Here is a 72,089-nt window from a genome sequence, read left to right on the forward strand (position 1 = left end):
AAACTATCCAAACTATTTGTCTACAAGAAAAGGAAGAACCTAGCACATGGTGACAAACAATTTTGATATGCTATCAAAGATATCCAAAAAGAAGAAGCTAAAGAAGACCGCTATGATAGAATTGAGTACAATGCAAAACTTCAAAATTGTTCTACCTTCCCAAGAGTAAACCCCAAGTTTTTGTTCCCAGTAAGTGAGGATTGAGTTAATCGTATAAGTGACTCCACCTACCATTTTCTTTTTCCAAATTTCTAGTCTTTCATTTGCAAACTTCCTCTAGAGAGCTTAATCATTTGAACCTAAAAACTTGGGCATAAGAATACCTTCTAAGATTATAACATTAGACCTTTTATCCACAAGCAAACACCTATCACTTATTTGGGATCACAAGTCCATCACCAAATAGTGAGTAATCATTTTGGTATCCTATCTTGCCTAAAGATCACTTGACTATCTTTGGTAGGAGAAAGATATTTTTAACCTATAAGAACACTTTGTTTGCTAATCAAGGTCTTTTGTTGACATCTAGGTTATTGGCCCCTTTCATCATGTAAGGTTTGATAGTTCTCTCTCATATTCCCCTCTTTCTTCCATAGTTTTCCACCCATCGGTTTGGTCACTATTGTATGGTACATACACAGTCCAACAAATTTACATTTACTCCCATGTCTCACTTATTGGAATCATTAGGGCAAAAAGAGATGGAGAATCCCTTTCCTCCACACAAAACATCATTGGGGGAGGGGGGGGATTTCCCTCTAGTTCAAACTTTGGTATGCCTAACTTAACATCCACACAAGAACTAGAAGATCCTTTTCACAACACTACTTTGGGAAATGATGACAAAGAAGTATACCAGGAGGAAAACCCTACTAATCAAAACAATATCCCTAATGATGTTTAAACATTCCTTGTGGATCCATACAATGTTGAAATGATGGAAAAATTTGTTAGGGAAAACAAAACTGAGATCTTCCTAAACTTGGTTAAAGATGGTGTTAATGTCCCCACAAGATTAATGAGACCAACTTGTTTAGATAGATTACAAAGGGTGGTGCTCTCGTATTGCCAAACACAACCCAAGCATCTAGCCAAGAACCAACAATGACAAGTAGTGCTACATCCACATCAAGTGGCACCACGCAACTAGCTTTCCATTAAGTGTGGAGAATATCCAACAAATCATTAGTGTTATGCCCAACATTACTAGTGCTAGTCTTCCATAGTCAACCATGATAAGCCCGATTGTAGGATGCTTAAACATTGGGCAAATGTCTACTCAATAGATGAAAATTCCAACAAAACCAATGTATTCCACTTATTTGCAAGTTCCAACAAGTATGGTGAAAACATTTGTGCCAATTCTAACAACTGCATATTAATACATTGGCCAAAGTGGAGCACTCCCACCACCTTATAATATGTTTGGAACTCCCTATAGCTTGGGAGGTGGGATTGCAAATTCTCAATAGTCACAAGTGCAACCAAACCAAGATTTAGCCCAGCAATTACAAGAACTTCGAAACTTGGTACATTCCATGACCAACAAAGGGGAGAAGGATTTCTTTTTTGAGGAAGTTTGTCCCTTCCCATTTGATAAATCCATTAGCATGATAACATTTCCACCAAAATTTGAGATTCCTAAATTTGAAAAATACATAAGAGAAACATGTCCTATCACACATCTCAAGGAATTCTTAGTTTTGTGTCAAGAAGTAGCCTATAATGAAGACTATCTTAAGAAGCTCTTCACACGAAGTCTTTGAGGCCCTGCACTAGAGTGGCTAATGAACTTACCCAAGGGTTCCATTACCTCTTTCAATGATTTAACAGTAAAGTTTGTAGCTCAATACTCTTACAACATTGAACACCATGCCTCATTAAGTGATTTGTGCAACACAAAACAACAAAATGGTGAAACATTTGCCAATTTTCTACAATGGTGGAGGCATCTTGCTAACTGCATGGCTTACAAAATTGAGGATTCCCACCTTGTGGATATATTTATAAAAAAATTGATACCAAAGATGTCTTTTCACATGAAGATGGCTAGACCTAAAGATTTTGCTACATTAGTCAAGAGGGGCAAAAGCATTGAAAATGGGCTTTTAGACAAAGGTGTCATCAAACATTATAGCTCATCATCCTCAAATAATGACACAAACAACAATAGAAAACCCAAATTTTGGTCCAAAAACAAAAGTGTCACACATGATGGTGTCACTGATGTTAAAAATGTGCAAAACCTTCAAGGAGAAAACAACAAAAACTATCTTAACCGAAACAACAACAATTCAAATCATGATAATCAGAATCAAAACAATCACCAATCTCGCAATCAAACAAAATTTTTCCCTCGCAACAACAAAAATACCAACATCAATTACAATTGTGATTATGATTAGAATAGGGTGTCACTAACTTTCATGAACCCTTGGAAGCCATATTCCAAAAACTAGTGGATCATAATCTGATGGTGTTCCCCAACACACGACCCTTTGATGAAAATCAACCCAAATCAAAATGGTATAGGGAAAATTAATATTGCAAATACCACCACATCAAAGGACATGACACAAACAAATGTATAAAACTCAAAGTATTCATTCAAAACCTTGTTGATGATGGAGATATTGAGGTAGAAGGAGGACCATCCTTTAAAAATGCTAACCTAAAGATATTCCAAAAACCATTTCCTGATCACAAAAATGACAATAACAATAATGGAAACAAGAATATGAACAATCTGAATCGAGCTTCCACATCAATTGTACTACCTTATGACTATTTTACTAACCATATAGTGAGGAGTCCTTTGTGTGGCAAAATAGAAACCAACAATATATGTGGATTTGACTCCATGTGTGGTCGCATAGAAGAGGTAGACACTCATGTGAATACCGTTTTCTTACAAGTAGTTGATTGTGATGCAACCACTCGACGAGGAAGGCTTACTTTGCTAGCTACCACTCCCAAACCCTCTAATCCATCAATTCCACATGCATTTGTTGCACTATCCATCTCACAAAGGCCTGCTTCCTACTATGATGTGTTGTCCTAGTTAGGTAAGACTCCTACACAAATATCCATTCTTGAGCTCCTCATCACATCACCCATCCATAAAGAAATTTTGGAGAAGGCTCTTTTAGAGTCTTGTGTTCCTAAAAATATTAACGCCTCGTAGTTCACTACCATGATTGGAAACCTTGCCGCAAAACAACACCTTGTCTTTATAGATAAAAATTTCCAATGGCTTGATCCCCACTATAATTTGTCACTCCATATTGAAGTCCTCATACAATGACATAAGATTAAGAGAGTCCTTATAGATAATGGATCCGATTTGAACCTATGTACATTGAAGATGATTCATTCCTTGGAACTTCCAAAAGACCTCCTAGATGTCAATAAGAGGATAAAAATCAAAGCATATGATGAAAGGGAAATAGAATCAAAAGAAGTTATCATGTTACCACTGAAGGTTGGACCAACCATCATAAATACTGAATGCCATGTCCTAGAGTTGGATTTTCCATATAAAATTTTTCTTGGTCGACCTTGGATACATACACTAAAGGTCATACCATCTACCTATCATCAATGCTTGAAATTTCCTCACCAAGGAAGAGAGTTCACAATTCTAAGAGATCCCACACACTTTTCCTTTTGTAAAAGATTGGAAGGTGCACTAGCAAATTTTTGTCCAATTAGTGAGTTTGCCAAAGTTATACCTAAGCTTCTTACAATAATAGAATCACCTTCCACAATAGTTCTAGAGTTAGCTAATAATGATTCCAATTCCTGTAAAGGAAAAGAAAAGGTGGAAGATACTAAGGTTAATACTATAGGGAAGAAGGTTACTTTTAATGATTTAGGAATGGGAGAGTATAAGTTTGAAAAAGCCTTGTGTGTTGGAAAACTACCACTCTCCCCCCATTCCTTTGGAAAACCTTCCCAATTACCACCTTCTACCAACAAAGAGACTATGCATATTAATAAGACCACATTTGAACATTGGGGTTCACTTGGTGATGAGCATATGGAATATAATATTCTAGATTGGCTATACTATGATGGAAAAGATGAACCTATGGAATTCCCCAAGGATAAGTATGTTAAGGCCCCTACCATTATCAAAAACATGGGATATCATGGTATCATCCTTGGAACTAAAGAAGATGGAATTAGATAACCCCTTGAAGCTAATAGCTATCCTAAAGGATGTGGTTTGGGCTCCATTAAACCCAAGGTATCCTTTTCTAACAACTATTGTATGGTTGAGTCTAATTTTGAGACTAAAGAGGAGAAATTCTTTGAAAGACCCTTCCAATACATTGAGGATGACCTAGATAACCATATCTATTCCATTACCATAGTCGACCTTTCATCCATCGACCTACCTCTCACCAACCTTGACATGATAGACTGGGACCTTCAGGACACACCACCAACTCTCAATATTTGTAAGTCTGATGAAGCAGTGATGGCACTCTTTGGCCTTAAGAATCTCCAAGATTAAAAACATGAGATCCAATACAATGAGGAAGCCTACTTTAGTAGCCAAGTCAACTCTCTTAGTTGCAAAAGTGAAAAAGAAAATAAAAATGGAAAATTAAAAGAAACATTATCTAGTGAAAACTCTTCTAAGGCACTTTTGGATGAAGAAAAAGATAAAATAAAGGATGCACCTTTTGGTGAAAACCTCATAGAGGCACCAAAAGAGGGAGAAGTTGACTTGCCATTCAAATCTTTACCACCAAAAAAGTCATCTATTTTGAATGAGGACACAATTCTAGTCAACTTGGGTATAGGGGATAGTCCAAAAATCACTTACATTGTAGCTACCCTAAGTCCTAAAGAACAAAAGGCAATGAATGAATTCTTGAAAAGGGGTAAAATCAATTTTTCATGGATGTATAGAGATATGCCTAGTTTAGACACAGATTTTGTTGTGTGTACTTGACAATAGATCCCAAGATTAAACTAGTGAAATATAAGTTGCACAAAATGCATCATAAGGTAGCACTTTTAGTCAAAGTAGAGTTATAGAAAATGTTAGAGGCCAAGTTCATCTACCCTATTGATTAGCCTGAGTGGGTCTCCAACATTGTTCCTATAGAGAAAGCATTTGGGGACATCCATGTTTGTTCAAATTTTTGAGATTTAAATCTCACATGTCCTAAAGATGATTTTCCACTTCCTAACATAGACATCATAGTGGATTTGACTAATGGACATGAGATGTTGATTTTGATGGCTAGTTTCTCTAGTTATAACCAAATCAAAATTACAAAAGAAGATCAACATAAAATGGCATTTACCACCCCTTGGGGAACCTTTTATTATCAAGTCATGCCTTTTGGCTTGAAGAATGCCGGCACCACCTATCAACACGCGATGACTACCATATTACATGATCTTCTACATGTCATAATGGAGGACTATGTTGATGAAATCCTAGGAAAATCAAAGACACGTGAGTCCCACATTGATGTCCTCACCACCATTTTTGAAAGATTGGAGAAATATAAAGTGTGCCTAAGTTCTAAGAAATGTGTTTTTGGGGTTAAATCATTTAAGTTGTTAGGCTACATTTTGTCAAGAAGAGGTATTGAGGTAGATCTCACCAAAGTAAAATACATCATAGAAATGCCTCCATCTACCACATTGAAACAACTCTGAAGTTTTCAAGGAAATTTATAGTCCATCAAACAATTTGTGGCCTAGTTAGTAGATAACATCCATCCTCTTCAACATTTTCTTTGCAAGGACACTAAGTTTCAGTGGGATTTTCTATGTCAGAAAGCATTTGAACAAATTAAGGAATACTTGGCTAATCCTCTAGTTCTAGTCCCTCCAATTGTACGATGACCATTGATCCTATACATTTCAGCCACTTTAGTTGCCTTAGGTGCACTTTTGGCACAACTAGATAACAATGGTAATGAGAAAGCTATATACTATCTCAATCAAACGCTAGTTGGTTATGAGTTGAACTACACTGCTATTGAGAGAGCTTGTTTGGCAGTAGTCTTTTGCATCTAGAAGCTATTCCATTACATTCTTAATCATACTACACATCTCATTGCTAAGATAGATCCACTCAAATATTTGCTATCAAAAGCCTCCCTCACTGGTCAAACTGCAAAATGGGTCTTGACTTTAAGTGAGTTCAACATTGTTTATAAGGAATGCAAGGCCATTAAGGGACAAGTAATTGTTGATTATCTTGTTGAAGCTCCTCTTCTAGGAGATCATCCTATTGTAGCATATTTTCTAGATGACACCATTATGACTATTACCCTTACTACACCTTGGAAGTTTTTTTTTGATGGTTCCTTAACACAAAAGGGATCGGGGTTAGAAATTTTTTTTGTTACACCTCAAGGAGACATCATTCCTAAGTCTTATAAAATTTCATTCCCTTGCACAAACAATATAGCTAAGTATGAAGGATTAATCACAAGGCTGCGTCAATCTATTAGATGGAATATCAAAAGCCTTCTTTTCTTTGGAGACTCATAATTGGTCATTAAACAAGTTATAGATGAATACCACACAAAGGATGAGAAGTTTTTGCCATACTGGAGGATAGTTGAGGATCTTCAACAACACTTCACAGAGCTATTTTTTCAGTAGATCCCAAGGGCTAATAACAAAGTAGCAGATGCTATGGCTACTATTGCCTCCATGATTGCCATGCCAGAATATAGTCCTAAATGTGAGTTTCTTGTTGAGAATCATTTTACTCTTTCTTATGAGAAAATCGATTCAGAGTTGGTGTGTGAGATTGTTGGTCCTACGTCTCTATGGTATGCTAACATTTTTTCCTATTTACATCACAAAACCATTCTTGTAGCCCTCACCCCAAATCAAAGAAAAACCTTCATCTGTTGCACAGCCTGATATACCATCCTAGGTGACACACTTTTCCAAAAAATACTTTGATGGAACCCTCCTTCAATGTCTCAATTTAGATGAAGCCAAAATGATGTTAGAAGATGTCCACCAAGGGATTTGTAATGCCCATTCTAGTGGCCTTATGTTAGCAAAAAAGCTTCTTAGAATGGGTTACTATTGGCCTACTATAGAAGCAAATGTATATCATTTTGTGAAGAGATGTATTCCTTGTTAGCAGTATTGCAATTTGATACATGCCCTAGCTTGAGACCTTCAACCCACCATCACTGCATGGCCCTTTTCCCATTGGGGATTCAATCTTGTTGGTCAAATATATCCAAATTCTACAAATGGCCACAAGTACATTATTGCCGCCACTGAGTACTTCACAAAGTGGATAAAAGCTATTCCATTAACCTACATCACTAGAAAATAGATTTCAAAGTCCATCTTGAACTACATTATCTATCATTTCAGCATACCTCAAGACATCATGACTGATAATGGAAAACCTTTTAAAAATTAGGAAGTTGTCACATTGTGTAGGAAATTTGGAATCACCTAGCATTTTTCCACCAAATACTACCCCCAAGGTAATGGCCAAGTTGAAGCCACTAATAAAACCATTTTGAAAATCCTAAAGAAAATTGTTGATGCAGCTAGTCATAATTGGCACCTCCAAATCACTCTTTCCCTTTGGGCCTATTGTACCACCATCTGTACCCCCATAGGAGCCACTTCATTTTCCCTTGTTTATGGTTTTGATGTTGTCTTACCCATCAAAATTGAGCTCCCTTCCCTCATAATATCTCTCACAAATCTGATGTCCAAAGAAGAATATAGGGTTGTTCACTTGCAAGAGCTACAACTCCTTGATGAGAGATGCCTTAACACCCTAAACCACCTCTGTGTGTATCAAACTTGCCTTTAGCTTTAGTATCACAAAAAGTCAAGCCACGGTAATTTGAGGTGGGTGACTTAGTTTTGCAGTATAACATGAGGAATCTCCATAACTGTGAAAAGAAAGGAAAATTTGAAGCTAATTGGCATGGTCCATTTATCATTATAGCCAAATATGGTTTTGGGGCATATCAGATTTCCACTCCAGAGGGAGATTTTCTCCCTAAGCTTGTAAATATCCAACATCTCAAGCAGTTATATACTTGAGTTTCACAGTTCCTGTACAATGTTCTTATAGTCCCGTAATTTTTTTTTTAAAATAAGAAAAAATTCAAAAAAATCATAAAATGTTCCTTAAAAAAAGACTAAAAAGAAGAAAAAGTTCCTAAAAAAAGAATTTTGATCCATTCTCTATAAGGCTTGTTTCACTCCATTCCACCATTCCATTTCCTTTGTGCAAAGTCTTATCTAGCTTATGCTTGTCATGCATCTAATAAAAGACCTCTTGTCGATGAGGCTCCACCTCACTTCCATCTTTTGAAAGACCTCTAGTTTGGGAGGCATTTTTTTCCATCGAGTGTTTGTTCTAATCCCATTACATTGAGCTTTTTCCACAGCAATGACCATAACAAGACTTGAAGAAAATTACCTTTGAGACTTAATGATTCAAGAAACTTTTTCTTTTCATAGCCCTTGCCAAAAACAAGCAAATGATTTGTGATAATTGATGTCACACACAAAAAAATTTCATAGGATGATTCCTTCCTATAGGTGGCATCACGACATTCACTTTTAGACCTAAGGTTCTTGGCAGGAACTATGGACTAAATGATCACTTGGTCATGAAGTCTCTTTTTGGTTGATTTCATTTTGTGTGTTAATGGAAGCCTTTTATGGTGCACCTTGATCTTCCATATTTTGGTTGTACCTCAATGACTCTCATTGACTACATGTGTTGTTTGTGGTATGATCTATTTTTGAGGCTTTAATACATATGTGTCAGTTTCAGGTTATGTTAATGCATTGTGCATTGGGGGCAACGTGTTAGTACACGTTCCACCAAAGATCCCTAAAAAGACTTTGGGTGTACTTAGACCTCTTTAGGGCATATATGACATTTGTTCCATTGTGACTATGTAAACTACACCTATTGTTCTAAAGTCTCTAGTCTACACAAAAGAGTTGTGTCATTTATGCTTCTATAGGATATAATGCATAAGCTTGTTTGCAAAATCAAACTATGGTGTGCTCTTTCATATAAACACAACTAAATCTCTTGATATCATGTAGTTAAGGTTCATGTAGTATTTGGTGTCATTGAGCCATGCTTGAGACAAGGGTCCTGTTTATTTCCCCCCTCCTATGCTATGCTACTCATTTTCTACGAGTGAAGGGTTTTGATAGATAATCATTCTTAGGTTCATTAATATTACATTTTTATTTTAGGTTGCATTCATTAGTGTCTTATTAGGATACATTTCATTGTCATTTCATTAGGCATTTTGTTCATTTAGTTAGATTGCATCATTAGTTTATTGTATTAATTCATTTACATGCATCCATTCTAAATATCCATCTAGTGGCATATACATCATAAAAACATCTCATATAGTGCATCCATACATGTAAAATAAAACAATGCATACATCTCATAGTTGCTAGTACACCTGCATCATACACATGTTAGGCATCATATAGATACATCATAGGCACATCACATCACATCCTACATCACAAGTGTCAGTATCCACATCATAGATATCATATGCATCACATAATCCACACACACATAAGGCCATCAAATCATGTCATGTATATATCAAAATAATGTATGTACAATTTGTATACAAAATCATTAGTATCATGTAGTACAAATGCATCATCAAAAACTTGCTGCATCTGTACATATTTGTCAAAATTGTTCACTATACAAAACCAAGCCGCTGGCTATGAAGGCCCAACCCTCTCTGTGTCCCCTCCTCATGGAGGTCTGTGTTGTTCTATAGACTACTCTAATCTGGCCCTACCCCTTGTGGTCCATGAGCTCAAGCCTCTCTAAAAGTTTGGTTGCCGCTGGTTGGCAGGCACAACCTCATGGTATAGTGACTTGTAATAGGCTGCCTCTCATATGGCTCGTACCTCTACTTGGCTGGCTGCAATGGCCTCCTGTATAACTGTGATGATTGCCCCTAGCTATAACATCTATCTAGCTATGTCCCTTTGCCTGTGATACTCATCTAGCTACACCTAATGGGTGTCTCACTTGGCACGTAGTGTGGCCACCTCTCCTCAGAGTCTCTCTAGCCCTACGAGCTCCTTAACATCTTCTTGCACCTCCATATTGGAAAACTCTCTTGCATCTACCCATGCCTGTAGGGTTGTTAGTGCCTCTTGTGCACTGTCTTCTCTAGCCCTATGAGCCTATAGCTTTGCCTATATGACCACCATGGCCTACTATAAACTATTTGTTCGTGCTTATTGTACCTGTGCCACATTGTGGAGTCGAGAAACCTTCACATAGAGACTATCCCACTCAGCCCTAGCCATGTTCGGGTCCTTTTCTGGCCCCTATCTCTGTCCACCTAGTGGAACCTGTGCCTATGGCCCCTATCTTGGTGCTTGTACTAGTGCTAGTGTCTGTGCTGGTACTGGCCCTAGAGCTCTCCTTGCATGGGCTCTATGCCCTCATGGCCCCTCCTATGCTCCTTGTGTTCGTGGTGGCATCATAGCTACCTTCCCACCATCCCTTACTCCCTCTCCCTCTCCCTACGCCTACTCTACTAGTGGTGGTACCCCAAGCATTGTCAATCTCATGGGTTGATGAGTTGCCCACCACTATGCATATGCCACTATCACCCTTACCTCTCTGTGATCTTCTCCATGTACCCAAGGCACTAGCTACATCACCAACTATGAACTCTATGCTAGCTGCAAGGTGGTCCCATGACCCTAGAGTCTACCATACTCTCGTGATATGATAGGGTACAGAAACCTATCGGGCACTGCATCCTGGACTCTACTAAACTGCTATTGTACCCTAGAAGGCATATATCACATAACCACATGTACAGAGCATCTAATAATCCAAAAATCTATCTGTGTGAACCAAAGGTACACTTGATCCTTAAATTTATCCTCTCCACCCACTGCCAATACTGTACCCCACCTCTCTACACCATTGTATGGTGTCTAGTCAAACATGATAATCTCATCTAAGCAACACTACCAAAATCTCATTGACTCTGCTGAGGTGTACTAGATAGGAGGCCAATATCTATAGGTGAATGGCTCACCAAGATGTCTGGTCTCCTATCTGGTAATAAGCTGTGTGACCTCGATGTGCTCCCAGGACCATACCATCAGTAGTATCAAACTTGGCCCCATAGTCCTTTGCGTCTGATTTGCACACATGTGTAGATCATGATATAACTCTACTAGAATGGTCTGGCCCTAGCAGTAAACCTCTTTGTCCTCCTATAAAAGGGTGCTCAACATGCACCCACCCAATGGGAAATCCATGCCCAGCATGGTCTGGTACCATCTGCCAAATCAGTGATGCTAGATACATAGCTAATCTAGGTAGTCTCTACTCTAGCGCTCCTCTCTAGGTCAACCATGATCTGTGGATCAGCAGTCTCTAATATCAATACCTGAAACACTCCCACAGAAATGGATTTGCCCCCTCCAACATGTACTTTGGATAAGCCTCCTAGATGGGCACTCTCAAAATCTACCACACATCTAGTAGTCTGACTGTCACCTCTTCAGTAGTTAGATGGAAATTCCTAGTAGGTGTGTGCCATCACTCGATGAGTTCCAATAGTTGCACTAAGTGCACCCTTAGGTCTGACCACTCATGCACATGCTCAAATCCACAAAGCCAAATGTGTACCCAATCTACATCTATCAGCCTCTCCTCCAGCACTATGGTTGATAGATAGTGCTACCTCGACCTAAAAACCACCATCTCTTCCTATAGCATAAACATGTGAAAGGTCAGTCTCTTTAGACCATGTTGTTCCTAGAATGGGGCATCCTACCTTCACCTCTGTCAATTTGTCCAAATTGGTGCAGACGCTGATTGGCGCAGACATTGATCTGCAAACATGATAGTCTACGTAGATGCTAGTTTCCTACCAATAACTACGAAGATGAATAGTCAATCATCATCTCTATTTCCCTTTAGCCCCTTTTGTCATCCATGTAGATGACAGGTTGAACCTTGTCATCTCTTAGGACCCCTTCCCCAATTTTTCATCTATGCAAATGACAGGATAGGTCCTGTCATCTCTACAGACGATGTGGTCTCTATTTTGTTGTCTGTGTAGACGATAAGGTAGAGACTATCATCTCTACCATGACCATGATTTCACCCCATTTATGGTGTAATAAATGCATCTAACCTACCCTAACTAAAAAAAATGATAAAGAGGATAAGACAACTCACCGGTGGGCCCATGTTAGCTAATCACTAGTGCTCTTAGACGTGCTCACCAAGCTACAAATGATCAACAGGGTCCATCTTTGCTTTGGATGCACTACTCTCTAGGTGTGCAAATGACCTTCTTTGAGCCTCTTAGAGGCTTATATAGGCCCTCTAAGGCCCCCTTTTGAGCCCGTGTCTTCCCTGAGCTGTGTCTGTCTCCTGTCTGCCTGTAAGCCATGCAATGTCTTCATTTCTTCCCTTTTTCTCCTATTCCCTTTCTTCCAAAGACCTTTTTCACAAAAATTGTCCAAAATTTATTTTTTTCACATTTTTGTGAGGGAGCACCCTCCTCCTTTGTTATCGCTCTTAGGACTCCTACCTTCTCTGAAGCAACCTATAGTTTCTTTTCTTTGATATGATGTTGTCCGAACATCACATCAAAGATGGACAAAATGTAGCCACTTAAAATCATCCCAAAAGACTATATTAATTTATTTAATAGTTTCCTTGACATTATAATTATTTATTTATTAATTGATTATATTTTTCATATTCTTCTACCTATTTTATTAAATTTATTTAATTAAGTACATTCACTTTTCTTAGGTATTTAAATTTAATTTAAATACTTCCATCCTTAATGAGTTAAATTCTTTTAATACATAACCCTCCATAAATCCCCACTTTAAATAAATTCTATTTATTTAAATTCCCCCATCTCATTAATTCCTCTAAACCTACAATTAAATTAAATCTTGTTTAATTTAATCTTAAACCTAGTCTATACCTATCATTTTCATCCTCCTAAGCCTATCCACCATTTAATCCCACTTAATTACCTTAATCATCTTGCTAAACCCCTTCCTAAGCCTAAATGTGTGCTCACACGTATGAGGACCACTCCCACTTCTCACACTTCTTGCAACTTTTTCCCCCACTTCTCTCTCCAAGTTTGCTCACACATGTGTGAGTAAACTTTGAATGTTGACCACTTGCATGGCTTACTTGCATGTCTCCTTGTGGCACCTATGTGGATGTCACATAGATGCCACCTCACCAGGGTCTCTTTCAAGCCTATAAATAGAGCCCTTGTCTCAAACATTTTCATCTCTCCTCCACATGCATTGTTCTCATGTTAGTTTGAGTTTTGAGCTTTGTAGTGATTTTCTCGAGTTTCTTGCATACTAACCCTTGGTAGTTGATAGCTTGCATTTGCATTATTAGATTAGTTTGTTCATGCATTTACATCTTCATTTCACTTGCGTACTAGTTTAGTTTGCACATTAGTTTAGTTTTTTTATTGCATTCCATCTCCACATCCACTTAAATGCACTCAAACATGGCTTCCTCCATAGCCATTGTTTGAGGTGTTCTTCATTTCAAATAGCATAATTTCATCATCACATTTACATTTTCACATCAAGAGATTCACCATAGTTGTGTTTGGGGAGAGCACACCAACATCCCTCCAATCTTAACACACCAACAAGGCCTCTCATGGGTGCCTTTTTTGAGTTGTTTGCGATTGCTTAAGGACTTGATTTATTGGTTTCTTTGAGTTGCAAAACTCAAGCATTACATTATTTGTGTTGCATTTTGTTTTGAATACCATAATATCCATGTGTAACTAATGTTTGTTTGTTTTCTCTTGCTTCCAACAGGTCTAGTTTTATAGCTTACATCTCCTTACTTCTTTCTTTCTCCTAACTTCACACAAATCACCAACTTAACAATATGTTGGTAAACATATTGTTCTTTTGAATAAGCTCCCAAAATACCCAAATCTGAAAGAACAATTAGATGCCAATAGTTGGATAATCTATCATGGGGTTGATATATTTCCTTTGAATTGAAAGGTATAGCTCCCTTATAGAATGATATGCAATGAATTTGTTTATTTCCTAAACTAATTGAGTGCGTTCTTAACCTGAGAATGGAAGAGAAGAAACCAAGTTAACCCTAGGCAAGACTAACTCAGGCAGATCTAAATGCAAAGATGTTATGTTGATGATTTTCACAATCTTATGAATTTCCCAACACAACAATTTGAAAATGTAAGTTATGAAATGCAAATGAAGAATGACTATGCAAGTTATGAAATGCAAATGAAGTATGCTGATGCAATTCTACAACTAGTTATAATTCTATGATTATTCTACTGATTGGCTAAATTGAAAAAAAAAAAACAAAGCTCTTTTTATTCTCCCATCTTCAATTCAACACAATGAAATAAAATCAGATATAGATGATGAAAGTGGATGGTAAAATAATGATGCTAAACTTGATTGTCTCTACAACTAGCTTCACCAAAATTTGCGCATCCCTATATGCAATGAAATGAAAAACCTAAACTAGCATGCCCTTTCCTCTACTCCAACTCTTTGACTATATGTAGGAAAACAAGAACCCCCTACTTAGGAAAAGATTTACAATAAATAATCTCTTTCAACCACTATTTGGTTTCCCTCCATGCGACTCTTCAGTTCTCGCATGATGACTTTTTGTTTCATGACTACTTCTTTCTAATTCTCCACTTCCTTTTTGTCTTTTTAGATTCTCTTTCTAAATCTTTCAAATTCAATCATTTCCAACTTCAATGTTAGACTAGTATATGGAGTATCTTATAATTAACACATTTATGTTGGTGTTTGGCATCAATGTGAAGCTTCTACAAATAAAATCTTTCACAGATATCAATATGCAGAGACTCAACATTGCCTTTACATATTTCTTATAGATTCTTGGGTTTCATGCATGTTAAGAAATATATAAATAGTCATTGCTACAAGAGCTATAGTCACATCACAAATGCTTGAGAATCTAGGATTATTATGAAAGAGAAGAGAGCCTCCAAGAAGAATCACATAGGTTGAATTGCTTCATCATAGTCAAATAACTCTGAAGAAAAGGTCCAAAGATAGCCAGTCCCCATTTTAAACTGGCATTCATAAAGAGCATCACATCAACTTGTATATTGTTCAAGAGTGCCTCATTACGAGTGCTTGCCCACATTAGTGCTAATGCACTCATATAATGCCCTTGCATAGTATTGAAGATGGCATTATGCCTTTGCTAGCCATGAGTATATCTCTTCTATAAGGGAATTAATATCTTCATATCTTTTAATCTCTTCATTGAATCCTTCACTTGTGTTCTTAATCATCAAGCTAAAATATGATTCTAGTGTATATCATTACTTATTTTATAACCTTAAGCAATCGAGGTCTTAAATAAAAATTACCAATCTCCGCCGAGTGATGGAAATTATGATCTTCTACAAAATGATTTTTCATTTTTCAAAATGAAATTCTTTGTACTTATGATGGCAATATGGCTCCTCTTGTGGAAAATATCAAAGAAGCTTCTCTTGCAAAAAATGAACATGTGAGGGCATTTTCTACCAAAGGGAACCCTTCATGCTCGAGTCGACTAAGAGATACAAGAACAATATTTTTGGTTTCAAATTAGTATGAATAATAGAAAGCTCATGATGTATGATTGTGTGAGCAACCCTCATGTGAAGATAATGAAGACTGTGAGCAACTCCAATATAGATCTCTAATCATTATTTCTAGGATAAAGGAATCAAATTACTATTTTCATATATGTGTCTTCTCAATGATCCCTTGGCCATGTAATCATAAACCAAAATCATCTCACAATTCTCTTCACAATAGTCGATAAGAGAAACCAAATGCTGGTGCTTGAGTTTGGAGAGCATTTCTATTTCTGTTTGGAATTCATGGATGCCTTGTTCTGCTAAAGGGTTCCCTAGTCTAACTACAACTTTTGTACCACCATCAACCTCACCTTCATACACTTTGCCAAAAGCTCCAACACCAAGAATTTGAGACTCATCGAAGTTTCTAGTAGCTTCCTTAATCTTGGGAAATGTGAAATGCCTGCAAAAACCAAAAGGTGCAAATGAGACATAACTACTAGTGCCACTTTTTCTAGATACTATGGAAACTTTTCTTCCATGGTGTGTGAGTTGCCCCCATAAAGTGGTAGAGGCAACCCTCCAGAATCTTGTCACCATCTGATGACCTTCCATGGAACCAATGAACAAAACAAAATAGAGCAAGAATGAGACCCAACAAAACAACCCCTCCAATAATGTTATCAAAATTTGGTATGCCATGGCAAAAAAAATTAGGGCAGGGTCGACCAACTGCATCTTTCACAGCATCAAATACAACAATAGTTAAAAGTACTGAGAACAAGAGACTGGAATGGCCTAAAATAGGACTGTGTTTTCTTTGAGAGGATACATCAAATCATCTAGCATACTTTTACCCACAAAGTGGTGAAATGGATCTATGAGGTTAAGTATGCCAATACTTACCAGAAGAATAAGAATCATGACCCATTCATGCTTATGGAACTAAATAAAGTGAACAACTAGGGATCTTGGTGTGTCCAACACATAGTTCAATACAGAGTAGTAGTTCCACCATAGCATGCATTAGTTGAGTCCACACCCTCAACTTCAAATTTTTTATTCATCATAACTTCTACTCATGATTCGATTCAAGCTTCTTTAATGTACAATTTCCTTAGGATACCGCGTTGCACAAATTACTTCACTAAATGGTTACTCTTCATAAGAAGAATATTTTCCTTGTCTTGAATGAGTTTCCAAGCAACGTTCACATGTCATAGTTCTATTAATGTTCCACCCACATTGAAGCATAAAGCATATAATCCATATGTGATAAGTATATATGCCCACTTCTGTTTAACGCATCCAACAAGCTTGAATTTAGAGTGCGGCCATTATTTGGATCATTTTCTGGAGATAACACTCGAAAAAAAACTAATGCAAAAGTACGAGGTGCCATGATATTCTTGTGTGTCTAAATATTGCTTTGGAAAAAATCCACCTCAAACTTTTTATCCCGAGTGACAATATTTTCAAAATTTTGAGTGAGAATAATGTGATTTCTGATATAAGCTTGTAAATTTGAAATTCTATTTAGATGCAAGACCATCCACAACTTCAAAGATCTAAAATGACTCCCGAGTGGTATTTGCCAATGTCTGTAATCTATCACAAGTTGAGAGTTTGATGCCTTATTCCTTAAATATTCTGGATCTGTAGACAAAGTTTGAACCAAAGCCTTTTAAGTCTTTAAACCAAAGAGTCGAGCAATCAAAATTGGTGATAAGCCATTTATGGGGATTCATATTGAAAGAGTTTGCATCCTCCAATCCATAAAGATAATGTTGATATTAACGACATATACAAGCACAACCAGCATAAGTAGCATCAACATGAAGCCATATGTCATGTTTCCTTGCTAGTTTTCCAAGTTCAAACAAAGGATCCAGAGCTGTTGATGATGTCCTCCCAATCATTTCACATAAAAAAAAAAGTGGATGCAAACCATCACTTATGTATGCCTCTATGTATTCGAGAGCAATTTCAGGAGACTGGGCATATTTAGTAGAAGAATCTATTGATAAAATTCTAACATTCTTTTGATATATTCCTACAATTTTACAAGCTTTTTCAATTGAGGAGTGTGTTTGATCAGATACATATACAACCAGCTTGCTAACTAATTCTATGCCAATTCTCTTTAAAACTTTGTCTCGTGCAGTTAAGAGTGACACCAATACTACTTCACTTGCCGAGCCTTGAATAACACCACCCCCCTTACCATTCCAAACCCATTGCCCAACATTTCTCCAAGAAAAGATGACGTGCTACCACCTAAACCAAAATATGCATAAAATTTTTGATTGTACCAATTTTTCAATCTAGGCATTATCTTCTCTTCCACATTAGTGTATTAATCATATGAGAAAATCCCATCAAATTCCCCATATATGCTTGGAGATAATAGCTTCACAATCATCCTTTATCTAAGAAGATCATCAATGAAAACATGATATCCTTGTTGGGTTGGGATCTATAACCTACCCAATATGAATAGACCTTTAGAACAACCCAACTAGCTTAGAGAAGAAAAGGCAATGATAGGGAAACCCAGCAAAGATAGCCTACCTAAGGAAGACTTAGACCTAGACTCAACCATGACTAGACCTAACTATGACATCAAAATCCTCCACTTTGATAGCATGGGTATAGGATAAAAAGTGGGGCAACACAATATCAATCAACAAATTAATTAGCAACCAAAAACTTGTTCCCACATATCCTTAAATAGTAAACTCTCTACTTCCACATTCTTCTATATTTTTTCACTTAAAGACATTTGTAGAACTCAGATTCAATGTACTTAGTCATTTAGAAAATAGAACTTTCATTGAACTTTGTACTCATCCTTATCTTGTTTCAATCTTCATTTTATTTTTCTAGTCATTGATCTTGTAACAATATTTGACTCGTGCCTTTGAACTTCTTGAACATTCTTTATTTTCATTATAAGTCGACATCAAATTCCACCTTTATTTACTTGTTCTTCTAGCTCATAGTTGATGAACATTGCATTTCAATAAGCAAAACATCATTTGGTTAATACATAAATTACTTGGTTAACACTATAGTATCTTGGTCAATATTACACTCCTTTTTCACCTTGACACTTGGTGTAACTTGTATAGCTTAGTGAATACATAAAATTAATTATTAAATTACATAATTATATGATAGTAAAAAAATCAAACCAATATTACATTTTCACTGTCCAACTTATTAAAGTGTCCATTGAAATACCATACTTATCAACTTTGTCATCAACATACTTTCTTCAAATCCTCTTCATCAATCAAATGATATGACACTATACTGAATTAGCATAATGTCTAGTCAACTAAGAATTTGACATAAATGCCAACTTAACAAATGATATGACTTTTTCACAAACACTCATAGCATTCTTAGTAACATAATTAGATGGGCATAAACATCTCCCCCTTTGGCAATGATGACAATACATAAACAAATGATTTTACATTGCAAAACATTGCATAAGATAATCAAATGTATGCATTGACAACAATACAACTTTTAAGCTCTAGGTATGCATTGACAACAATACAAATTTCATCATTTGTACTCAATTATTGGAATTAACAATGGGAAAGTAAACTCTAAGAGGGGGAGGGGGGTGAATCAACACTTCAAAAATTTAACCATAAAACATTCACCACACATCCATCTCATAATTTGCATGTAGATTTAAATAGCTAGCTACACATGTTCATCCATACCATGAAACTAATAACACATAACACAATAAATTTGTTACCTAGAAACCCTCTAATGAGAAGGTAAAATTGGAGTGGGGATGATACCCAAAAATCTTCACTACCGTAGTTGTAAAGTGTATCCAATGAAGATTACAATTGTTTGATCATAAACTATGATCTATGCTATGAAAGGTCTACCTTATTAAAGGCTTACAAAGACTATTACATCTTATTTTGTTAAAGGATTTCAACACCCTATTAGAAGTGTGCTTGGTTAGAGGACTTCAACTTACAATAAAGTAAGTAGCCTGTTAAAATATTTACAAAAACCGGCTAAGACTACTCAGTTAAGAGATTTTTACTGATTCACCTGTTAGAATGTCTCATCCTTGATCCTTCAGTTAGCACCTCTTTGCTAGATATTAGATCTCCTCTTTCCTAATGTGTACTTGATCCTCTTGATCAAATATTTCTCTTCTATCCTTTAACTACTCTATTTTGTTCTCTCTAGTTGATTTTGCAATTCAAACTCTTTCACAACCTCCTTAGTCACCATAAATGCTCTCTTTGTACTTGGCATTTTCCGTTCTCTTCTCATCCCTATAGACAAACTCTATAGGGTTTTCCCTCCTTAAGAAGACTTAGGTGAAGTAGGGTTAGGTAGGAATCAATGATTGTAATTTATCCATTTTGCCACTTAGAACATCCCTTAATCTGATTGGTTGCATGTATTGCATAGGGATTCATAATATATACATGTACAAATCTTCTATATTTGTAAAACAATCCTCAAATCAGCCCAAAAATGGTTTAAATAGGAGTTTGTGCCATTAAAAACAACTATGTCAAAAAAATTTCACTGACACTTGAAGCCTCTGATGCTTGACATCCATTACATCTTCAATGTTGTAACTCATCTTTTGAATAACTTGACATACTCTATTTACTCAGCTTATGAGTGAATCAACACTCACTTAATGCTCAACACATATTGGTGCTTGACACCATCTATGTATATTACTCAACATGTATTATCTAGTAAGTAATGCTCGACATGCTTTGACCACTCAGCTCGTACTGATTGCTCAGGTTGCTCCAATCACTTGGCATACATTATAACTATGAATAAGTGTGTTGTTACTCAATTGTCAAAACCAATCTGAGATTTAAAATATCCCCCTTTGATATGAGTGGAAAAAGAACTTTTTCATGTATATACATCTTAACTATGAACATAAATTATACAATATATATACTTTACTCGATTCCCATACAAAATTTCAAAACTTCAAACTTTTGCAAAATTGATGACTTCAATAGCCACACCTCTACAAAATTCCATAACTCCCCCTAAGTTGTGTGTCTCTTTTTATATCTGAATTTAGGTAACTCTTTCTAAGTACATATATTGTACTATTGATGTGTCGTATTTCTTAACTGTGTTCCCCTTATCATCTTCATTCCCCCTTTTCTTTCTCATTCCCCCTTTTTTTGACACATCATTTGGGTGGTATACTGATAGTATGTTTATCCAAAAATGTTTTTTTGACCTCCATGATGATCTTTAATGTTGCATCCCAATTGTGGCATGCTACCTCTAGACATTGATATTGGATGTCTAGCTCGATAGTAAGGTTAACTAGGCCTTCATGAGTGGAAATATGAGAATATTTCTTCATCAAGTTTTCATCAAAGGCTAGTTCCTTGTGTGAGGTCAACATGGATTGGATGCTGATCAAGGTAGCACAAATATTATCATCTTGTACTTGTAGTGTTGTTAGCTAACCTTGAGTAGAGAGTAATCTCTAAAAATGAGTATGGCTTTGACCTGGAGATAGTTTTAATGTTGTACCTATGGATTGTAGATCTCCTTGCAATCAGTTTTAATGTTGTACCTATGGATTGTAGATCTCCTTGCAATCAGTTTTAATGTTGTACCTATGGATTGTAGATCTCCTTGCAATCAGTCAATAGTCCTCTGTGCTTCTTGTGTGAATAAATTTACATCACAAATATTTTTGTATGGAGAAAAGATATTCTCCAACACCTTTTTCAAATCTTCCATCTTGGTTCCTAACTCAACCTACCTTAGTACAATGGCACTAGATATTTGTTCAACTACTTTTGTTTGAAACTTATTTTCTGACCACTCTAATAGTTTAGTGTTTGAGTTGAGGTCATCATCATTGACCTTGTCAATAATATTTACTAGATTCTCAAGAATAGGTTTCTCTTCATTAGGGGCTATGAGACTAAAAGCGTCAAGAAATATGTCTTTGATGTAATGAAGCACATGCTTCTACTTATGCTCCCTTGTTAAAAACTCTTGGTGTTTCTTTCTATGAAGAGCTTCCTATAGAATGCTCATCCACTCAATGGTGATTGTAGATAGATAAAACTTTGGTAGTTCAAGCACCTCATCAAGAATCACATCACCATAAGATATGTCTTTTGATCTGCTTGATGTCTTTGCACTTGGCTTGGATATCTATAATGGGGTGGATTGAGTGCTCGGTCTATGAAGAACTTGACTATTGGTAGGGGTTACAAAAACTAGTAAGGTAACTAGAGTTTGAATAGCAATTTGTTCCTCTATAGTAGTAGTCACCTTCAATTCTTCATTTATGTCAATCTTACTATCCTATTTCTTCTCTCCACCTTCTATCTATGGTGTAGGTGCATGACTTGCTTCATGACCTAATCTAATTTCTATTCTATCTTCCTCAATTGTTATCAAGGCTTTCTTGTGTGAAATAAATTGCACAAGAGGTAACACAACTAGTGTTGTATTGACACCTTTTTGTTCATAGATTTTTCTATATGTTTCTAGAGTGTTTACCTCTAGGGGCACCCTGGATGTGTCAATTTTCCTCTCCCCTGCTACTACCATATCTACCTTTTCAATTTCATTAGTTCTCACCAATACAAGAATTGTGCATAACTGTGCTTCCATGGTGGAACTCTTTAATATCTTCTTTAAATCATCCTTAGTCAAAGGATTAATGTTCTGAGTAGAATTTTCAAGAACATCCTTGATTTGTATTGAGTCCTGTTGACTCACTTGGTCTACATGTGGACAACTAGCACTCGACACTTATACCTTAGGTACACTTTGATAATCTTTTTGCTCCTCCTCAACTGTGGCCTCATGTCTCTTTAATGTCATCCACATGACAATCCTTGACTAACTCATCTTTTGTAGTCTCTACTACTCGTTGTTCATCTTTCTTAGGATTTTGCATTCCTTGCTCACCTTTCTCTGTTGTAGCAGGAATGGGTAACTTGTAAATTGATCTCCATATTTCTTTACTCTTAATTACCACATCCTCTATGTTCTTCTTAAATATATTGAATGTTCTATATTTTGGAGTAAAATTACCTTTGTGCAACTCCATAGCCTCATCTATCATTACCTTTTGCAATTCAGGCATAACTTGAGCTTAAGTGGTTTCCTTGATCTGTCTTTCTCTTTGTAAGTTGTATTTCCATTTTTGCTCAACTTGGGCATAAAGACTCTTAGGTAATGAGTTGTCAATCTCTATAGGAGTTGATTCCAATATAGTCATCATCACATATATGGCTCCTTCTATAGTATTTTGTTCAACTTTTCCTATCTTATCAAAATCTATGTGTCCAAAACCAGATAAATCCATATTTGATTTTATATTGTCACACAAATTATCTAAATCAGAGGAGGGATTGTGGCTTATAACCTTGAATTGATTCATGTCATCTAATTTTTTTTCTCCTCATCTAATTTAGCTGGAGCTACATACTTTCTCCTTTCATAAGTTTTCTTCATTGGTTGGCTCAGCTTTATTGAAGCAATAGTCCTCTTTCCTTTAGGTTTCTCAGCAATGTTGAATTTCTTAGCTGTTGCCCTTATGCTAGCATTGGTAATAGGAGTTGTTGGCTTCTATTGTGATAGTTTTACAACTTTCTTCTTGGGTTTCTTCACTATAGGCTCCTTAGTGTTTCTTTTCTTTTTAGCAGGCTTGTGTCCTTCCTCAACTTCTTCTCACTTGACACCTTCTTCATGAGCTCCCTCATTTTCTCCTTATCCTTGAGTAATTTCTAAAGGGGCTTGGAATTTTTCTTCATCTTCTTCTTCATCTCTCCTTTAGCTTCTTCACAAGTTTATTCTTCTTTCTTACCATGGAAGTTGTCTTCAAATCAATTATAATTCTGGACTTGGCTTCCTCATAATTCCCAAATGAGGTGACACTTTTATCTATTTCCTCTGCCAATAGAGTTGTAATAGCTATTGATGCTTCATCAATATTTATCTCATATAAAAAGGGCTTAATCCATTTGACCCTGGGTAGGACTACTTACACATATGCATAATCAACATAAACTAGAAACAAAACATAATCATAATGTTTCTCAACTAGGGAATCCTCAATATCTGCTTCATAGAATTCTTTAAGTCTTCAAAATAGTTTGTCATTATTCACTAAAAGTTATCTCTAAGTTTTTCTATGTATTCTCTAATTTGAACTACAATAGACCTATTCATCTTCCAAGTAACATTACCAAATGAAGGAAATGTGTTTTTCACCTAAAAGAATATACAAACTAATAAACAGCCAAATTTTAAGATCAATTCTTTGTTTTCCTTATGGCCTAAAAGTCTTCAGATAGTTTCTAAAGTTGTAACTTGACAAGGTAATAGGTGTGGTCTCTCTTTACTATTTTATATCCCAAATATGCAACCATGTAGGACACATTGTTCAATCTACTAGATTGAAATAACTTGTGAGCTATCACTCTCACAAAAAAAGCAATTAGGGGGTCTAAGATAGAATCTATAGACATTCCCATATTATTCCATAGTGCACACATGTTCTTTTCTATTGTCTTTTTTGAATCACTTTGCATGTTCTTGGGTTGGTCTAGGGTAGGATACCCTAACACTCGACTAATGATCCTTTTTGTGATCTTAATGGGTCCATCTTCTAGCCAAATAAAGTTGTCATGTATTTGACTGGGCACAATCTTGATAGATTTAGTCTTCAATACATTAGGGAATTCTAAGGTATGGCTTGTTAGATTGTGATGATTGATCAGGGAAGTATTGTACACACTCCATAATTCCTTAATGGGGTTCGGTAGTAGCCTCCAATATAGTTAGGGCTGCTAGGCCACAACTATTAGAGGTGGAGCCCCTAAGAAAGTTTTTATGAGGCTCTTTTATTGGAATTTTATGGCTAACATGTTGTAACTCATTTTAACCACATAGCGGCAAAATAATTGTATAAAAGGGCTTAGGCTTAGGGAGTTTTTCATTAGGTGTGATGCAAAAATTTCTTCTTGTAGTAGTGTTGAGTTGTAAGGGATTACTAAATGTAATTAGGTTGTAATCACTAGATCATAATAATATTGGAGTTGTTATTTGGTGGATGTAGCCTAGGTTTGGGTGAACCATGCTAAATCTTGGTTTCTTGTGTTCTCTTCTATGTGATCCATTATTTTATGATATTTTTTTATATTTTCATGTAATTGTTATTTTTGTCTGAGGTTAATCCTAACATGGGTCAACCCTTTCCTTTCTACAATTTTATTCTCTTCCCTTAAAACTCCATCATCACAAAGTTGACTATAAAATTCCCTAATCTCTATATCACCTATGCTTCCAAATTTTCATGTATAACAATACCTGACATCTTGAATCATTAAGACTTTTGGTGGTATCATTGATAGTGCACCATATGGGTCTCCTTTGTATGCAATCTTAGGTATTTCCCAAAAATTTCATTGTCTAAGCTCATTACTAATTAATTTCACATTCAACACTTCCTTTCCCTCTTTGCTAACACTTGCAAAAGAGCTTGATGCCATATCTGATATCTAGGGTTCACGAAAAACTCAAATAGTGAAACTTGGCACTAGTAAAATACCTTTCCAATTTGATGAATATGTCAAGTTGCAGTTGAATTTGGTTCACAAATAGAAGAATGTCTTGTTACAATTTATCTTCATGCTCTTCAAGCTCTCTTTGATCTTGAATGAATACAAATGAGTCAAGAAATGACTATATAGTAAATTATAGTTCATGCTATTATTTTACAGAGGATGCCAAGAAACATAGTATGTGTCAAGCATCAGAAGCAATTTAATGCCAAGTGGTTGTATTATTTGAAAGATCTTGAATTTGATGGATCTAAGGTGACAATTTTGTTTTCTTGGATTTTGTAAACTAGATGGAAGATAAGATTGATGAGTTGGTGGCATACAATTCAAGGTAACCCATTTTGAGGTGAATTCAAAGAGGATTGAAGGAGAAGTTTCTAGAAGAGATATGAAATATGGAGTAGATTCATTGTATCCTACCTAATCTGTCCTACCCTAAATTAGACAATGGAGAATGAGAAGAAAAAAATCTTAATTTCCAATTTATAGGAATGGCTAGTTAGAAGCAAGGGTTGTCATGTGCGAGAACCTAAGAAAGAGAAGGAGTCAAGGGTTTTGCTTCATCAAGTGACCTAAGAGAGGAGTCTGCATTAGCATGTTAAGCTAGAAGGCTTAAGGGTATGAATGATTGAAGGGTGAACAAGTTGTTAGAGCTGAAATGTGTGAAGGCAAGCAAAATGGAGGACTAAAATAGAGATCTGTAATCTACAAATGGAGTTGTAAGTTGTTATTATATCAAGCCTTACTGTTACTCTTTAATAATTGTATTAGTCTAGGGTAAATCCTTTGGGATTAAGGTTGACCTAACAATAATTTGTAAATCCTTTAATTGGCTGACATTCCAAGTGAAAGGTCTAAAGTCCTCTAACAAGGCTCACTCCCAATAGGGTGATTGAAATCCTTTAACAGGGTCACATTTAACAGTGTGTATTATAAAGGTTGGCCTTTGATAGGGCATCACTTCAAATGAGTGAAAAAGGGTAGCATATTACTGGTGGTTTTTCCCAAATTAGGTTTCCACATAAATCATTGTGTCAAATGTGTTGCTGGATCTATTATGTTTCATGTTTACATTTTTGCAAATTGATTTGACAGTAACCTATAAGTTTTAAGTGATTGCATAATCTTATGGATGCATGGATGATGATAAATGTTTATGGGTTCACTAAGCTGTGAAAAGTCTTATTTATACATCTGGACCTTAGATAACTGATTCACCCCCCTCTCAGTTATTCTAAAGTATTCCAACAATTGGTATTAGAGCCATCTTCTTAAGAGGACTAGTTTGAAGGTACTAGAAGCACAAAGATCAAGATGTCAAAAAGAGAAGTACCCAAGCTTAATAAAGATAACTTTCTTGCATGGAAAAGTTTGATGAAGCTACACCTTGGAGGACTTGGAGATCATGCACAATCCACCATTACTACTAAGCATGTTGATCTTGCTGGAGCCCCAACTATAGAGGATATGAAAAAGAAGAAAGAACATAACTAGGTGGTCTTGGAGATTGCCTCTGCTCTAAGCTATGTCAAATTTGATGATACCAAAGGTCTTGAAAATGCAAAGAAAATGTGGGATGCCTTAACTACTATCTAGGGAGGAGACACTAATGTTCTAAGAGCCAAAGCTAAAAGTCTCAAAAGTAAGTATCTATTGTCTATATATGCTATTAGAGTTTCTACAATTGTGTTTCTATTAAAGTTTCTATTAGAATTTTAAAAATAGTTTTTTAGCACAATATCTAGACATAGTTTTTAATTGTGTTTCTAATAGACATAGTATCTAATGGAAAAATAGATGATGATATTGTGCTAAAAAAAGATTTAAGAACACTATTGTCTATATATGCTATTAGAGTTTCTACAATTCAAGAACTGAGAGGTATAGTAGGGAATAATCTATCACTTGAAGGTTTGGTAGGTAGACTCATTGCTTTTGAGCTATCTAACTTTGATAATTAAAAGCTTGAGAATATTCAATCTCCTTCCAAAGCCAAGGTGTTATTGAAGGAACTTGATGAGAGGAAGAAGAATAAAATGATAAAGTATGTATCTAGTGACAGTGATACATATGAGGAGGATGTAGAACAACTTGAAGCACTACTGGAAAGAAGATTCCAACAAAGGTAAAGACAAGTTCAAAGGTAAATTATCTATCATTTGTTTCAATTACAATGAGGTTGGTCATATTTATACTAGATGTCTAGAGGAGAAGAACTACAGAGGTGGTAACAAATACAAAAATAGAAGAGATGAAGGTAGCAAGGATTATAAAGACAAAGGAAAAAAGTCTTGCTACATTTTTGAAGAGGAAACAAGAGATGAATTTGACGAACATGATGATGAAGTGGTGTATAATGCAATGAAGGATGAATCTGATGAAGATAAAGCAACTACACTTGTGACTTGTGTGAACAAGAATGACAGATGTATCATTGATAGTGGGTGTTCACATCACATGACTGGAGACAAAATTAAGTTCATTACCCTAAATTGTTATGATGGAAATAGTGTAAGATTTGGTAATGATGCACCATGTTTGATAAAAGGAAAAGGTTCTATCAAACTCATAGATAAGATTTTATGTGACAATGCTTACTATGTTGAAGGACTTAACTATAATCTCTTGAGTGTGTCACAAATAAATAATTTAGGATGTAAGGTTGAGTTTGAAAAAAATATTGCAAAGATATATGATACAAATGGAAAATTGATTAGAAAGGGTGATTAGACTAGGAGTAATTTATTCTATCTTGACATAGAGGATGCTACTTGTCTAGTTGTAAAATTTGATGATGTATGGCTATGGCACAAAAGGTTAAGTCATGTTAATTTTGATAACTTGGTTAGTATCAGTAACATGAGAAAAGTTAGAGATTTTCCTAAGTTGAAGAAGCATGATAATATAATGTGCAAACAATATCAGTTAGGAAAAATGACAAAGTCAAGTTCTAATAGTAAAGCTTATACCTCCAAAGAAATACTAGAGATTGTTCATACTAACTTGTGTGGACCAATTGATGTGCAAATCTAAAAAGGAGATAAGTATATTATATTGTTTGTTGATGATTATTCTAGAATGATGACAGTTATGTTTCTAAAATATAAATCTAATGCTTTCCAAATGTTTAAGTGGTACTTAGCAAGAGTTGAGAAGGAAATAGGTAAAAGTCTAAAGTTTTTGAGATCTGACAGAAGAGGTGAATTTACATCAAATGAGTTTGAGATATTCTATAATGATAGAGGAATCAAAAGACAAACATCTGCCCCTAGAACCCCTCCACAAAATGGAATCGCTAAAAGGAGGAATAGATCTATAATGGATTGTGCTCAAACACTCATGATGGAGAAACATGTTTCTTTAAAATATTAGAGAGAAGTTGTAAGTATATCTATCTATACCATGAACTGTGTACAAGTCAAGAAAGGTACTCATTTAACACCTTTTGAACTATGGTATGGATATTCCCCCAATGTAAAATATTTTAAGGTATTTGGAAGCAATTGTTAGATTCTTAAAGACTTTAGCAATGGGAAACTAGATGCAAAAAGTGAAGAAGGTATATTCCTAGGATATTCCACAAGAAGTAAAGCTTATAAGTGTTTAAATACTAACACTAACAAAGTTGTGGAAAGTGCAAATGTAAATTTTGATGAATATACAGAAGTATATGAGGCTGAACCTATGAAAGAACTAGAAGAATGCAAATCATTTATATACTTTTATGAAGGTATGTCTGCTAAAGAAGATGTTGCAAATCAAGCTACAAACCAATAGCAAGTTTCAATGACTACTTAGTCACATACTATGAATGTTAAGTTGCATTCAGGAATTGAGCTACATTTAGATGCCAAGTTATAGAATGAAGTTGAAGCACATTCTAATTCTGAGATTAGTAGTGATGCTAAGCTACCTAATAGAGATGTACACAATGACTCTAAAGTTGAAAGACAAAATGAAGAAACTAGAGTTGAACCAAGATTGTCCAAATATGTCAAGAGATATCATCCTTCTACACAAATTATTGGGTACTAAGATGCTATACCAATGACAAGAAACATATTGAGAAATGATACATGTTTACTAAGCATGAAGGAACCCAAATTAGTAAGAGATGTATTAGAAGATGTAGACTAGAGTAAAGCCATAGCAGAAGAGATTGAACAAATTGAGAAAAACAAAACATAGACTTTAGTTCCTAGACTAGAAGAAAAAAATGTGATTGGCACCAAGTGGGTATTCAAAAATAAGCTAGATGAAAATGGTTAAGTCACAAGGAACAAGGGAAGATTATTTTGCAAAGTATATGGACAAGAAGAATGAATTGACTATGGAAAAAAACTTTCTCTTGTTGCTAGATTGGAAGGAGTAAGAACCTTACTTGCTTATTCTGCATACAAAGGTTTCAAAAATTATCAAATGGATGTTAAATCTAAATTTTTGAATGAGATGCTAGAGGAAGAAGTTTACATAGAATAGCCAGAAGGATTTGTTGATGTTAACAATAAGAACATGGTATGTAGATTACACAAAGCTCTATATGGTTTCAAACAAACACCAAGAGCATGGTATAAGATACTTCATAATTATCTTGTGAAGATTGGATTTGAAAGGACTAATAATAATAGCAATCTTTACATGAAGACATAAAAAGGAAAAGGCATTTTGTTATATGAAATTTTTGTTGATGATATCATATTTGGAGGTCAAGATGTTTTATATAAGGCTTTTGCAAATGAAATGAAGCAATAATTTGAGATGTCTATGTTTAGAGAGATTAAGTTCTTTATGGATTTTGCAAGAATATTAGATGAAATATGGTATATACATCACTCAGTCAAAATATGTAAAAGAAATATTGAAAACTTTTGGATTGAAGGATTCCAAACCAGTAAGTACACCTATGGTGATAGGATACAAGTTGTCAAAGAATGATAATTCAGCTGAGGTGAATCAAATATTATATAGGTCTATGATCAACAAATTACAATATGTAGTATATAGTAGACCTAACATTGCATTATCTGTAGGGATAGTTGCAAGATTCTCTACTAATCCCAAGGAGAATCATTTGATGGCTAAAAAGAGGATAATGAGATATCTAAAGAAATAGAGGAGTATGGTCTATACTATAAGAAAAATAAGAAATTTGAATTAAGAGCCTATACTGATGCTAATTGGGCTGGAAACATTATGATAGAAAGAGAACCAGTGGAGGAGCATTTTTTTTTAGGCAAGAGGCTAGTTACATGGATTAGCAAGAAACAAAACTGCACTTCACAATCTACTGTTGAAGCTAAATATGTTTCTACTATTATAAATTGTACAAACATTGTATGGATCAAATAGCTACTCAAAGGTATGAAGGAAGAGATCACAAAACTAGTGACACTTTATTGTGATAATACAATTGCTATAAACATATCAGAGAATCTTGTGATGCACACAAAGACTAAACATATTGTAATCAAGTATCATTACTTGAGAGAATTAGTTCAAGATAAAGAGGTGAAGATGGAATTTTTGGAATTACAAGTGGGAAAGGAGTAAACTTCTGAGGGGGGGAGGGGGTGGTGAATTAGGAGTTTAAACTTGGACCTATAAAAATTTCACCATACATTCATCATATGCATTCAATAGGTAAACTAAACTAACATGTAAAACATACAAATCTAAATCATGTAAACATGTAATCAATCACACACATAACACCAGATATGATCACCCAAAAACTCTCCAAATGAGAAGGTAAAATTGGGGTGGTAATGACACCCATAAATCTTCAATAATGCAACAATAAAGTGTATCTAATTAAGGTTACAATGGTCTGACCATGGATCATGGTTTGCCCTGTGAAAGGCCTACCTTGTTAAAGACTTACAAAGACTATTAAGTCCCACCTTGTTAGAGGATTTCAAAACCCTGTTAGAAGTGTTTCTAGTTAGAGGACTTCAACTTACAATTAAGTAAGCACTTTGTTAAAAGATTTAATGTAGCCTATTAGGACTACTCTATTAAGAGATTTAACTGAAATCACCTGTCAAAATGTCTCAACATAGATCCTGCGGTTGGCACTTGCTTGCCTAATAATAGAACACCTTTACACAATCTCTAGTTGATCCTTCATGATCTAATGTATCAATGTTGTATCCTTCTCTATCATATGTTCTTCATTTGACTAATTCTACAATTTAGTCTTATTTCTAAGTCACTTTGAATGCTCTGCAAACTATCTTGTTTGCTTCTTTAATTATATCATTCACCACTTGTTACACCATTCTCTCATGTAAAGAATTTAGGGCTTCATCCTCCTTAAGAAGACTCTGGTGGCTTAGGGTTAGGTATGAATCTACAGTTAAGATTTATCCATTTTGTCACTTAAATTGTCCTATTTTTTGATTGGCTACATGTAGTTGCATAGGAAATCTGCATATAGATTCGTGCTTATCTTTAAAATATTGTAATCTATCCTTAAGTTGACTTTAAAATGGTTTACATAGTTGTTTGTGACATTTAAAAATAATAATTCCAAACTATGTCACTCAGCATATGAAGTCTCTAGTTCTTGACATACATTGTACTTTTACTTTTGACTCGATACCTAAACTACTCGGTATTCATTATTTAATTGGCACTTGAATCACTCAACATGGTCTATTTGCTCAGCACCTGAGTGACTCAACACTCATTGCAACTCGACATGTATTACTAGTTCGACATGAACTAAGTAAATGGCTTAAGTGTTTTGACACTCACTTGTCCAAACCAATCTGAGATCAACAATCTCCTCCTTTGACATGAGTGTCAAAAACATTTAAATATACAATATTCTACTTAACTTCTTGAGCATAACATATCCATGACTCGGCTTATATAAAAATTTTCAAAATTTTGCAATAACCTATATACCTCAAAATTGATAACTCCCCTAAGTTAATGTGTCTATTTTGTATCCAAAATTTGTGCTTCTCTCTAACTTCAATGCATTGTATCTAATACTCTTTCATCTAATGTGATACTATGTCATAGCTGATATCTATATCTATTTATTGTTTTCCTCAAAAATTTATCTCAAATATATATATATATATATATTATATCACCTTAATGATATAAACTTATTTTATTATCTTCCTTTCTTTTATTCATTGCTCCCCCTTTTTTATACTCTCTTGTATGGTATCTCCCCCATATTTTATTTTCCTTTTTTTATTTTATTCTCCCCTAATGCTCTTTGTTTATCTCCCACAAACATCTCCTTGTTTATCTCCCCCTTTTTGACAGTTATGTCAAATGGGCTATACACATATAGTGTGTTTTTCCAAAAAGGATTTATGGACTTCCATTATGATTTAAAGAGTTACATCCTAGTTATCACATGCAACACCCAATCACTTGATTTGGATAGCAAGCTCGACAACAAGGTGCACTAGGCCATCTAAGGTAGAAAGATTAGGGTCTTTCTTCAGTAAAGTTTCTGAATAACCTAGTTCCTTGTGTAGTATTCCCATGTTGGGGGGTGAGAGATTCCTATATACATGTTAATTTGGCTCTTATGCTAGTTTCTTCTACTATTAACATAGCTAATTGACTTTGTGTTTGAAGCAATGTATGAAAATGCTTCTCACTCTATGCAGGGTTTTGAGGTAACCTTGTACCTAATATGTTAAGATTTCTCTCAAGGCTCAAAATATGATGTCTGGTCCCTTGGGTGAAGAGTGTAGGGTCACACAATTTGGTGTACAATGAGAATATATTCTCAAGTAACTTCTTCACATCCTCAACCTTTGTTGCGAATGCATCTTGAGTTAGTGCTATATCACCAGATATCTTTTCATTTACCTTGCTCTAGAATTTCTTTTCAGACCATTATAAAAGCTTAGCATTAGTGTCAATGTCTTCATTATTGACCTTTTCCACTATATCTGAAAATTTTTCTAGTAGTGGCTTGGTCTCTTCAAGAGTTGGTAGACTAAATGCATACAAAAAGATGTCTTTAATGTCTTGAAGTGCTTGCTTCTACCTGTATTCTCTCCTAAGCATTTCTTGATGCTTTTTCTTCTCTAAGGCTTGTTGCAAAATTCTTATTTGATCTAATGTCAGTGTATCATAATCAAACTTTGGTATAAAAATATCTTCATCTAGAGTGATATCTCCATAATGAGTTACCTTTTCAACTTTTGAAGAGTTAGATTCTGGCACAGAGATTTGTAATGGTATAGCTTATGTGCTCAGCTTTTGAAGAACTTTTGTAGGAGAAGTGCCAAATGTTGGTAGAGTTACCAATGCTTGAATAGCTTCCTACTCCTTTACCTTAGGTGTTTTCTCATCTTCTTCAGGTTTTCTCTTATCTATCATAATGATGTGAATAGCACCTAGTCCTTGTGCTTTAGGTACAAAAGAATCTATCTATCCTAATTCCTATTGTTCAATTGTAATGTCTTTCTCTTCTTCTGTAGTATGCTTCTACTCAATTATGTCAATTTTGACACTTGTGTCAACCTTAGTTGATGTATCTACTATTTTTTGAGTCAAAGGTTGTACACTAGTAACTAAAGGGATGATAGAAGGTGGTTCTTGTGGATTCACCTTGTCCCTTGTGACATCAATTACTACCTTTTGGAGCTCATCTATACTGACCAAAACTAGATTTTCACATAGCTTGTCTTGCAATGTAGATTGGTCCAATATCTTCTTCAAGTCTTCTATAGTCAAGGGATTGATGTTATAAGATGAAAGATTAGAGACATCCTTTACAATAATGGTTTCAATAGACTTGATGGTGTCATGTGGGGGACTGACACTCAACACTTATGTATCTTGCACACTCTGTTCATCTTGTTATTGTTTAGCTATTGCCTTGTCATCAATTTTTTTTTTAGTTTCCTCCCCCACTATATCATCTTCTTATTTTTCTTCATCTGTGTCATCTTCATCCTTATCATCATCTTTACCCTCAAAGGGGTTAGCTTCTCCTTGTTTTACAATGCTCAACCCATAGATAAGTTTCCATATTTGGGTAGATTTCATGACCACATCTTCAATATTGTTTTGAAGTATGTTTAAGGCTCTATATTTAGGTCTAAACCTAACTCTATATTTCTTAGTAGCCTTAGCTATCTACCCTTTTGTCAGTTCTAGCATTACTTGGGCTAAAGTGGTTTCCCTTATTTGTTTTTCCAAATTTAAATAATAATGCCATTTTTGCTCAACTAAGTCATATAGTTTCTTGGTAGTGAGTTGGAAAATTCTAATGGCATTCTATTAAATTTAGACATCATTGCATATAGGGCTTCTTCCACTAGATTTTTCTCTTCTTTGCCCAAATCATCAAAATTTACATGTCTAAAACTAGATAAATCTACATTATTCTTAACATTTTCACATAAATTTGCAATATCAAAATCAGGTTGTGCAACACATTTTCTTCTTTGTTTCTTTTGCATTTGGCCACCTTGCTCTATTTTCTTGGATTTTTCATTGGCCTTTTTTGTTTTTGCTCTAGTGGTAGGTGCACTCAACTTAGCTAGGCTTGGTGTTACAATTTTCTTTGCCTTAGCCACTGGCTATGTCTTAGCCTTTCTCTTCTTTGGCTCAGCATGTGTGAGTGCTTCCTTGGCTTCTTCTTCCTCATCGCATTCTATTTCTTCCTTTTCCTTATCCTCTCCCATGCCTTGAGTTAATGCAAGAGTTATTGAGTGTGTTCTTGTTCTTCCTCTTCATCCTCTTCATCTCCTTCCTCTTCCTCCTCATCTGCAGCCTCACCAAATTTAGCCTCAAGCTTCTTTATTAGCTTATCTTTCTTCTTAAGTGTAGAGGTAGTCTTCAACTCCATTTCAATCTTTGATTTCATCACATGATAATTCCCAAAGATTTTAGTAGTTTTGTCAATTTCCTCTACTAGGAGTATTGTGATGGTTGTTGAAGCTTCATCAACATTAATTTCATACCCAAGTGGCCCTAACCATTTGACCCTTGGAGTGGCAACCTATATAAAGGTGTAATCAACATCAACTAGAAAACATATATCATTGTAATGTTGCTCAACCAATGAAACAAGTATCCTCATTCTTTCCTTCATTGATTTCTTAAAATCTTCAAAGTAGCTAGTCATCAATGTCTCAAAGTTTTCTGTCATCTGTTTAATATACTCATTGATCTTAATTGAAATTGACCTATTGGTATTCCATCCAACTATACCAAAAGAGGGAAATTTATTATGCACATCAAAGAATATACAAACAATTATTGAACCAAATTTACATTGACCACTCTTGGTCTTTCTTATTGCTCCAAGATTTTCCATTAGCTATTGTAGTTGAAGTTTAGCTAGATCATAAGTATGATCTTTCTTCACAATCTTGTAACCAACATCCACAACAATATAGGGTACACTATTTAATCTACTAGATTGATAGAATTTATGAGAAATTATCCTAATAGAAAAGTTTAACAATGGATCAATAAAAGTATCTATTAGCATGCCTCTTTTATTCCATTTTTCTCTAGTATTTTTTTGTATTACTTCCTTGGAATCACTCCTCAGAGTCTTAGGCTGATCTAGGGTCATGTAGCTAGTAACCCTATGAATTACATGTTTGGTAATCTTAATTGGTCCACTATCCATCTATAAGGATTCATCATGTATTTGACTCAAAATAATTCTAATCCATTCTATTTTAAATACACTGGGAAAATCTAGGGCACACATCAAACCCTTCTTCTCAACTATTTTATACTCTTCCTTCAGAATACCATTTTCACATAACCTATCATATGCTTCTCTGATTTCTATGTCCCCAAAGCTACGAATTTTTTAATTGTAACACTTTCTAACCTCTTCTACCATTATGACATTCGATGAGATCATGGAAAGTGTGCTAGAAGGATCTTTTTTTATAAGATATGTCAAGGGATGCCCTTAAATATAGGTTGTTTGACTTCAATATTGAAAAGTTGAACATTTAAAACCTCTTTCCCTTCTACATTCTTCAAGCTGGACAAAATTTGTCAAATTGGGTTTATGCAAAGTAAAATTGTGTAGCTCGGCTTGTGATAAATACCTTGTAAAATGCGGAGAATTGCTGTGAGATCATTGTCAAATTCTCTGAAAATGTCATGAACAAGTTTCTGAATCACCTTTAACTCTACTCACTCTTGCTCGAATTTGAAATGATGAATAATAAGTGAAAAATGATCATATACCCTTCAAATCATTGCATTTAATGCTTAGTGCTTGTATAACTATAAACTCGGCAGGGTCAAAGCAGAAACTTGTGTCACCATTTGTGTTATCTGATAGGGTTACAACCAAAAGAGTTTCAGTCATAATGGTTTCAACCAAAATATGTACAACCCTCTAGACATGGTACTTTTTCCATGTCGACATGGCAGGGGGTTATGGTTGAAACCCTTTCAACCAAAAGGGTTTCAACTGTAACCCTAGGTGGATTTATAAAAACCAAAAAATTGCATGTCGATGGTCATTTCACTACTGTGGTTTTGTGTTGTGGTTTTCAAGTGTTGATAGTGTTTCGACCGTAATAGGTAAGTGCATTTTTTATATTTTTTATATATTATTTATTTATGTTTTTTAGTTATTACATGTTAGCATTAATTAAATTAATTGCTTTTAAGTGTTTTAATAATTTAATTAATTATATTTTAAGTTTTTTTTTAGTAGTTTATTATTTAGACTATTTAATTTTCTTTATATAGTTAGATCTTGATATGTTAAAGATAAAAAATGATATAATATTTTTTGATTAAATATGTACATTTAATCATAAATGTAGATTTTACATGATCAAACATAGAAAATTCAAATTGAGACTTAGATAATTAAAGTAATTACACTTGATAAAATATTAGCATAGTACAAACCTATATAGATAACTAACATGTAACTTGAAACATTAGGTAGAACTAAACTATAATAAGTTCTAGTTGTTCAAACTTGAAAACTTAAAATTTAACCAACTTTAAACCTAGAAAACTTGGAAAATATAATAACATGTACATGAAACTTTGAAAACTTGTTAAGACCTCAAGATAGCTAAAAATTAGTTACATTTTAGAAAATATTAACATAGTAAACCTATATGTACTAAATAACATACATGCATATTTTTTGTTCACATACATAAGCTAGATGTACTATATAACATGTGCATATTTTTAGTTACATTCAACTTTGTACATGTTTAAATACATACATGTTTTAAATTAAATTTAACTTTCAATTTTATATGTACTTATGTATGTATATCTTAACTCTACATTTATAGATAGAGATCTTTGCATATATCATTATGGCATATTGGTGGAGCACATATGTCCTCAGAGGAGGCTAGTGTTCAAGGAGGGGGTCATAATCCTAAGTTAGGCATAGCACGTAGACTAACATCATCCTCTGAGGAGAGACAATGTTTGTTTGCAGATACTATTGCTAGGTTATCTTGTCCTCTTGACTATCTTGATTCTACATTGTTGGCTTCTACCACTCCCCCTAATAGGGAGAAGATTATTTCTATTAGAGATGAGTTGTGCCAAATGATTGAGATGATCTCTACGTACAACCCATTTGATGATATTAGTATTGAGAAATTTTACTCTTCCCTTTCTCATAGTGTCACTGGCACTATGAAGTATACACAGATTGATGGTGAGGTTTCCACCGCTATGGCGAAGACTATGTTTCCCTTTTATACAAATAGAGCTTGGGTTAGAGGTTACTCAACAATAAAGTGTATAGATCAACTCATTGCTCCATTTATATATCCTCATTAGTTAGTTGCACATCGCAGATGGCTATAGAAGGATGAGTTTCCTCTTTATTTCTACAAATAATTATTTGCAAAATTTCATTTACGTCATGTTGTCAATTATAAAAAAAAATTTGGTCATGTTGGATAGGGCCTCGATTGATTGTTAGAGAGATTTAGACCTACAGACACCCCTATGCCCATTAATAAACAGGCAATGGTGGGTCCAAACCTTTTGGTCATGCTGAGAGGTCCACAGATGACTGTTGTGGGTTCGAATGTTCCTGATGATACAATCAGGAGTTAGATATTTTCTAGCATTTCCATAGTTGCCATACACTTATAGGAGATATCTTTAGATAGATGTGGCAGATATATGTTGTGATCTAATGGTCCCATTTCAATAGGTGCATCCTCTAGCACAGGAGCTAATGATCTACATGATAGCAGATATACTATCACCAGTAGAGTTTTTGACTATATCAGATGTGGATGCATTGTATTGTATGGCATCTTATTTAGCATTTGATATTCTTGGTTCATATTGGGCCTTGTCGACAGTCACATGTATTCCTCTTCATGACATTGGTGGACACATCAGCTATATTTTTTCATGTACAATACGATCACAACCCTCACAAAGACAGGAGGATATCCATGTACATTCTGCAACACCTGCTCCTACAAAGGGCCATATAACACCTATCCCAACACTTACTCAGGATCCTGTAGCACCTGCTCCTGTAGAGGGCCATACAACACATGTCCCCACACCTACTCAGGATCCTATAGTACCTACTCTACACAGCCTGGCCTTAGAGCACCTTCATTTTGTGATTTAGATATTACTCTATCAGTACATGATTCAAATATCAATCAGATTGGTAGAGCGTTACATGATGCTACGGTAAATATAGTAAATTTATATATGTTTATATTTATTTGTTACTATAATTTACACATGTATACAATTTGTTTAGCATGCTCAAGATCTTTTATATGTATTCAATTTAACTTGTGTACATGTACATCTGTGTTCTATAGGGTCTTAGTGATAGTCTGTTGCATTTTGGAGATCTTTAGAGCTTGACAAATCTTGCACGACATGAGTCATAGGTATGTTATGTATCTTTTATTATATATTTGATAGATATATTGTACATATGATATAATACATGAATGCATACATGTATAATTTTATAATTTTACAAATTTCTTTCATTTGACACAAGGTTCAGATCTAGATCATAGAGCCTTTTGGGTTCAGGGATCAGGAGGGGGATGTGGTTGATCTTAGTTTACACATGTCTATTTCATTGATATATATATATATATATATATATATATATATATATATATATATATATATATATATATATATATATATATATATATATATATATATATATATATACACATATGTATATGTACATATATACATATACATATATGTATATATATGTATATATGTATATGCATACATATACATATATGTATATGCATACATATACATATATGTATATGCATACATATACATATATGTATATAGATGTATATACATATATGTATATATGTATATGTATATATATGTATATATGTATATGCATATATATATATATATAACATATATGTATATATATGTATATATGTATATGTATATATTTATATATATATATATATGTATATATGTATATGTATATATATGTATATATATATATATATATATATATATATATATATATATATATATATATATATATATATATATATTATGGAGATGTATGTTATTTCATATACTTTTATATGGATGTACATGTTATTTCAGATACATTTGATACATGTGGTATTTTGGAGATATTTTATACGGTATTTTGGATACATTTTACATGGGTACATACTTTATTTCATAGATGTGTTATTATACATATATGTACATATTATCTTCATGTCTTATGTTCATGTTGAATGTATGTATGTTTTCAATATTCATATTTTTATTTCATAGATCATGTGTTATTTTGTAATGTATGTTTTACAATATTTAATCAATAAATTTAATATATATTTAAGAACATAAGGAGTACTAGTTAATTTCTTATGTACATGTTAAATTGATCTTTTAATGTCTTAATCTTTTATCTTTATGTATGTGTTATTCATATTTCTATATATGTTATTCTTCTTAATGCCTTAATCTAAGTGTAATTAACAATATTTAATGACATGTCTGAAGAGGAGATCCTAAATTATACACATATAAGAATGTAGATTAATGCACAGGTAAGAATATAACATATACATGTACATAAGAACATATAAAGAGTATGACCTAGAGAATTCATGTTACAACATTTAATTAATAAAAGTTAATACATATAAGAACATAAAGATTATATACATAAATACATAAGAGCATTAATAATCATAAGAAAACATAAAATATGTATATTAATACATACAAATACTAAAGGGGTTGTCTTAAGGAGAGGTCCTAAAAGTACTAAGGGGATGTGCTAATAGGTGGTCTTAAAGGGAGGTTAGGTAATAAGTATTCCTAAGGGGAGGTCCTAAGAGGTTGTCTTAAATTAGAACATAAAGAGTACTAGTACTAATGAATATATGATGTGAACTACAACATTTAATCACTAAATTTAATACATATAAGAACACAAAGAATACATATAAACATAAAGAATGTAATACATATTTTCAATATTCATATTTTTATTAATGTTTATGTACATGTTATTGATAAGAACATATAAAGAGTATGACCTAAAGAATGCATGTTACAACATTTAATTAATAAAAGTTAATACATATAAGAACATAAAGATTATATACAAACATAAAGAATGTATCATATAAGAATATAAAGATTATATATAGAAATACATAAGAGCATTAACAATCATAAGAAAACATAAAGAATGTATATAAATAAATGCAAATACTAAAGGGGTTGTCTTAAGGAGAGTTCCTAAAAGGTGGTACTAAGGGGATGTCCTAATAGGTGGTCTTAAGGGGATGTTAGGTAATAGGTAGTCCTAAGGGGAGGTCCTAAGAGGTTGTCTTAAGGGGATGTCCTAAGAGGTTGTCTTAAATGAGATATCCATGTCTAATTTAAATAAAAATAACTTGAAACATGTCTAATTTTGCATATCCAAGATAAATGATCCAATCTATACAAATTTATAAAACAAATATCCTGTCAACATTAAATGTGAAAGTATAAGAGCTATATCGATATAGCTGAACTAGAGCTCGACAATAAGTACATAGGTAAACTAGAGCTCCACAAACATTGTATTTTTAGGACCCTTTCTAGCCTTTATTATCTCTAGAAGTTTTTTATGTTCTTCAATAGACAATTTCCACTTTTGATTTTCATGACGTCTTCTTCTTTGTATTGCTTCAAATTGTAACTTTGTTGCTATAACATGGTTACTGTAATGTAAAACTTTTTCTCCAAGCTTATATTCAATAAATTCAATACCACTATCAATTACCCTTGTTTCTTGATAATATGTTCCTTCAATAACAACTAATCCAATTGGATATGATTGTTCATCAACATTTATAGTTCCTTGTAGTAACTTGTGTTTTGCTTTTGTGCATCTTAAAAGATAATAGTCCACATTTTTCGCATGATCTAGTAAGGCTTGAACTGCAAAAATATCTCCTACATGTATATAAAAATAGATATATATATAAATTAATTTTAAAATGAATATACATGTATATTAATTTATATATATATGTATATGCACACAAACCTACCATAACTAAATTAGAAATGGTCTCATAATATGCTGAATATATAGTATCATGAATGTCAATGTCAATGTCAGCATCTTCAAAAGGAGGCTTTCTAACTATCTTCATCAAATCCCAATTTGAAACATATCCATTCACAATATTTTCACATACACTCACTAGATTGTCCTTAATGCAGTCATCACAAAAACATGTTTTCTCTCTTACTTTAATTATTGGAGGTTTATTGTTTCCTGTAGTCATCACTTGATGTAAACTTCTAATACCAGGAATCATTTGACAATTGTAAGGATTGGATCGATCTATATCTGTTACAAATAAGAAAAGCAATTATCATATTTCAAAATAAACATTTAATAAAAAAATTCAAGAATTTGAAAAATACATTAAAAATAAACATAAAGTTCACCTTTCACTCCAAAAAGTACGTTTATTGTATTCAGTATCTTGAGTAGAAAAATGAACTTTGCACCATTCAATAATTTGATTTGCACTCTCTATCCTATTCCTTGTATGTACATACAACATGCATATATATAATTTAAAATATATGCTACTAGTATTAAACATGCACATTAAATGCATATTTACCTACAAGTTCATGTTGTCAAAGCACATGCTTTATACATGCTCCTGCTCCATCATGCTCCCCTTTTCCATGTGCACTTTCAAAGAAATTTCATAAAAACCTAACATTGGTTTTAGCATGTTACATTGCTAACCAATTAAATGTTTTTGTAGATTTGAATTGTCTAGTGAACATGAAATGATAAGTAGAAACAATTATTTGTGTACATGTATCAAATCAAAATAGGCATGTACAAATAAATATAAGTTAAAATAAAGTTAAATAAATGTGTAAGTTCATGTATACTAACCTGCACATCCATCAAACCAAATCTAGTGCTTTGAAACATTTATTCCATGATTTCTAAGACCTTCAAAGAACATTGCAAAGTAATGAGCCACATAACTCCTATAATGAACTATATCATCACAAATATAGGGGTAAAAGCACAAACCTGTGTCACCTTTTATAAAGAAATGAGATATCAAAATGTGATAGTTCAACATTAATGACAAAAAAAATTGTATTTGTGTTTAGAATTTGAAGATGATGTAAATTGATGAAATGTGTAGAATTGGATAAATTTTATGCCTATAATTTTTATAATTTTTTTTAGTAAGAATTTATTCATTTAAAAAAAAATTGAAGTCCTTTTTTTACTAAAAAAAAAATAGGGTGTAGTTCCTGTCAAACAAGTATACGCAAATCATTTTTTTTTTGTTATAATTTGAAAATATCTTATAGATGACATGTATAGCTAGGGAACAAAAAAATAAATAATGAATTTTGATGTATATTTTCTTTGTTATAAGTACTCAAGCTTGACCTTATCAAAATCTAATAGTTTTTTCCCCGGTCAAAACTTCCCTATCAAATGTACACCTTCTTGAAAAAAAATTACATATTTGTGAAGAAGACTCTGTCCACTAGAAATAAATATAATTTTTTATTTTTTTGGTATGATTTACTATTTTTTCCTTTTTTTGAGTGAGCATCTTCTAAAATGTTAAAATATCAACTTACAATATTTTGATATTATAACATATTATAAATAATCAAAATACTTAAAAATTTATACAATGATGATACTAAGTCTGAGATATATAAAAGGGTATTTTTAGTTTTTGAAAAAAATTGAGTTTTGATAGAAAAATGAGATTTGACCAAAATAGGTTTTGGTATCCTAAATGGTGACATGGATTTGTACTTTTACTCATAGAAATGAACCTCTTTGATGATGCTGCATTCATTTTCATCCAACCTTTCTATCTCATCCACCTCAAATTGTGCATGTCTATAGGTCACTTGCACAAATATTGCAACTTGTTCAGAATGATAATATTGCCCTTGAAGCTCTGTTTGAGGTGAAAATGTATAATTCGTACAAAAATCTACAACTAAAAGTATACAACCAAGTGGAAAACAATTTTTGGCATCATGAAACTGTTTAGCTTGCCATCGTGCACCATGACAATGTTGGATATGTGGATATATCAATGGATCGAACTTGGTCATAAACTCATCATAATGCAATTCACTCTCCTTCAATACATTTTTTTTGGATTCATCTCCATCTTATTTTGGTATGTCTCATATTCATATCTTATCCATGAAACTGGTGTCAATTCATTAATATTCTCAATTTGCATTGAAAATTTGCGTAAATCTCCACAATATTCACACTAATATTTGATGTATTACACTTTGAACTCATCTAAATCTTCTAATTTATCACATAATATGGACTTGACAAATTGGTTGTACTACTAGTGATGACCAAATTAGGATCAAGTACTGCAATAACTTTTTTATATGGTTGCAAGTGTAGACCGAATTCCACATGATTTCAACAACAACAAGTTTCACGCATCTTATTTATGTGTACAAATGAAGGACACAAACTCTCAAACATTCTCTGACATATTTGACATTTGAAAATTCTTGCTTGAATGATTGAAATAATTCACTTTGAGTTTTACCTATGAAATGTTTTGGATGTTCAATTTTGGCCCTTATCTCTTGATCTTTAATTTGTATAGTATCACATTTGTCGAAAGAAACACAAGAATGTGTGGTCCAAAATTCAATAACTTATTTTTTTACATCTTCAAAAATTCTATCTTTTTGAAGAAATCTACAAATATTCACCCAATTATTCTAAATGTTATCATCTAGCATATTCCTCCTCTTGATGTATCTCAAAATAGTTCTTCTAGATATATTTAGTACATCAAAAATTGCACATACCTATTTTCTATGTGTCAATTTTCTACTAGATATAGTAGTCATTAATGCTCTATATGCATTACTCAAATCACCTCTTCGAGTTGTGTTGTCAATTTTGTTATAAGTATTTTGCAAGTTTTCAACTATTGTTTTATTAATATTATGCACATGGTTTTTCTTATTATCAACACCCAACAGCTCCAAAACAGGTCTCATATCTTTTCTCCTAAATAACTTGACAAATAATTGTGCCTATCCAAATATACTTTTTATCTTTGAAATATGCATCCCACATGTTTTAACAATGCTTTCTTAGTGTTATCATTTATCATATCTTTAGATGGAATTTAGTTAAAAAGTAGTTCTTCATCCAAATCCATCAAATTAGCTATGCCTTCTAATTTTTTTCTATCATTATGTTAGCACTTATAGTTTTAACACATCCTGGTGTTTTGGTCTCATGTTCGTCATTGAAGTTGAACTTGAAGTTCTGTTTACTTCAACTTCAACTTCAGGTCAGCGTCAATCATCATCTGCCAACCCAGTTTCTTTCCTCGCATCTGCCTTATTGAAACTGAAGTAGAAGTTGAAACCCATCCCTCCAAAACTTCAACTTCAGGATCAGTGTCGATTTTGCGCTCTAACATAAGTTGTATGCAGGTTTTAATTTGCCGAATCAGATCAAGGTGGGTCCCAGTACAACATCTCCCGAGGCATGTTAAGTCATGAATAGAAAAATCTAAGGTGGTATGTGCTCAAGCTATGACAGAAATTGGAAAAGACTAATATTTTCATGTCATGATTATCCAGTTGAGCTATGTACGTGTGGATTTGATGGAATGTGTAAAACAGAGCACATGTGACATGCTTCCCAGTGCATACCACATTAATGAACAATTATTGGCCTTACTCACTGAATCTGCCCTGTAATCTTTTGCACAAGCCTACCTTTAAATGCATTGATTTTCGGCCTTTTTCCCACTCTTTCCATTTTCTCCATAGAAATTTCAGCAGACTGGATAGGAAGGGCGAATTACAGGATGTTTCTCTATTGAGCTGTAAGTGCATTTTTCATTCCCTTCTGCATTTCAAATTATTTTTACTTTGTTTTGGGCCATTTCTAGCCTTAGCTTCTTTTTATAATCATGTTTTTTTTTAACCCAAAGTTGCCTAAGTTAGAAAAACCACCTTTGCTCAGCTCACTCCCTGAAATTCGCAACACATTCTTGGTAAATAGAAACCTATTTGAAATAGTAGAACGAGCCAAGAACACCCCATCAAGTCTCATTTACTAGAGATTAGTGGAGAGTGGGTTACTAGAAGCCGTTGCTTTTCCCGTTGCTATCCAATACCCTGAATGTATCCTTGAGTGTGCAAATCATTTCGACCCTATTTCTAGGTGTGTTAAGAAAACTTTAGGGGAAGTAGCTATCAAAATCAACAGAACTAGTGTAAATTTTGCCCTCAGGATCCCTCATAAAGAATCCTATGAGCCATGGACATTTGAGGAGGCTGAGCACCTGTATGCAGCAAAAAAAACTAGCTATGACACCAAGATTTCTCAGTCCTGGCTCTTGAAGCCTACAGAGGGGGGTTCTAGGCTACCTAAACCATTGACTATCGAACATTTTATCAAAGAGATTGCGGATATTGTCCTCCTATTGAATAGAATTAAAGGGAACGAGCATGTTTTCCACTAGGAATCCTGGATGTATTTCTTTATATAGAAGATAGTTGAGGGAGTCAAGTTCATTGATTGGTCAGACCTCATAGCTAAGAACTTGCACAAGGGCTTGATTAATGTGACCAACTATGGTCCGTTATTCTTGTCTTCTTACCTGATCTACATCCTAGTGGTGTCCAAAGATTGGGACTATCTCCCACATTCACCTTGGGTAGATGACATGCCTATCTATCAGTATTACAGAGATCTCCAAGAAGACACAGTATGCAAAGAGTTTAAGAAAATCAATGATGTCTTTTTAGGGAAATTGGTTTTTGAACTGCAAGGTCGAGAGAATGATAGGATGTCAGAGGAAGCCGTGCAAGCTATTCAAACTTATGGTTGCTATTTTATTCATTTTCCCAGATTTATCTATATCAGAGTAGGTGGTTTTCCTGGTGAGCCCTTGAAATTACCACACTTCTGTTCAGACTCTATGGTGTTATTAGAGATGTGTAGACAGTTTGCCTCTCTTGTTGAGTCCTTTCAAATTTCTAAAAAATCCTCTTCAATATTCTTCCTGATTGAAATTGGACATTATAGATGCCCTAGTGTGAAAGAAGCTCTATTGTTAGCCAAGTCATTGACCCGCTTGTGTCTTAAACCTTTCACCTCTCGGCTAGATTTTGATTACACCGGCTTTACCAGAAACAATGTCAAAAATGCATTTTCTCTATTTCACTCCCCACAGCTAGAGGATTTATGGGCGAATTGCCACAATGAATTTGAGATGAGGAAGAGGCTTTGGTCACGCTTAACCATTAAGTAGGTCATCATGTTCAACGTGAAGCTGGATACTTATGGGCTGAAGGATGATGATTCTAAGGAAATAGTTGATCAATTTTACATGGATCAAATTGAATGCATGCCTATTTTGGAGATCGACTAAGAGAAAAGAGAAGAGAATGATGTGTATGCCCGTACCAAGGATGTGATAGCCAGAACTGCCAAATGGATAAAGTCAAAGGTGGCAGTTACTCTAAGCTTTTCTGAGAAATCTTCAAGGAGTAGAGATAAAAAGGTTGCCCAGAAGTAAACTAATCAAAGTGTTTGTGAATTTGTTACAGGTCCACTTGAAGTCAAACTTGAAGCAGTTCTAGAAACACTTCAACTTCAGGTTCAAGAGAAGACTCCAAAAAGTAAAAGGATAACTCACTCGAGTACGAAGAAGGCACTAATCGCTAAAATCAAGAGCACCATAACTGTGGAGCTCAAGGCAGCAAAAGACCCACCCATGGTAGACAATTTACCAGAGCCTCAGAGCTTGTCAGCGACTGCTAACAATCAACAGGGTAACCTCGCCCTAGTCAATATTTCCTCCACTACAGAAAAAGAACAGGCAACTCCCAAATGGCTGGAGACATCAATGGAAAAGAAGAGAAGCATTGTTCCCATATCCATGCCAATTGACGACCTAGTTAGCAAGTGCCTTGGTAAGATGCCTAAAGTGAAGAAAGCAAGAACAGAGTCGAGGATCAACTTTGACAAAACTTCAGGGTGGTGGGTGGCAGAGATAACCACACCACCTGATGGAAGTGCTCACGACTCCATAGCTCCTCAAGATTACCAGATAACCAAGGTCAACCTTGGCAGATATGAAATTCTTTGAAGTATCCAACAAGAAGATTGCAGAAAGGGTGTGGAAAGACGGGCAAGATAAGCAAGAGATGAAGGAAACGATTAAAAGCATGGCTCAATATATCAATGCTATCCTTCATCCCGAGGCTAAGCCAATCAGTGAGATGTCAGTGATCATTGACGTGTCTTCCCTGACCAACCAATAGTCACTGGAAAATTTGCACAAGTGTAAGGCGGTGGCAAAAATAGCAGGTGAGTGGGTGCTGGATGTTTTGCATAACACTATCAAACACATAGGTCACTTAGATCAGGCATCAAAGGAAATATTGAATATCTCCAAGAAGGTGGAAACAAGCAATGATGGGTATGAAAAGGAAAGGAATAATTGGTCCAAAATAGTTATGTGGTTGGAAGACGTGCAGGAGCTCGGTCTACAAAAGTTTCAGGCTAAATGCCCTATAGCCGGTCTTGATGAAAAAACCTTGTATGTCATTAAAGATTGTATTGAATGGAGAAATGAAGTGCAGACATAGGGAATATCTGAGATCAAAGAAGCTCTGCAAGAACTCAGAGTCATTCAACAGATTATTCAGAATGATCTCAAATGGTTCACCAAGCAGTTCATGGAAAAGGATGATGACTCCGTTGCCCAATCAGAAGAAATAATTAAAGAAGTGCAAAGGAAATTTTAGGAGTGGCAAGATAAAAAGACGCTGGCTAAGTAGGACTTCTCCAATGTGGCGCATACTGAGGCAATGCTGATCATTAACTTAAAGCACCTAGAGATGCACGAGGAAAAGGTCGGACCGAGTTGAAGAAGATAAAGGAAGTTTGGAAGCAGAGATTCGCCTACATCGGCTTGCCACATCAGTTGGTTATCTCGACCTTTTTGGCTACGTATGAAAGGTGGAAAATGGCTAAAGGTGCGACCAATGGAGACAGCACTGCAAGCGGTTGCGCTTGATGGTGTTTTCATTATCTTTCCTTTGCCGTTTTCAATCTCAGTTACTTTTCAAGAATGATAGTTTTCTTGGCAAAAAGATGATTAACTCCTAGCTGGGTAATTTTGGCTTTGGTCCAGCCCCATGCCTATAAATGTAATAATTTGTATTGTTTTAGGGGTGAGAATTTCTCTGGTAGACCGATAGACAGAACTATTTTTGTTTATGGTTTTATTTCTAGTTTAGAGGTAGCAACTCAGAATTTATGCAGACATATTGAAACTCTACAGTTTGAATCTTGGCTAAAGGTTTTTTGTGAGTAGATACTATTATCTTCTTATTTCATTTATTATTTCTATAAATGCTAGTTAAAGCTTTTAGTTGTGCTTGTCATTGATTCTGAATTTGTGAATTCTGAGTATTAGGAATGCTGTGAGAAACTAGTGGTTTTATTGCCTGCTCAATGTTTTAATTCTCAATTATGTGGATCATTTTGATAGTTAAAATCGAGTGGTTCTTTTGCATTAAAGTTTGTTTCATATTGATGAAATGAAATAAGTTGTTTCAGCACTTTCAACAGATCATTTTTATTGTAAAGATCTTTCTGTTGAATCCTTTAAACTAAAAACTTCGATTGCAATAAAGGTAGCTGCGCCTGTTTTCATTAAGAAAATATTAAGCAGAGAATTCCTAAGCCTCTCGGATAGGAATTCATTTGTTAGTTTACATTCTTTTCTCTATTTATATATATAAACTTTCATGGGAAAAACTGTTCACTAACACATTAGAAGTGTTAATTTCTTCCTCTTCATTACTTTCATTCTCTTTATGAATTTGATCCTCTTTAAGAATTTTGGTAGGTTGGTTTTGGTTACGTTTTGTATGACCTTTCATTTTGTCATCTCTTATTCTATCGTATTTCTTTGATCTTTTCCTTTTACTGCCCATTTAATACTTTAATCTATAGAAACAACAAAAAAAAATTAGATTTCACTAAATACCAACCAATGCTTCAATATAGAATACATAAAAATAAGTAGATGAGAAAAAACACCTTAAAAATATTCGATCCTTTGCAGTTCTAATTAAATCCATGCAATAGTTGTTGAAAATGGCTTCAAAAATTGTTGTCTTTCGAAAATGCCCTTTTATTTTTCAATGTTTTCTATATTTATTAAAAAGAAGAAGTAAAATGATAACTTTATTTTATATGAAACTGCCAACTTAACCATAGGCGGTTTGATAGGCCGATGGGGATTATGGCTGATATCCTTTCGGCTGAAAGGGTTATGGTTGAAATGTTTTTGGTCGTAACTGTCTAGGTGGCATCCTAAGTGGTAGCCACACAAGCAAAAATAAGAACTTCTGTAAACATCTCACTTTGAAGTTAAGATATTTATTAGGTTTATCATTAAAATGATAGTTTACTTTTATGTCATGATTAATTAAAATAGTAGTTTAAACTTATGTTCATAGTTTGGGTTATGGTCTTGTATAGGATTATGATTATGGTTTAAATTACAGTGACAAGGTTTTAGGTCAAGGTTTATGATAATAGATCATGATTATCTTCTAATTAAGAAGTTTTAAAAATATATTTATGTATATATCTGTTCCACTTAAAATATGATTGCTAGTTATGTATTTAATTTAAAAATTGAAAGCGAATATAATATATAACAAATTTTTTTTTTTCTTAGATAATATAGTTAGTCTTTTGACAAAAATATACATAAACAATTGCATCTAAGATTTAAAAATAATAATATATAAGTTTTCATGTAATTAATCTATATTTTGTTTCATTAAACATCTTGTTTGATCCTTATTGATAAGCCTGGGAGTAAATTTCACAAGTTTATTATTTATTATTAGATATTTATATAAATTTATTAAATAATAAATAACAAATATTGGTTAGGGTTTTAATGATGGATAATATTATGGTTAAAGTTATGGTTTTGATTAGAGTGACAATTAAGGGTTAGGGTTAGGATTATATTTTAGGGTGTAGGATTAAGATTATAGTTAATATTATGGTTAGAGTTAAGATTTGAATAATCATTAATGGTATCATTTGAGCTTAGGATTACAATTATAGTTAGCTTTTAGGTTTATATCACACCTGCAATTATGGTTAGGGTTAATATTTAAGGTTATAGCTCTAGGACAACAATTTACACTAATTGGAACATTCTCCTCAACATCTAGCACTTTGACAGCTCAAAAAATTTAGCAAGAAGAAGTACCCATTGGATCCCTCCAATAATGTCTATTGTCAAGCTCAATTTTGATGGGGTGGCAAGAGATGGTTTGGTGGCCATTGGAGGTATGCTATGAAATTCTAGGGGAGAAGTGTTGTTAGCCTACTCAGGGAATCTAGGACAGGAAACTAATAACATGGTGGAGGCCACTGCCTTACTTTTGGGTTTTAAATTTGTCATGGAGATGAAGGTTAGGAAGTTAACCATAGAAGGGAATTCTAAACTTATCATTGACTCTATCCAAAGGCATACTCAACTGGGTTAGGCTTTACATTGCATAATGGGGGGACAATTGGCAATTCCTAATGACCCTTGATCAATATGAGTTACATCATTCTTTTAGGGAAGGCAATGTGTTAACAGATGCTATGACAGGCTTGGGATTTGAATTGGATAGCCTAAAAAGCTGGACAAGTATTGAAATGCTACCAGATTACATAAATTCCCTCATAAGTAGGGAAATGACCCCTCTAAACTATGTTTGATGATTACCCAAATTTGGAGAACTTGCATTTTTTGTGGCTTTCCTAATAAAATGATGGTTAAGATCATCTTAATTATGACAAGACATTAAGCAAGGATCAATTATGTGAATTTCATCACACAAGGGCACATAAAAATGAAGGAAATTAATAACCATGACTTAAAAAAAATAGCCATCATTTTTTTGTGGTATGGGATGATTACAAAAAAAGTCATCATTATTATTACTATCTAATCATTAAGGTACGCTCAGATCATTTACACTCCTTGTAATGATGTCTTAAGATGGCCTAAACATTCTAGATATTGCATCCCCATGAAGAGTAAGGTCTAAGCCATTTTTAGCCCTACTTGTGTGATTTCTTGGGTGGTGTTTTTCTTGCAAAAAAAAATTAACAAGCTCATGGAAAGTGATATCATTGAGGAGCAAGTTCTCATGGGTGGGGACCTTAACAGACTATAGCCCATGAAGATGGAGGATTTCTCCAAAAGGTAGGCAACTTGGATAATGTTGAAGGAAGGGGGGTTTGTCCCATACATGTAGGCCATAGTCGACTATGATGAAAATTGTTCTCAACAATTCCTCAGTAGTTGGAAGGATAGAAGGGTCACAATTAATGGTATCACCCTAAAGGTGAATGAGGAGACCACATGTATGGTGATGGGCCTTGACATAACTGGTAGAAGATTGCAAAGGTGACAGATGAAGCTAATCTGTCTAGGTTTTTCAGAGGTGACGAAGCCCTAGATAGGTATCATGGTGGTTTTTAGAGGGATAAGTTACCTGAGCCTTGGGATGACATGTACTTGGTCATAATGAAGTATTTCACCTTGGAAAGTAGATATGGTGTGTATTATGTTTACTATTTCCCTTTGCTTAATCACTTTCGTAATGGGGAGTTAGTCTGCATTCCCTTTATTTTGATGCATGCCCTAGAAGAGATAGTTATGGATGCTAGGAAGGAAAAAAAAGAAAGGGGGTAATTTCACCATTTTGTACCAAGGGCTCATGTTCTGCTTATTTTAGTTCCACATGGCCCTTTTCTATCCCAATGTCATAGCCATTGATAATTTCCTCCCCACTGGTGATCTCCTTCATCTTGAGTTTGTGAATGGTAGCTATGCCCCTACTCCACAAGCCTCACCATGCCAAACCTTGATCAAGAGTAAGAAAAACAAAACCCTAGTTTTGGAGTCGGTTGGCAATAAAAAAGTTTAAATTGAAAAGAGGGTGGAAGTGGAGATTGGAGACTCGATGATGAATGTTATTGGAACAAAAGAAGATCGGGTAGGCTTGCTAAGACCAAGGGTAGATTTAAACAAATGGCCAGATGCTCTCAAGAGAAGGAGGAAGAAGGGACTAATTTGGAGGAGAGTGCTAAGACCTCGAGGGATGATAAGGAGAAGTTGAAGGAGGATATTGCTAACAAAGAGGAGGAGAAATGGGATGACACTATTGATGGCACTTGGGATTTTGAGGCGAAAAACCCTACCAAGGACCCTTCCCAAGATCCCACCCATATTTCTACCACTTTTATCTTGTTATCTACTACTAACTAGACAAAGAACAAGTCTAACAAAGCCTCCCCTGACACTATTTATTCCCCTGTAAGGCTTGATGGTCTAGAAATCTTAAGGGCTCCCACTAACAATTTGGATGTGCAAGATAAGAGGAAGTCCCTTGTGAGTTGTAGCAAAGAAATAAAGATAGGTATTGCAGAGGAGGTGGTTGTTACTCCCAAACACATCTAGGAACTGAAGGATCAGTGTCAAATGCTGGAGGAAGGGTTCACCCACTTCTCCAAATTCTCCCTAAAGGTGACACATGTGGCAACGACCACCCTCCATCTATTGGCTTACAAGAAGGAGGAGGAAGGCCTAGTTAAAGATGATTCGAAACTGCTTTAAAATTTCCTTGCAGAGGAGTGGGCTAAGGTTCTGCTGGCTAGGAAATGCAAGAAGAAAGATGCTAGTTAGTGGCCTTTCCAATGCCTGGTGTTTTTTGGTGATTTTCTAGTAGTTTCTTTCTATCTAGTTTAGATGGTTTTGGTTTTTCGGTGGAACTTGGGTTTGGGTTGTGGGTGGTACGATGCGCTCGCCACCTACATGTCCTTTGTTAATCTGTTAAACTTTGTTAGTTTTAAGAACATGAACTCTAGTACCTTTATTTATTGTTGTTTTTGATGTAATGTGTTAAGAGGTCTATTTGGTTTTCTGTTGATAGTTACACTACTGTTGTATAGGGCCAACCCCTTGTTTTGGCTGCTTTTATATCAAAAACAATTTATGTTAATGCTAGGATTAGGTTCAAGATTGGGTTTAAGAGTTTGGGTTATGATGTTGGTTAAGACTAGGGTAAATTTAATGTTTGTGTTAGAGTTAGAGTTGGTACAATATTTATTAGGCTTATAATTAAAAAAATAGTTAATTTTATGTGATGATTGATTAAAATAGTAGTTTAAGTTTGTCATGATTGGTGTTCATAGGTTGTGTTATGGTCTTGTATAGGATTATGATTATGGTTTAAATTACAGTGATAAGGTTTAAGGTCAAGGTTTATGATAATAGAACATGATTATCTTCTAATTAAAAGGGTTTTTAAATATATCTGTGTATATATTCTAATTAAAATATGATAGCTAGTTATCATGTATTTAATTTAACATTTTAAAATGAATATAATATATAACAACTTATTTTATTCTTTTTTTTTTCTTACATAATATAGTTAGTCTTTTGACATAAAAATATATAAACAATTATATCTAATAAAAATAATAAAAACATAAAAGTTTTCATGTAATTAATCTATATTTTATTTCACTGTAGTTTGAATAATTTAACAGTTTATCTTTAAGATTGATAAAATCAATTTTTTTTAAAGATTTTTTTTATAAATATTAACTTTAAAAATTAAAATATAATTAAAAATAAATATTAAAAATATAACATTAAAATAATGAAACTAAATTCAATGAATATTAAGTGTTCCATTCATTCTTATAAGAAATAGATTTTTCTTTATAGGTAAGTCTAGATTATTTATTAGTATTAAGATTAATTATTATTATGTGGTAATCTAGAATAGATTAAATTTCATACCCCTCTCATGAAAGTCTATAGACTCTTGCCTTATAAAAAATAGATTAATATAAATCAGTGCTCAATAAATTTAACTCAAGAATTGTACAATTCAACAATAACAATATCACAATTTAACAACTTAATTTGAGACAAAAATACATCGACTTATCTCAGGATCTACTAGTCAAACATCCTAAAACATCCTCATTCTAAAAATAGCAGAGCGACAGATGATAAACATAGAAGATCAGGGGTTAAACCATAAATCCCAAACTGCGATTTCAATGGGATCTGTGTTTCCTCGTCTTCCAGATGAAATTGGGTTCCAATGTCTGCTAAGGGTGGAACTGAACTCCCATCACAACCTCAGGTGCGTATGTAAAAGCTGGAATGCAGCATTGAAGAGCCCCCATTTTTATCAAGAAAGAAAAAGATTGAATATCTCCGAACAGCGGATTTGTACGCTCAAGCACGGCTCTCCCGGCATAGTAGCGGTAAATGACCTGCGGAATAATTCGTGCAGAAGTCTTCCGCCCATTCCCGCACAAATTAAACACATCTCTTGTTGCTATTTCGTCAAACAGAAACTGGTTGTGTTCATATGGAGCTGGATATGGGTGTACGACTTTTCGGTTCGGGATGGCGGCAGGGCGTGAATATACCTTTCCGGCTGATGCATTTTGCCTCTGCAGCGGATGAGCAAGCGGGATTGATTTATGTGGCTGGGGGGTATGGCAGCCCTCACAATCCTGTCCGTTGCGCTTCAGTTTACAATGTGGAGGAGAACAAGTGGGATCTTCTGCCCGACATGAACACCAACATGAACACTTCAGAGGTGTATTTGCTGACGGAAAATTCTATGTAATGGACAGGGCGACTTGTCCCACTTTTGAGGTTTTTGATTCCTACACGAGAAGTTGGAGAAGTCGGGAGAATAGACTCAACAGTACACATTTCCTAAATGTATTTGGGCGCTTGTATTGCTTCTCTGATAGGAGATTGATTGAATATGACTATAGTCAAGATAAATTGCACATTCTAGGGCTTCTTCCAATCAATGACTGCGCCCAATTTATTAAGTTCCCTATAATAGTTGGCCATGAAATCTTTTTGAACATATGGGATCCCATCGAAGATGTAGGTTTATATAGGCTTGCACTTCCGAGTGAGACAGGAGGACAATTCAAGTTGATTGGCCTTGAAAGATCGTCAGGCATCCCTCCAGGATTCTGCTATACGTGCTGCCATCCAAATGAATCTTTGACTGTTTTTGAGCTTGAATTCGGTTAATTGCTGATTTTTTGCCATACGGCAAGCCCTGGTAATATCAACAAGTAGTCCTATATTACCTAAATGTGTAACTTCAGTAGGTACTCTCAAGCTACAGAACTTTATCATTTTTAAAGGTATTCATAAATTACAGAGTTTCTGTCCAGAATTCGTGGGTTATATATTTGTGAAGTCAGTACATTTTAAAGTAATGAGATAATTTTTATATAATTTTGATGTTTGATGATTATCTATCTTATTGTTATATTATTCGTTGCAAGATTTAAAATTATTATTAAAAAGATATTATTTTTTCTTATCAGAGTCAATTTAGTCATAATTTACATTCTACAGTTTGTAGCACTTTTTAACGTTCTGTCCTGATAATAGGTCAGGGAGTCTGACCCAAAACATTGAATCTAAAAGTATTATCAAATATAAATCATTAGTTGTAGAAATCTCATATCATCAATAGCCATCTTTTAATTTAATTCATTTTAAAAATATTGTTTACTATTCAATATTACATCATTATATGTTATCTAAACTTAATATGTCGTGATATTTTTAGTGAAAACTTTAAAAGCAAGCTTGAGATAAAGCATAGGGCTCACTTTTGATCCCAGTTATGCAACCTTCCCTAGGGTAGTATGGTGCTCCTAAAAATAACAGCACCTTACTAAGAGGGAATCATTCCAGTTGAAGAGCAGTTGACATCACAAGATTTTTGGAATCAATTTACTAACTTTGTTGATTGTGCTAGCATGAAGTCTGAATATAGTTTTAAAAGGAACTAATTACAGTTGTTCATTGTGCTAGCATCGAGTCTGAATAAAGTTCTAAAACAAGCTTTCTTTGCAAATACCATGGCTCCTATGACCATCGTAAAGCTATCCTTGCTGTAGATAACATGCAAATTCATCTTATTCCTGGAGATTAGAGCTTTAGCCATGCAAAACACTAGGGAGAATTTTGACTATTTCATCTCTGATCATCAATTTGATCTTTCTACAATCAATCAGCTTGTAAGACATTGTTTCCCAAGAAGGTTTTACATTCATCATACACTTACATGCATGACAGAGCTTGCTCATGAGAGACTTGGTTTGGTATAATGACTCGATCTTCTCCTACAACTTGTGAGTGGGGTCTTTTTAGAAACAATCAACAACTTTGTATTTGAGAAGCAAGGAGGAATAATGGATTTAGTCTTGTTGTCAAGTTTACCCATGTTTTCATATGCCATTGTTGTATGCTTTGTACCAACTGCAACAAACTACTGTTTTTAATCTACAAGAAAATTTTCCATCTTGAGCTTCTAAAGCCTAGAGTTCTATCATTTGAACTTCTTTATTTCCATCCTTGAAGTACTTGGCATTTTTTGTACCTGAACAACTGATTTATCCAAGTGGAGCTTCTTTTTAAACAAGGAATATTATAACTCATAAATTCCCTCCCTTACATGGATCAAAAGCAAATCCAGTAAAATAACAAGACAATCACACAATGAACACAAGGCTTACCTTGGGAAACTTAATTTGGGAAAACCCTAGAAATGATGCATTACTAAATATGTGAAAAATTACGATCACAACACAGAGTTTTAGCTGTGTTCAATGATGCCTTCAACCCTGCTCTTGAGCAATTTCAGCAGCGTATATTTGTCATACAAATAGCATGTCCAGATACTAACCCAAGCATAATAACGAGACAATGAGCAAACTAGATAAGAAGAAGTGGTTTCCAAAACTGTGCCCTCCACCTTGTGAACACTACCACCAAATTGAATGTATCTTTTCAATGAGGGTCTTGACCAATGACCCTTACAAACAAGTAGTCTACCTAGTCAAGTTAAGTACTCCAACCTGTTGCATTCAGTTTCTATTACACACTCTTACCGACAACTGTTCTCAGACAGTCAAAGATGCTCGTGAGTCTCTTTGCAGCCCACAAGATTAAGATTTAGCAGTAGACCTGAAAGTCTAGATGTCTTTTTTTGCAGCGGAGATGGGCTGCTCCCCTATTATGTGAATGCAATCCAACTTCTTGATCTCTAGTCTCTGACCATTTTCTGAGTCAGCTTCTTCTTCAAGAAAAACAAACATCTGAAAAATGCTCCTTCACGTTCCAAATATGTTAATTCGAGACCCCTAGTTTGTTTCCATAATTGAAAAATCTGGCTAGAAGGTTGTCATGTCCCCGGCCAGTATAGGAGATTGCATCTTTTGAAACAATTGCAGATATATATAATGGATGCCTTCATGTTATTTATGAATGAATTTTGTTGGTGTTGACCCCTTTAAGAAATCTTCATCTTCCTTCGGTTGACACTCCCCATATGGATCACTACCTTCAGGAGTTTAAATCTAAATAATTTGTTCTTACCCATTTAATTGCCAACCTATATAATCTAAGGCGATTCAAAAGGAAGTTATCACCTTAGGGGGTGACCTGTTTGATTTTTTGAATAAATTAAAACTATACTGTTTTGAGGTCAATCTTGGTGTAGAATCAACTCTCTTGTGAAGAAGCTGAAGGAGGTATTCAAGACATAAAGTGGTAGGAAAAATTGGAGGACATAAAATTATACATAAGAAGGGATGGACACTAAAAGCAGTGAGTTAATAGACCCACCGCAACAGAAAATAATAAATATATTGATAGCAGCATTTTTTGTTAAGGACTAATTTGAGGAATAAAGAAATGAACTGAAATTTATCTAGGAAAAGTGATCCTTTCGAGAACAATTCAAGCATAAAGAAGCGTGACTAAAACTAGCGCTTGCACCCAGAGAGGGTGCAAGAGTACAGCCGATAGGATCAGGCTATTACAGGTTTGAAAACAAGAGCTCATATCTGTATAAAAAATCTGTGTATAAAAATATATAGTAGAAAGTTATAGTCTAGGCATTTCGGTTACTAGAAGTTATGGTGTATATTTTTCTAATGTTGTACATTATGACAATGTTTCATGATCACATCTAAGGATGGCAATAGTTTATGATCAGAGTTGTTCCTTCTGAAAATAGTTTATACTATTCCTTGATCCGATTTTCATATATCCCAACCATTAATAGGTTTATTTTCAGTAAAATTCATTTATTGATCAGCTGACAAAATAAGTTCCTGCATAAAGTTTCAAACAGCAAGCACACAAATATTATGATATGAGGTAAATGTTATTAGAAAACCCTCAATACTTCTTTATGGTTCCAGATTTATAAACAAAAATGAATTGTTGATAGTAGATAGATTAAAGGGCTTACATTTTGAGAGTAGATAAATTAAACAGTTGGCATGCAACAATCTGGAATGTGTGGTGTGTGAATGGCTGCACTCATTTCTTTAACTGTAAAATAATGACAAATTCAATGCGAAATAGTAGGAGGAAAAATTGTAACAACATCGCCTAATTGGTTTCAGAGATTCACTTAAGTCCAAAACATGCATGCTAATGATGGTGTTTTCTGTCATTAACAGATTGATTTGGAGCTTTCCATTATACTTGTTATGTTATAGTAAACTTTTGGAGAAATTGACATACACGTGTCAATTCAATACATAGATATGAAATATCTTTAAAAGACAAGATAATGAAGAGTCATGCAGGTCTGATGATGGAAAATAGAAATCGCTGCCTATGTAAGTAAAGTTCTTTACTTGTGGAAAAGGACAGTTGGTTCCCATAACCTCATCTTGCCAAGAGTTTCTCCTCTGTTGTATCCCATTCCTATTACAAGAGCATTTATTTATCTCAGAATAGTGTAAACTCCATTAAAAGTGGCTCAAAAATAAAAAGATGCGGCATACCAATGTGCAAAAAAGGAAGATTTAGAACTCACCAAGATAAACTGAATGGCTGATTTAACTTATTGATTACATTAATAATAATGTTATCATTTGTCACACTATCAATCTGAGGTCCAAGGAACAAGCCATTGATAAGAATCTTCTCCAACAGAAACAAAACAGATCACTCAGTTATGCAACCAAATCAATTTTCATATAGAATGGACTTCGATTGAATATGATTTTTAAATAAAGGAAACAAAAATCACCTATTGAGCGACACCAAGAGGCCATAAATTGTGTCCTCTTTAACAAAATTACCATGTAATTGTTTCTTTTGCAGCCCAAAAAAATCCAGAATATGCAGAAGGGAAAAATTAAGAACAAATGATTTTGGTTGTATCAGTATCAAGCATTTAAACACCATAGGTGTATTATCCTAATATTTGGTATCTAATGCAAGACCAAATCTATAAATTTCCAAGACAAAAAAACAAGTATACAAGAACTAAATCAAAACCCATATCCAAAATTGTATAAAACTCCAAAGCCCTAAGATTCCATTAACGGTGAGAGCCATATCAATGGCAAACCCTCACTAAAACCAGCAACTTCTAGAATTTTTCTCCTAAATTAATTTTATTCGATATATATTTTTATCAATACTTCAAAATTAATATTATTGATATTGGAAAAACAATAGAGAAGAAATTAGAAATATACTAAATTTCAATCATGAAAACAACTATGACTTTTATAGGTTACGAACAAAAGTTAATCCATAAATATTGTGCCTATGCAATAACTAATTTGAGCAAAAGCTGATCTACAATTGTCACTTGGGGGTTCAGGTGGCATTGGCCACGAAAGCTTCTGGCTAGGGTTTTGAGAGAAGGTAGCGAGAAATTCAGGTTGCCACTCTTGTGGGCTAGTAGATATAATTTATAAATCTTAAAAATAATATCTATAAAGTATAAAGCTATAGAAACATAGCAGCAGAAGAAAAGTAATTAACACAAAAATTTTATAATCAAATATTCTCCATCAAATAGACATAGAAGATAAAGTATAAAGCTGTAGAAACATAGCAGCAGAAGACAAGTAATTAACACAAAAATCTTATAATCAAATATTCTCATGTATAATGAAAAACGGTTCCTATTGTTTAAGAACATAAGAATAGTGCTCCAAAATTTAGTTTAGGAAAGGTTATTCTTAGAAACCTAAATGCATCAAACCATGTGTTGCAATAGAAATAAATAAAAACTCTTCTCCACTCAATGTTTTCCAAGCCTAAATATTATAAAAAAATAAACAAACCCTTCTCCACTCAGATGTTTTCCAAGCCTAAATACTATAGAATAATAAAAATATCATTTTCACTAGCTGTATCAAATTGTAGTCACTTTTTTTAATAATAGATTTAAGAGCTCAATCCGAGTACAAAAATAAGTAAATATTCTCAATTCCATTTGTATATGGGAGGCACCATTAGCTCATTTCCTAATGGGTTGAAAAATGTGATGCCTGTTTTGCGTATTCTACTCACGTGATGCCAGTTTTGCATGTTCTACAGCTGTCAGAGGAAGGGGTCTTCATGGAGACCATTTACAGCTGTCATGGGTGCCTAAGGAGGGCATAGCAAGCCAAGAATGGAGAAAATAAGTGTTATGATGCCTATCCACTATTAATTATTGTTAGTTGGACAGCTGTTATTTCTGACCCGAAAATAGCAGTAGTATTTATGGGTAGCTTGGACAGCTGTTCGTCCTTATCTATGAATAGCAGTAGTATTTATGGGTGGTTTGGACAGCTATTTGTCCACTTGCCAAGAATTAGTAAATGGTTATTATTTACTAATTTTAGTGATTCCCTTTTGGACACCTTGCAACCAATTCTATTATTGGTTGTCGAGTTGTCTTAATCTTGGCCGTTGGTTTGATTTAATCTCGGTCGTTGGTTTACCAACGAGAGTAGTATAAAAGGGGGTCTAGGGGGCATTTGAAGAATAAGAGAAGTTTTTGGAGAAACGTTTGCAGTGTTAGCAAACATTCTTGCAGTGTTAGCAAGGACACAGTGTTAGCGTGGAGATAGCAGTGGGGAATATCAGCGGGAGAAATTAGGAGGTTGTCGGAGTTCTGCCAGTGAGAGGCAAGGAATTTTGTATCTCTTGATTTGCTGAAGTTTAATATAATTCCTCATCTATAGAACTGGTTTTCCCTTAGGGGTTTTTCCAGGGACAATTTGTCCGAAAATATTGTGTTCATTGTGTTGTTCATTTCTTTCCGTATTATAAGTGAAATTGCAGTTGTGTTATTTTTCAATATTAGCTGAGAATTTGTTTTCAGCAGTTTAATAATCATTTATGATAGGAGATTAATAATCAGTGACTGCAATAGTTTGATTTTTCACATCCACAAGCTTCTTGCACTTGTGCAGGCATTGTTGGGCATCTGGCCAGAATTGTTCAATCTTCAAAGCCCCTACAATTTCGTTTAGCTAAATCAGTTTGAAAGTTTGGGACATTTTCCGTTTCTTATGATGTTGTCTTTCGTTAGTGTCTGTTCCATCATCCTCATCTTCCTGAGAGTTTTAGGGAGAGAGAGAAGAGAAGGAGGTGCAGTTCGGCCATTGCGTACTAGAGATGTGATAGTGATATCTCTATCTATCACATTGTAGGGCAGATTTCAGTGTCAAGTTAAAGATGTTTTGAGTATACACTATAAGTTTGAATGCAGAGGAAACAAAAATTAATTAGTGGGGAAACAAAAATTAGTTAGTGCGAAACGATAGATCCATTAATTCGAATGAAAGTCCCTAGGAGAGAGTGGCCACTAGGAGTCGGATCATTTTTGTCATGCAGACTAGTCCTAGTGGCCTTGTGTTGGCCATGGGAAAAATCCATGAAAGTTGATGGAACTAACACCAAACTTACATACTCTCATGAAGCAGATATTTCAAGAAACTAAGGATAAACATAATATGAACAATGGTATACCCTAGTGTGCCTTACACCTTATTACCAAAATAATTGACAAACTCACAATAGACGAGCTGCATTTCAAACCTGCCTCTTGGAAGTATTTTTAATATCCAACTTCAATGGCGCTGGTAAAGTGAACTGGAGGTTGGCTAGACTAGTCATTAGCATTTGATGTGAGTATTTAATCGTCGACTCTTGATTGTTTGACACCATACATTTGCAATACACTAATATGAGTTTTTCCATATTTTGAAGTCTCTTGGAATTGGGGTAGCATTCGCAAGAACAATGCAAAGAGGAAAGATTAAACGTATTCACTTGAGCCATGCCAGGGACTTGTAGGAGTGGTGGTCTAGCAGACGTTGATGCCTCTGAGTCAAAATTCTCTCACATCAAAGTCATTTGGGAGGCCATAATTAGTAGTAGAATCATTTAGAAGGCCATTAAATCATCATCCTCATTCAAATATAGTAAAAGAAAACTCAAAGTCATTGGGGATCAAGAGTCTGTCAAAAGAAGAGTGCAATAGCAAGCAAAATCAATAGTGAGGTCATTGAGAACATGATATTTGAAAAGAATTTGTTCAGCATGTGTAAAGCGAGGTAAGATGATCTCAAAATAGATCATAGGAAATTCCAATGGTAACAATCCAAATCCAAACAATGGTACTAGTCTTCCTCCTATTTCTCTTAACACCATCGTCCAGCAAGAAGACTGTGCAAGCCTATTCTCCAACCCCTTGTTGTAAGCCTCTTCCATCATCTATCTAGTTACTGCAAGCAACGTTGCAAGCTTTGCCAAAAATGGTATTTCAAAGTAGCATGACTGAAATAGAATGGAGAGTAACGAGTAAGACGAACATACAAATTCAATCTGTAGCAAAAGAGTGAGCTACCCCTTACAGCAACCCCCATATTTTGTGAATTTATAGGGATCTCTGACGGTGCATTGGAGGTAATTGCAGAGGCGGTGGCAGTCTGGAATTTGGGTAATACACGTTTACCCTAACGATCGACTCGTGGCCCCTCCATCCATCTGGGAAGCACCTATCTATCTACATGTAAAGCAACTATCTGTCTACATGTGATACTCATTCGAATGTCATAGTTATAACCAGGTCTATGGCGTGGACATGCCGGCGGCGGGAAGGAAAATTTGGTAGTAGGTGAGAAGCAGCAGTGTGAGGAATTCATGGCGGGCTACCGCCCAGGTGAAATCCTATCGGCTAAAAATCATTTGTGATAAATTACAAAGAGATAACACTAAGGAGAAACGACCCCTTATGAAAAGATAGCCACTTCCAAAGGACATATATCTTCAGGGAAATTTTGAGATATACATAGATAATGGGACGAGGGAAGAAGAAAAGGCATCGATCGAGGAAGTTTTGATCTAATTGAAATACAATTCAGACTACACAGTTGCTGTGTACACTGATGTTCCATAACTCACAGTAAGTCGTGCAAGTTTAGGTGGGTTGCGGGTTGTGGAGTGTCTAGGGAGTTTCTACGACCTGCCAGGTCCATGAGGTTGAACTAGAGCATGATTCACAGACTTGTTTTCGTTTACATATATGTTTGGAAACATTTAATGTCATGGATTTGTATACATTTGACAATATTTATAATTCTCCATATCTATGTTTTCTACTTCCTTCAACTACAACTTACATTTGTACTTATGTGATGGATGTGTGTTAATATGTTTGATCAAATTTCTTTCTATTTGATGTTATAGTGTCTTTAAGCTTTATTCAATAATGGGTGCATGAAATACCTATTAAATTGTTAAAAATCTTTAAGTTTCAAGGGTTTTTTCATTTTACCAAGTCATAGCTGAGTTGTCATCAAGTCATCACCCAGTCATGAGTCGAGTTGACCTTGGCAAATCATATCCAAGATTGAGTCATGGAACTATGGTGCAAACTAAAGTAGATGGTATGGATTCTGGAACAAACTATATTATGCATCAACCTTCTATATAGATTCAAAGGTCTTGTTTCTAATACGAGTGTTACTTGAATTATATTTCTTTAAGTAAATAGATCATATATATAAATTTATAATTATCTTATAATCAATCAACCACAAGTTTGAGGAAGCAAGTTAAGGAATTACAGTTTACTGGCTCCCCCTAACTATTTAGACCACCCCAAGGGATGGAATTGGTCATAGTTGGATGTTCATGCTCCATGGGCTGAGTGTTGGTAGATTACCCCAAGGGATGGAGCTTGTCATAGTGGGCCATTCCTGCCACTTGCCTCCCACTTGTATAAGAGGCAAGTTGCTATGATCGGAGGATTGCATGCTCTTGGCCTAGTTGGGTTGGGTAGTTGTTGGCCTTGTTGGGTTGGGTAGTTTACTAGTGTCCTTTCGAGTTTCTACTAAACTAAGATAGTTATAATGCTTATCATGACATACTTGTTGACTAATATATGTACCTGTACATTATCTCTTAAATTAGTGATAGTTAAATGAGTTTACTTTAGTAGGCTATTCTTAAAAAACAAATTACAGTATTAAAATGCTAATTTTGGGCACAAACATGTTACGTTCAATTTGGACACATTACAATGCTTATGCTCAACATGGATAAGAATGTTCACTCTTACAAAGAAGTTGCAAGCCTACAACATGCAAAATGATGTTGTAATGAATGGAACAAAGAACATTTTCAAGAACATCTTTGAGAAAAAGGAGTCACTAGGTGAAAACTTGGAAAAGCTAAAAAAAATTAAGTTATGTAAAAGGCATGGACCAAGAAAGCTATTGAGAAGAAGAGGAGATAATGGGCCAATACACATCAATTTTGACAAGAGAAAAGATGAATTGGAGGCAAAAGTAGCAAAGTTAGGCTAAGAGACATTTTTTCATAACTCAACTATAACTCGAGAATTTTAAACAAAATAATCAGCACCAATTTAGAATCTAGGGAGCTCTTAGAGTAAACTGAGAAAATAGATAAAACAATAATCCAATACTTCAAAAAACTCCTCCATAACTTGGAAGTATCAGATCTAGAAAGTCAAAACAAAATATTGGAACATATTCTCAAGCTGATAAATGAGATCTAAAATAATTCTTTGTTGGCCCCCTTTGTGGAGAAATAGATAAAATTGTTTGTCATATAGCTAAATCTGGATTAAGGACCTAGTGAAAATAGCATTTCAGCAACTTCTTTCAGAAATGTTGTCATGCCCACGCCATGATTCCAAATATTCACATCAACCTTAGCTAAATGGAACACCCATTCCCAAGAAAATTTTCTTATTACTAAGATTTACATAATTTTTTGTAATTTAGATCAGACCAAAACTCAAAATGATAATTCTATCTGATTGGATGTTAGTAATCTAACCCAACACCGATGCATAGGCTAGTATATACACAACAATCACTATACAAAAGAACATATAATTATTATTGAGGTGGTGTAAAATGCTAAAATTTCTACTTCTACTTTAATTGATTTAATAACAAAATAAAATTTCTTTTCCAAAAACACAAGAAAAATAGTTATAATGGCTATCATATTTTTTACACATGAAAATGCAGTTTCATCCTCAGTTTAGATATTCAAGTAATAGAAGCTACAGATTTAACTAATTCTTAATCCAATAAAAGAGAAACTAACTTAACTATATTAACCATCTAAACAATACATTGATTAGAAAGTGGAAATATAAAAGTAAAATACCCAAAAATTAGTTATCTCACATGCAAATCTTATCCTTAAGTTGTGCAAGCCTTGGCATCTGGAAGAGAGGAGAAGCATTGTCAACGGCTTGACCTTCCAACCACAGACCCTTAAGCATCCCTATACAATCTCTCCTAAGAAAGACCCTCTCTACCCTTGGATTAGGCTTGGGACACTGTAATAACCCCAATAGGTTATAACTTCTTCAAACACCAAAATCTTCTCTAGTTCAGTTGTTCGACATTTTGTCAAACACTTTTCAAGCAAGCTTTGATACCAATGTAATATCCTTTTACGAGGAACTAATATGCAAGTGCAATTCTTTTGGTATTTTCAATGCAAATACATGGAAATGAGATATGAAATGCATACCTATAGCCAATTGACATTTTGACAAACAATTGACATATAATGACTACAGTAATGTCAAATTTTGATTCTAAATTATCACAGCAAAATCGTATGCTTATGAAATACAATGATAACTACTAATAGTTACAAGAGGAAACTATTTATACTGATTCCCAAGAATGGAAATGAATCAAACATAGATACTGCAGCGCGACATCATGCATGCGTACTATAGCAGCCAAAATCTATTCTCCAAATTAAGCACAAATATAACTCCTGAATTGAAGCTCTCCTAAATATCAAATTCAATGGATGTTTCACCACCTCAAATGGTTGGAACACTGAAGAGTTGGCGTTCTCCAATGGCTGATTGAAATCGAAAACCTTAGTTTCTTCTCCCAACTTAATATCAAATGCAATTCACAATAATTGGATGATAAACAATGAAGTTCTCACCTCTATTTATACTTTTCCTTCACCCTTCTAGAAGGAAATAAAATATTTAATAATTGCATTCTCTAGAAGTTTCTTCCTTTCCAATAATTAATGTGCTTTTAGGAAATTAAATTACTAGAAGTTTCTCCCTTCCAATAATTAATGCACTCGCTAGAAGCTTCTCTCTTGCAATACAATAATTAATAAAATATTTAATCATTGCAATTATTAGAAGTTTCCCCCTTCCAATAATTAATTTATATTTAATTAATTAAATTAATTTATATTTAATTAATTAAATTAATTAAATATAAAGTCACCTTTTTATTTTAATTTATTTAATGACTTTATAAGAAATTAATTTAATCAATTTCTCCTTATTTCTCCACTTAGCTTTCGGAGAATTTCAAGGCTAAGAACTCCACTAAGATGCTAAAAAGATGGGGACATTACAAACACCATTGCCCAGCCACTGAGCATCATGAAGTGTAGCTAGCAAGGCCTTGGATACCTTCCATGCACCTATCTGCCAATTGTTAGCAACCTTGACATCTAGTAATCACATTAACAAGCATGCCACTAACCTACCTTGGCTAGGGATTTGTATGGACACTGTGTACTTGATCACACACTAATCAACTTGACAACAAGACCTATACAATGGACTACCATGAGCTTACTCTATTTAAAACACTTTTCTTACTTATCTGTTATTGATTTTTCTCTCTTATCATGTAGGGATAACCCATGGTTTAATGGTTATCAATACACCCTTCATCTTGACCATGTTGGTCGTCCTTGATGAATTTCTAGGGTGATTGTCCAAACATTATATAATCACAGCCAATGCATTCTACTTGACCTGGGCCTATGGCTTTAAAAAAGATTCATGATACTTGTAACTTATTCTTGACTTCTCATAAGAGTGTTGTCTCTTATCTTAGAATGTATATAGTGGATACCTCTATATAAGCTTGTACTGTTGGATCTTACTCCAAGTTAAATAATAATTCTGAAAAGAAGATGTTAATTTGGATTGCCATAGTTTTCTTGATTTGAAGCATATTTACAAACCTTATACAAATCAAAACAAATAGATCATTTCAGATCAAGGCCCTATCGATGCTAACATTGCCTTCTTAATTTTAGGCTAATATCTACAAGCCTCTTATATCAATTTTAAAGAGCATAAATAAGAAGATGTATTTCATGACTTGACTATAATGTCGCTTCTTTGAATGTTTATTCGGTCTTTAAGAATTACCGATGAAAGAAAGACCAAGGCTAAAACATAGAGCAAAGAAGTATTGGAAAACAATCCCTAATGCCTCTCACAACACTTTCGTGCTTGTGTCTTCCAACAAAAAGTGTGCCACTGTATGGAAAATATGTGCAAGAGAATTCTTGGTGGAATGGTTACACCACGGTGAAGCTTGATTCAATATTTAAGGTGAAAGAATAATCCAAGGAAAATGGAAATAGTAGCTATGTGTGACTGGGAGAAGGTATGAAGAATTCATAGGCGAATTGAGATTGAGTAAAACAATATGAAAATGCAATGTAGGCAATACAAAGTTGTAATAACTTTGCCTCGATGTTTTTGAATGCTACTCAAAATGAACCATCGCACAAAATAGATCTTTGCCTTACTCGACTGCATACCTGGTTATGAGCAAGAAGGTATGAAGGTGGCAAGGAGATACAACCAAAAGCCATCGACACATATGTGATGTCCAATATCATTAAAATGACCACTAGACAATATAAGGCCCGATGAATGATATAGAAATATGTCTGCTCATGATAAAATGATAAAACCATTGCCAAGGTGGAAAAATAATAACTTCATACTAATGTCTCAATATAATAATATCATACTATACCTACCTATACTTGTGTATGTACGCACACACACACACACACACACACACACACACACACACACACACACACACACACACACACATATATATATGTTTGATATTCCAACAACGTATCTAATGTTTGCATCATAGATTAAATGGGCGTTTACGTACGTCTCATTTGAATTTATGCATACATACATATATGTGCATATACATATGCACATACTATTGCATTGCTATATTAAGACATAACAAATATCATAGGAAGCTCTGAGGTCATCTAATTATAAGGTAATACATTAGTTCTTAGTTCTAAATTTAATGCTTAGTGATCTTTTCTTTAATAATACATATTTATTGATCGGTTAGCTCATGGTAATCCATAGTATACTCGTGTTCCTAGCCATTTACCCCTTAGCTTTGGTGGTTAGAATTCATACCCATTGGCCCATAGGCAGATTGGTGTCCCTTACCTAATTCCCTCTCTTGAAATGCTTCCTCCCCCTCCCCCACTCTCATGCAAAAGAGAATTACCACGGTAATAACATATTCCTCATTATAAAATCAAGATTACTATAACAAGTAATCATTTTCATAAAAAATCATAATGATTAACCACCATTTCACTTTCCATGAAATTATAATGAATAACCAACTTTTTCATATGACTTGAAACCATGAGGTTTAACTAATTTACCAGTCAACTGACTTCACATGAAATCTCAACAGCTATAAGAAATTTTTAAATTAAACAAAATTTGGAATGTAACAGCAGGGGTACCAATTGAGGAAGTGATCTCATTATTCATTAAGGTGGGGATCTCATTGTTAAAGCAGTGATTCATTAATTAAGGTATCATTTTTTTTATGTTAAGGATGACAACTTAATAAGGGGGGAAGGGAAGTTTGAGGAGACTACTCGTGAAAAGACTATGACTGAAGGAAGGGACATAACCCTCCACTATTAATTGAAAACTATAAAAAGGGATCAAAGAGTTGGATGAGATCGGTATTGGATACAAGCAATCTGCATTTCAGAACACATCTATCTTATTTTATAGCAAGCATTGTGGTATGCATGATGAAGTTGTTGTGTAACTATTGGTTATGAATTTGGTATAGTTAATGATGTGAAATGCTAACCAATTCAGATTCTTTATCTATTTATTAAATTTCCTTATTCTCCTACAAACAATCATCTAGAGGATAGTAAGGAAATATAAGTAGGGAAGGTAGATGCAGGTTTCCCTTCTAAGTAGACCATCCCATGTTGGATGGATGTATTGCTGCCACTTGTCTGGCCAAGGGTGTTGCCCTTGGGCTTGTTTGAGGCAAATTTTCTTGTGAACCTTATTGTGCTTTCCTCACCCATCTCTACAATAATTCGTTATAGAGTGAACAAAAGGGTGTAAGCAATCATATATGGGTTAATAATGAGACATGGGTAGCGAGCAAAGAGATGGGTTCCCCTTTTAAGTGGATCGCCCCATGTTGGATGGATATGTCACCCTTTGGCTTAGTTACGCTAAATATTTAAGGCAATCCATGGTTCTTTCCTTTTCATCCCTACCATGCTTGAGGTATTATATGAAATTTAATTTAATTTAAATGTATATTTAGTTTAAGTTTCAATAGCTATCATATGTTTAATTATAAAATACTATTTATAAATAAATTTTGTTTTGGAACTTTTACTTTGGGTGAAAATTAGGCAGATCCAAACTAGCAAATGTTACAAATATCGGAACATAGTTGGGAAATGCGTGGTTAGTTGCCAAAGAATCAAGTGATTAGGGAATACTGTCAAAAGACTTAAACACTACATTTTCTCCTATACCAGAGGAGGGCAATTCCACTTTGATGATTATCATTGACAAAGCAATCTTCTTCCTAGTCATCCATCTTAGATGGGGTAATTTAAGCCATGGAATTTTTTTTCTCTGTCAACATGTAAAAGAGAAGCATATTCCTAAAACTTGATATTTAGGAGTATGTGTGAGAAATATTAGAAATTTAAATTTCAACTCACAACCCTAACTTTAAAAAAAAATTCTCGGCACTTGAAAACTGCTGCTCGGCACGTGAAGGTGCCGAGTGCCAGTTTTTCTCGACACTTGAAGGTGCCGAGTCACAAGTTGCTCGACACTTGCTCGACACTTGATGGTGTTGAGTGATAGGCAATAGGTGTCGAGTGAGCTTGGCACATAAAGGATAGGTGTCGAGTTAGCTCGACACTCAAAGAAGATAATACTCAACAACAATGGATGCCGAGTGAGCTCGGCTCCAACTGAAAAATTATAACTTATGAAATTTCGATGTGAATGCTTTCACCATTAAAACCAGAGAGCCGAGCTTTAACCTTTCAACCAAGTTTCACAAATACAATGAATAGAAGAGGAAGAACAATAGATTCAAGTATGCCTACTTTCTTTTCTATTCAACTGAGATTTAAACTATTACAAAATCTGGGAGCATTCGGCTTCAACTAGAAAAAACCCTAAAATGGTAAAACTTCAAACTTTCAATAAACTTTAAACCTGCAACTCTAATGGCTGCATACAATGGTGCCTAGAGAAATCACTACTTCAACAGGAAAAATATAATGACAAACTTATAGAGTGAATAAGGGAAACACGTGCAACTGCAGGCACAAACTTCTTTCCTTCTTCCTTCTCTGCTCAGCTCTGTAACTTTTCTCTGATTTGCTTGATCTGCAAACTTTGAATGAATGAATAATACATTCCTTTTTGTCATATCTTTCCCCCTCAACATCCCAATTCAAAATCTCACCTACCAAAAATAAATGCCTGCCGTTCATGGATGCCTGCGGTGACTTGATAGGGTAGATGGGCGTGGAGCTCAAGGACAACCTGCTAGCTCTTCAACGTTTAACTTTTTCAACACTCCCCCTTTTTCCTGAGCCAAACAAACAAGGATCACAACTGATCCAAATCAACTACACCAAGACACTCTCTTAGGTGTACAAAAGATCCAATG

The 72,089-nt window shown here is 34.5% G+C and overlaps 2 pseudogenes; one reads left to right on the forward strand and one right to left on the reverse strand.

Moving 5' to 3' along the window:
* Positions 1 to 17,082: 17,082 nt before the first annotated feature.
* Positions 17,083 to 45,279, reverse strand: LOC149564893 (tyrosine decarboxylase 2 pseudogene; annotated as a pseudogene).
* Positions 45,280 to 54,945: 9,666 nt separating this feature from the next.
* Positions 54,946 to 55,969, forward strand: LOC149564894 (F-box/kelch-repeat protein At1g80440-like; annotated as a pseudogene).
* Positions 55,970 to 72,089: the final 16,120 nt, after the last annotated feature.

This window comes from Cupressus sempervirens, chromosome 3, assembly GCF_028749045.1.
Source record: "Cupressus sempervirens isolate cs-2001-9-10 chromosome 3, ASM2874904v1, whole genome shotgun sequence".
Lineage (NCBI taxonomy): Eukaryota > Viridiplantae > Streptophyta > Pinopsida > Cupressales > Cupressaceae > Cupressus > Cupressus sempervirens.